The sequence below is a fragment of the Chroicocephalus ridibundus genome, chromosome 7 (assembly GCF_963924245.1).
Source record: "Chroicocephalus ridibundus chromosome 7, bChrRid1.1, whole genome shotgun sequence".
In the NCBI taxonomy this organism is placed as follows: Eukaryota; Metazoa; Chordata; class Aves; order Charadriiformes; family Laridae; genus Chroicocephalus; species Chroicocephalus ridibundus.
The window spans coordinates 25,989,534-26,061,622 of NC_086290.1; the positions used below are offsets into that span (position 1 = coordinate 25,989,534).

The 72,089-nt window shown below is 42.9% G+C and overlaps 1 protein-coding gene and 1 long non-coding RNA gene across 4 annotated transcripts; both read right to left on the reverse strand.

The window, feature by feature from the left end:
* Window positions 1-2,508: 2,508 nt before the first annotated feature.
* On the reverse strand, window positions 2,509-40,145 carry SP3 (Sp3 transcription factor). Of its 2 annotated transcripts, XM_063341868.1 has the most exons (8): window positions 39,609-40,145; window positions 39,154-39,278; window positions 38,859-38,975; window positions 28,370-28,460; window positions 27,098-28,264; window positions 13,881-14,073; window positions 6,182-6,378; window positions 2,509-4,244 (listed from the first exon to the last, which is right to left on the reverse strand). In XM_063341868.1, the coding sequence occupies exons 1-8, from the start codon at window positions 39,613-39,615 to the stop codon at window positions 3,928-3,930; spliced, it is 2,214 nt and encodes a 737-aa protein (XP_063197938.1). In that variant the 5' UTR covers window positions 39,616-40,145; the 3' UTR covers window positions 2,509-3,927. The 2 variants fall into 2 exon arrangements, with proteins under 2 accessions (XP_063197938.1, XP_063197937.1); XM_063341867.1 differs by having other exon boundaries at window positions 27,098-28,460; window positions 39,609-40,144.
* Window positions 40,146-48,490: 8,345 nt separating this feature from the next.
* LOC134518665 (uncharacterized) lies at window positions 48,491-54,997 on the reverse strand. 2 transcript variants are annotated; one of them, XR_010072032.1, is made up of 5 exons: window positions 54,564-54,997; window positions 51,064-51,152; window positions 49,597-50,485; window positions 49,292-49,466; window positions 48,491-48,886 (listed from the first exon to the last, which is right to left on the reverse strand). It is a non-coding gene; the product is annotated as an uncharacterized LOC134518665 (long non-coding RNA). The 2 variants fall into 2 exon arrangements; XR_010072031.1 differs by having other exon boundaries at window positions 49,292-50,485.
* Between the last annotated feature and the right edge of the window lie 17,092 nt (window positions 54,998-72,089).

The following is a 72,089-nucleotide window of genomic DNA, read 5'->3' on the forward strand; positions in this document are numbered from 1 at the left end:
AAGGTCTGAGTCAGCCACATCAGCTTCTTCTGCCCTGTTCTACAGTGCATGCTCCGCACTGATGGTGGTAATGGTGGTGGTAAAAAGCTGGAGGAAAACCAGCCACCTGCTCATTAGTTCTTTACTTAAAGGAACTAAGAACCACTTGACAGGTGACTATTAGCTCCATTCCCTCATTCCCTGCCACCCAGAACAACTTGTTGGAGAACATATCAGAGCTTTCCTGAAGCCATTGGGAAGGCTTATCTTACTGATTCCAGCATCTCAAAATGCCTCAAACCAAAGCCTATTATTTCTTGTTCAGACAAGCTGAAAGAAAAGCTCTGTGAAGTCCCTTCCCAGAGTGAAATCTGAATCTTCAAACCAGAAACCCTGCTCCTCACAAGTGTTTCAGTGATTATATCATTCTCCTTAGTCACATTGCCCCTTGGCCTGGTAAGTAGCAATGATTAAAACCTCTCGTTCTCTGCAAAAATTGGTAGTTGTTTGTAACTTGCAAGGATTAAACGATTAGTTCATTCAGGAATCAGCCCAAGAATACTTAGATTATAGCAAGTGTATGTACAGACCTTATACTTACTGAAAATAAGTACCCCGACTGTTGAAATTGATAACACGGGCTGCTCTCAAGCTCATGCTCTCTTGCAGAACCAGTTTAAGGTCGTCTTAATTAGTGATTACATCAGACTGCAAGAGATACAAACCATCCAAGGATCTAAAGGCTAATGTACCAAGAAACTACACAATCGAGGAAGCCTCACATGAAAATAAATATGTAAAATGCTCCACATTGTACCAGTAAGAAGCAACAAGCACAGTAAACAACCATCATCAGGAACCTGTGAAGAACTGATTCACAGATAAACTCAGAAAGCCTTCTACAGAGCGCAAAATTTTTTCTTGGCATCATGAGAGTTGCTAGTGACCACGAAAGCAAGCCAGGAGGTAGCAATAATCCTAAATATACCAAAGATCTCATACCTGGGCTCATGAACCTTTGCCCTGGAGGTGAGCAGAGATCTTTCAAAAATTGCTATCACGCAACATGTGAACACATGCAGCAGCATTCTCAAATAACACAAACACCATGGCTGTGAGCCATTAGGCAGACAGCCCTTAAACTGCAGGCTTTCCATCAGACTTTTTCCTACAAAACTTGTAACTTCTGAACCTTCTTAACCACAAAACGTGCGTTTGAGAAATTTTGCCACCTAAACATTAATTAAAGTAACCACCTGATGTACTGAGCATTAAAGTTCTGAGAAATAAAGCAATCTCACCTTCAGCAATGAGGCCTCAAAACCCTCGGCACCAAAACACCATCATCCACAGATGCACATCAGTGAAATTGTTACGCCATAAAACTTTTGTATTGAAAAGCAGTTTCATTACCAAAGTAACCCTCTTCCCTCCCTCTTAAAATAATGCACGAATATAGCTACAAATGGCTGGAAAGATGAGAAACAGAACCGAAGTATTACAAATGGAAGTAATTTACATTAACATGCTCCGTGAACTAAAACAGCTTTTGGAAAGCATGCCCATTCACCTGTCTAAAGGATGTAGATCCTGAATATGTTAAAACACTGACAACATCCATGGAATTGTGCAAGTCTAGGCAGAACTGCCTTCTCTCTGAAGCTGCTGCTCTTGCGCGTTACCAACCAATTTCATTCTCTCATTTTATTAAATAGAAGATTACGCTGATGGCGAATTAACTCCCTTTTCTCTGTACCTGTCAATTCCTGCTGCTCTGAATCTAAAAAGATTTGCATTCAATTTTTTTCCATTAAACTGCAAATGCAGAAAATCTTCCCTTCATGACTTTTTCCAGTTCTCCCTTTAGTAGGCTGAACACTACCTGGTTTATCCTAAATTGTCCTGGTTTGTCTTCTGGCCATTTGATACTCCCAAGACTTTCGACTTCACAAATATAATCTTTTCACTTTCACTGTAGCATCACATACAATCATCACTCTCATCTCACAGTTTTCACTGATCTTTCTCACTCCATCTAAAACCATCACCTCACCCTTCCTGTCACATTTTCTAAGCTCACAGCGTTTTCCCCCTTTCTTCCTATGCTTTAAGCAAAAGGCCATTATCCCTTTTTTAGCCACAGTTCCCTATATCAAGACTGTCTGTACTGTGGCATATAAACATCAGGGGATTAAATGCAACTTTATTTTCCATAGTCTACAGGGTATGTTTCCTATGTTTCCTTCGTGCCCCGCTCAGCATAAGGTCAAAAAAGTTACCACTACACCAACACAGTATGTAGTACACGCACGTCTGTGCACATAAAGATGGGGTTTTTTTGAGAACGGGGAGGTGGTGTATTACCATCTCCTTGCCCATAAGGAAAGGAAACACCATTTCTACTTCCCACCATTTAGCACAAAATAATAAAACATTTCAGGGTTTCAAGATGCATTATGAAGCTACACCTGGTCAGTTAACAAGAAGTACAGTACACTCAAGTCAAAAGAAAAAAAAAATAGTGTTTTATTAACTACCACACTGTTATAATACACTTTAAACGTACAATAAGGTAGCCTTTAAATTTGAGGTGGTTTTAAGAATAACAAATGAACAGATTTCCAAATGTTTGTAAATAGGTGAACTGCAGTAATTATTGTTGTACATTTTTTGAAAATGGTATAGCACTTACAGACTGGCTATATAACTTCATTTTGTACATTTTTCTATAATTGAAAATATAAACAGTAATTAAAAAATAAAAAGAAAATTCAGCATAATAAAAAACATATATGTTTATCAGTTAAATGTACTGGATACATACAATTTTTAAGGGAAGAAGCAAAAAAGGAAAGATGGCTGATATTTAAATGCAGATTGACTAACCAAAAACTAAACAACAAACAAATAAAAACCTCATAAAACCCCTAGTTCACTATGACTATATCCATATGTTTGGGAGTACTGTCAATATGGAAGTGATTTCTCTGTTGTATTTGCATATGTTATATTTTACTGGTAATTTACACGATGGCTTTTAAGGCCCTGGCAGACAGATGTTTTTTGGAAAAAGATTTGATAAAAATCACTGCTGAGACGCAATACACCTTTATTTTTGGTCCTCCAATGTTCAAAAGAAGGGATATACTTCACTATAACATTTGCCTTACCACCCAAATGCCTCAACCTATACATATTTTTTTTTAACATTTTAAGCTTTTTAAACATTGGTTATATTGCCCACCTTGGTTATTGAAAGAATATTAACAAGACATCATTTTGGCAAATTAAATCTTAAACATGGCTTTTCAATAGGATTTAAAAGGTGACTATCCCTAGAGTTCCATGTTAAAATGTAGTTTTCAAAATCTTACAAGAGTAATGCTTAAAATATTGTACATAGTTAACCTAATTAAAATAATTAGCTTCAAAATGACAAGTTGATGAGCTAAGTAAAGCCTACACTATGTAACATTTGCTTGGAAACTTGATTTGTCAGTTATGCATAATAAAAATTCCAGTCATCAAGAAAATTACAAAATTTCTTTTATCATAACATGATTTCTTTTCACCCATCAACTTCTTTTATCTTACAATAGATAAATACCAACATGTTCTCATTTTTTTTACACTAAACCACACAGGATTGATGCATTTGGTTAGACTACCATTTCCATCGTTAAATTCTTTTTTTTTTTTAATATAACTTGGTAAAATTTCATCTCTTCTAGATTCCAAAAGTACCTACAAAACCCATGCAATTTTACCATTTTAATATACTATGGAATATCATACAAAGTAAGGCATTTCAGTGTCATGTATAACCAAGTTACTGTCAATCCAAAAAATTTTTGCACATCAATAAAAAGATATCTAAGAACTTAGGAACAATATTCTTCTCACTACTGTATAAAAATAACCACAATTAATAGGTATCTTGTGTAATATTTACTCCATTGTCTCGTTTCCCGAAACTGTGACAAGCTGTAAAGGTATTTCAGTGTTGGTAAGAATATCCTGATTGCTGGTGCCAGATGTATTAACAGTTCCTATTCCTGAAACAGAACCTTGTTGAATATTTGCAAGGATAAGTGTTGTTCCTCCTGCAGTAATCAAAGTATCATCAGGTGTTGCTTCCACTGATGCCAGCACTGTACTGCTAGAGTGAATACCTTTTTTATTCTGATGTGTTTTAATGTGTTTGGCAAGGTGGTCACTTCTCATAAAGCGTTTTGAACATTCTGGACAGACAAATTTCTTCTCACCTGTCACGGGAGATAAGAAAAAAAAATGTTTTCAAGAACACTGAAGATATCACATGTACACCAGAAACTGAGATAACTTACTGCCTTTAAGAATCAGAATTCTAACAACATCTATACTGAAGAAAAAAGCAATCCAACATGGTAAACTTGTGTGTTAAATTTCCAGATGCCTCTACAAATCCTTTAAAATAACCGATTTATTTTTCTGTGTCTCACTGAGTTTGGGGAGATCTTTCAGGCAAGCAAAAGAATATTGCCATCTCATATCCTCAGGCTGCTAAGTTTCACTGCAATTACTGTCAATAAATAACTTCTAAGAGGAGAACAAAACCTGCTGAATGATGGACAGGGAAGACCGTATGAGCTCCTGCAGAATCACCCTTGAGACTGACAGACAAGATCATAGGGTAATTCAGGTTTGAAGGGACCTCTGGAGGTCTCTAGTCTGATCCCTCTCTGAGCAGGGTCAGCTATGAGGTTGCTCAGGAATTTATTCAGTTTGGTCTTGAAAACCTTTAAGGACGGAGACTGCAGAAACTCTCTGGGCCTCTTGTTCCAGTGCCTGGCTGTCCTCACAATGAAAAAGTTTTTATTTTTATCTGGTCTGAACCTCTCCTGTTTCAACTTCTGTCTATTGTCTCTCATCCTTCCACCATGAAAAGTCTGTCTTTGTCTTCTTAATGGTGGTCCTGCAGGCACTAGAAGGCTGCTGTTAAGCTCCTCCCTGCTCTTACTCTTCGCTTTGTGCAGCTGAATAAGCCCAGTTCCTACAGCCTCTCCTCATAAGGCAAATGCTCCAGCTTCCTGATCATCTTGGTTGCCCTTTAGTGAACTCAATCCTGTTGATCAATGTCTTTTTTATACACTGGGGGCTGATGCAATATTCTAGATGTGGTCTAACCAGTGCTGAGAAGGGGATAATTATTCCCTAGAACTAGGGTCTCTGCTTCTGTTGATACAACCCCGACCATCTTTGCTGCTGGGTCTTGCTCATGTTCTTGTTGTCTGTCAAGACTCCCAGGTACTTTTCAGTAGAGCTGCTTCCCAACGAGTCAGTGCATAGCCTGTGTTGCTGCACAGGTTAATTCCATCCCAGGTGCAAGACTCTGTGTTTATCCTTGCTGAACTTCATAAGGTTCCTGTCAGCCCATTCCTTCAGCCTGAGTCCCTCTGAATAGCAGCCTGGCCCACAAATGCATTGACCACTTCCCCCACTTTGGTGTCACCCACAAACCTAAGAAGAGTGCACTCTGTTGCCTCCTCCAGGTCAGTGATAAAGATGTCAAAACAGGTCAAAGGATAGATCCCTGCAGTTCTCTACTTTTTACTGGTATGCTGGTACGCTAGGAGCCATTAACCATGCCCTCTGAGCTGGATCATTCAACTGGCCTCTTTTTTTTTTTTTTAAACCCCATCTGACTGTCCATCCACACAGATGGTAACATCCCAGCTTGGGTTCAAGCATCCAACGCATCTAACAAAAGCGCACCATTAGGTACAAAACATTAAATATTTTTCACAGACATTGCAAAGAACAGTTTTCTAAGCAATACAAATGCTGATAAGCACATAAATTATTACCTACTGTCACTGGGGTTTTCAAATAGTCTAATTTTAAAAGGTAAGCATCCTGTGGTTTAAACATTCTAGAACGTAATTATGGGTTCAGCTTGTAGGAAAACAGGTAATACAGAAAATATTAAATACTATATTAAATACTAGCTTAAATGTCAGTTCGGAATCAAAAAAGGTAGCTGTTTTTCCTACTAAAGAAACCAAAGTGTATACATAGCTCTAAGTATTAGCTGATTTTAGAAGAGTCACACTACATTAAAATCAACCCAACACAAAGACTGTTCTCCTCTTAAAAGTTATTTATCCAAGCCCTCTCCACAACACTCCCTTAGTTAAATGCAGCAGAATCAAAGACTGCAAACCTGTGTGCGTTCTTCGGTGTCGCTGAAGCTCATCGCTGCGAGTGAACCTTTTGCCACAGAACATCCAATTACAAACAAATGGACGCTCTCCAGAATGCCAGCGGAGATGAGCTCTCAAATGTGAAGTCTTCCCATATACTTTGCCACACCCTGGTATGTGACAAATATGTTGCTTCTTTTTTCCCAAGTTGGAGCCTCTGTTTTAAAAAAAAAAAAAAAAAAAAAAAAGAGAGAGAGAGAAGTTACTCAATTTGATAGGTTCCTCCTAAATACTGGTCATACATGTAAGTGTGGTTACATACGCCGATAGACCTGCAAACAAACCTGAGCAGCTTTCCATTTTTGTTTCAAATACAATCAGAGTCCAGTACACTCCATAAGAAGCTGGAATTAATTTCTATAATGCTAACCTGACTCTGCAACAAACTATAAATTCAACAGCATGTGAAATTTAAATGATAGATGTGTCATCTTTAGCAAGCGTAGATGTATATGAAGTTGGAAATACAGTCATTACAGCAGTTTGTACTACTTTGATGCTCAAGTGCCCATATTTTAAATTTCTCCGTTTCAGTTTTTACCATACCAAAGACAGTTTTGGCAAAGAAAAACCACAAATGACTGCAATTGCCAAAACGGAAACTGGAAATTTTGGCAACTGGGAAGATAACAGATGGGACTTTTGGCATCTTGGGGAAACCCGAGAAGCAGTCCGGGCTTGGAAGACAAGTATACTAACTTGGATATTTCCAGTAAAAGGAGTGGCAGTGAAACAGCTGATTGTGCTGATGTTTAAATTAATTCCTTGATATTTCAGAAAAAAAAAAATATTCCATCAAAATGAACACATAATTCACAGATAGTGTAATCTAGACTACTGAGCTTGATGCCTATTTTAAGATGCTTCCTCACTGAAACGGTAGGTGGTTGATTCAGGGGAACCACCTAACACAAAAGCCTAACTTTTTTTCACTTTTCTTTTTTTTTTTTTAAATAAAATCACCAGAGAGAGATAAGAGCCTCTGAAGACCCAGAGAAAGAGACCAGTCCAGCCAGCGCAGGGCATCATGGTTGATTTTAGCCAATTTAAGTGTTTGCTGCTGCTCAAAAGGGCACTCAAGGGAATAGATCTGGCTGACAATGCAGTTATATGAATGGTAAATGCTGGTACAAGGGAGGAGATTGGAAAATGCGGCCAAGCATCAGGCCACCTTATTCATCAGCAGTGTTAACTTAGAACAGCTTAAGTGGATTCTGAAATCACAGTCTTGGGCACTCCATCCTCCATGACTGATTATACAATTTTCAGTTGCCTCCCCAGGGCAATTTTTTTCCTTAAATCGGGCGTTCAACTTTGCTTAACAGTCCAACGGCTGAAGGATTTGCCAAGCCCCTATTAGACCAAGATTCTCACCCCTGCATTCAGAACAATTCTGTTTTACATCTAATGAGGGTTCAGGGTAAAATGCACATACGCTTTAAGGAGCTAGCACTTGGAGCAAGCACTTCTGAACAGGCACAGGAATTAACTCACTCTAAAAAATCACAGCATCTAAAGGGAATTCTAACCTAAGCACATATGCATCTCAAACATTCCAGACAGTCCAGAAAAGTAAGGAGATAAAATCCAATTAAGTCCCAGAAAATACTTCTAAGAAGTCTCAATATAGAGGAGTCTTCATAGTGGTTCATTAGTCATTCTGTCTCAGAAAAAAAAAGTATCACTTTTGCATACTAATTATTTGTCACGACAATGTAGGTTTTGAATTCAGAACAAATTCAACGGCAGTAAAAGCAGAGTCCAGAAGGCTTTTGACCCTGCTGTGGTAGCAGTACACTGATATGAGCCTATAGATATGGTGACAGAAGAGATTCTGCTTATCTGTCTTTTTTGTTTTATTGCCACTCCTCAATCCTTAGTGTTACAGAAAGTTCACCTGCCTGTTTTATCCAGCTCATTTATAAACTTCATGCAAAAAATTAGCTGACATCTGACCTGATATTTAAGCTCTTCCATCACTATTACTCTTGGAAAGAATACTTCTGACTTAATTTTCCTTTTTCCTGGTCCAAAGAAGTGATCTTCCTTTGGGACATTTGAAAAATACTGCCTTATTTACATCTTCTACCTCAGCTGAAACACCCACTTTTGGTAACCTTTGCTACACCTAACTGTTAGGTTCACACTCTTCCGTGGCCTTCCTTCAAGCCAAGATTAAAAAGTAAAATTAACTGTAACGTCAGGCATTTAACTTTGCACTATGCCACCTACAAAAAAGCTCAATATTCACAGGTTTTGAACACTCAGCCACTCTCAAAGGCATTTAAGCAAAACGTCTTTAGATTGCCCCTTTTCTTTTCTAGTTTCTAAGCCTCTGCAGGTGGCTATGCCACCACGCAAAATTCACTGTACCTGTAACAATTCCAGTGGCATTCATCTATCAGCCCAAAACACCCCAAGTTCCCCAGACTCCAAAGAAGACATTTTCTGTATTCTTCCTTTTGCCTTACTGCAACCAGTTCCACAGTTCTCAGGTTCTAAGTTCACCTTCGTCTAATGATTTGTTTCCAGACAGCTCTTCTTCAGGTCCTCTTGTTTGGCAGCTCAAGGCATCCAACAATTGCAGTGCAAAGCAAAGGAACACCCCTGGCTCTTCTCCATTATACGCTCCTGGTAACTGAAAGAATTCTCCACAGGATCCCGCTATCCCATGTCTATAATTGCCTGTCCGACTCCATGCAACCCTAGGAAGTGCTCAGCCTTATAACAAAATGTATTCTGCATTTGAGAATATATTTCTGTATATAGATTTTTTTTTAATTTAGTATTTTATCCTCACACCTTCTCCAAATATACTATAGTCTTCCCATCCATGATAATCAGTACAAATATTTCATAACTTTGCATGATACAATACACAAATACGACACAAGTGACATGAAATCACATCCAAATTCCCTTAGAATAATTTTAAGATTCCTAAATCAATTGTTTGAAGCTGCTTAATTGCATCTTTAGTCTAGACTGAAGGAAACTAAGGCTCAACTCATGGTCACCTTACTGTGCGTAGGTGGTGTAGCATATGTAATTCTAAGCACCTCACCTAATTGGTGACAGAATTCCTTAGCAGACTCCAAAGTTCAAAGTGAGGGGAAAGTTAGGGATTCACAGAACGAAATCTGCAGGACTACTGTGAATGAGTAACTAAGAGTATTCTACACAGCTTCATACAGGCATCTCCATGTTTGGTTCATGTGTGCTCTAAACTGACTGGATATGAGCCAAATTCTATCTGGACGCTTTGCAGCTGTGACAGTCTGGCACTACGCCCTAACACATCATGCTAAGAGGCCTTTCTCACTGCACTGGCCAATAACCATCATCACTGAGCAAAAGGATATGACTCAGGCCTACTCCTTGACTGGAATCTTCAAATCAATTAAGTATTAAACCAGATTTCTCAGTAACCATGCAGAACGCAACGAGTTCAGCAGGAGACACCTTCATCCACTAAGAAACTGGACTTTCAGTCCAGCAGTACTTCCACGAAGAACAGCAAGTATTTCAAGGGTAAAACATACAATTATCAGTTATTTTAAAACTGCGTATTTTAGAGTTACGTACCTGAAGTGGTACTCAGAAGCACTGTTCCTCTATATATCCAGATAGAAGTAGTTACATCTCAATGTAATTCCAGATGTAATCAAGAGGAGGGAGAAATCTCCAGATGTAACTGAGAGAAGGGTGAACCTTCCATCTAACTTCAGACAGCCTAATACAGTCTGTTTGGGATCAGAGTCATCCTTTGAGGTACATCTCTCTCTCTCTGCTTGTGTATCCCCCAATTTACTATATAAGCTTGAGGCTATAAGGTTTTAATTTACACATCAAATACGTGATCCTCTTCCTTTCCCACCTTCCCCCCTGCCAAGTAAGGTAAAGATAATAGGGGCTTCCTACTTCACAGGACTGGTACAAATAGAAATCCTTTGAAGACTGCAATGTAGTCTAATTCTGTATCGAGAGCCAAAAAGCCCAACAGAAAACCAACAAAAAAACAAAGGAACCCCTCAACTCCCCTGCGCATCCAGAAAACAGAAAAGACTAGAAATGCCAAAACTAAGGCTACACAAAAGATGAAATTATGATGACGTCTGCATATGTGAAGGCATGTACTTCACAAGTGAAATGCTATTCAGTTTTTTCACACTGATTTAATGCATTTTTCATAGAATAGTTTGGGTTGGAAGGGACCTTTAAAGGTCACTTAGTCCAACCTCCCCTGCCATAAGCAGGGACATCTTCAACTAGATGAGGTTGCTCAGAGCCCTGTCCAACCTGACCTTGAATGTTTCCAGGGACGGGGCATCTACCACCTCTCTGGGCAACCTATGAGTTGTTTCCAATGTTTCACCACCCTCAGCGTAAAAAATTTCTTCCTTATATCTAGTCTAAATCTACCCTCTTTTAGTTTAAAACCATTACCCCTTGTCCTATTGCAACAGAACCTGCTAAAAAGTTTGTGCCCATCTTTCTTATAAGCTCCCTTTAAGGACTGAAAGGATGCAATAAGGTCTCCCTGGAGCCTTCTCTTCTCCAGGCTGAACAACGCCAACTCTCTCAGCCTGTCCTCACAGCAGAGGTGCTCCAGCCCTCTGATCATCTTCACGGCCCTCCTCTGGACCCACTCCAACAGGTCCATGTCTTTCCTGTGCTGATGGCTCCAGATCTGGGTGTAGTACTCCAGGTGGGGTCCCACAAGAGCAGAGTAGACAGGCACAATCACCTCCCTCACCCTGCTGGCCATGCTTGTTTTGATGCAGCCCAGGATATGGTTGGCCTCTGGGCTGCGAGTGCACATTGTCAACCCACGTCCAGCTTTTCACCCACCAGTACCCTCAAGTCCTTCTCAGCAGGGCTGCTCTGAATGCCTTCATCCCCCAGCCTGTATTGATATCGGGGGTGGCTTTTCTTGTCTTACTAGTTACATATTATTTAAGTACTATCTTAAATACCGAATTATTAATTTCCCCAGGGTTTTTTTTCTCCATCATGGGCACTCACAACACTTACAGTGTCTAAGCAATTCACAAATATTAATGAATTTATGATCTTGCAACACTCCTGTGTACTGAACTTGAACTAGTACAGTCATTTCATACATCCACATATGAGGTAGAAAGAGATTAAGCCAAAATTGTCCAACACCCACCAGCTTGAAGTGTCAAGTTCAATATAACAGAAGCATATTTTCTTATAATACTGTAGATGCTCGCAATTCAGGTCAATCGACTTATTTACAGGAATGAACTCAGTACTTCTGCAGTAGAAGAGGTGGGGTGGATAACAAGTTTGGAGCACAAACACCTCCAAAACTTCAGAGCCCTGTTGCTGCAGTCCTGTATCTTATTCCCTAAATGCCTTCCAATTTTTGCAATAAGTGAAGCAGATGCCAGTCATTACCCAGCCCTGATTCACTCCCTGTGCATCATCCATCCCATCCACTGAATGGCACTGGGGTCACATGAAAAAAAATTAGTATGCAGTCATGTAATTAGAAACCAAATAATAATGCATATGCACAACGGATTAAATTAAAGTTGCCCAGGATATCTTAACTTCCGTATTTGCCAACTTCCAAGTTTTCAGTTTTGCAACCTTACCATCATTTTAAGAATTGCGAATGCTCTCTGAAGAAATTTATAAAAGCAAACGTCCTATTATCTGAAATTCTACAAGTCATCAGCAGAGTTGAAAGACAAATCAAAACTCAGAATTACAGCACTAGAGATAAACAAGTAACTGTGGCAGCTATGGAACATGATCAACATGTACCAGAGGGAGAAGGAAAATATTCTTCCAAGTGGGCTTACTCCTTTTTGCTGGACTCTGAATGAATTCTACATTCTGGTGGGAAAGTTGCTCTAGCAACTGCAGTCACTTTCACTCTTTTCTGTTTCCCCACCATTGTCTCCTTCATTATTCTGCTTCTGTTCCATTCCTAATTCTTCTCACATCCTGACTTCCTGTCCTACTTTTCCTACTTAGTTTGTACATCTGATGTGTCCAGTCCTTTCTTTACAGTGGATTTCAGATTCTCACCTATCTAAACTCTGTCCTAGCTCTTATCTCAACTCCTTCACAAATTCCCATATCTGAGTTTCAGTCAGACTACATCCTTCTCCAGACTTCACCAAAACCATCTCTCAAAAAGATTCTCTCTTGTGCTTTGACTTTAGCATTTGGTATTACATCAACTCCACTTATGAGGAAGAGGATTTTAAAGTAAAGATGTCTTTACATTAAAGTCACTGTAGTTTAAAATAGATAACGAGAAGATGGAACACGTAAAATCTCTCTGTTTCCTAAGAGTATACAGACAGCACAAATCACATTTTTTAGTCCCAGACTGAAGCAAATCTCAAGCCTGGGCGTGCTTTGGGCAGATCTTCATGGCAGAGCCAAGGTTCACCAAGAACTTAGAAATGTCTGTGCCAGGTTTCAGTGAACTACACATAAAAATTTAACAAGAGGAAGCTGATGGACAAAGATACTATATAACCTCAACTGCGGATATTATCACTAGCTTCAGTTGTGATGTAGATGTATGAAAGTGTTTCTGTCTTAAACTATATTTACTCAGCACAGCTGCCTAAGATGTTACCTCACCATGCTTGCAAAGAAGGCATCTAGAATATACAGCAAAAAAACCACAAGAGACTTGACGATAAACATATTCAGTCAGTACTCTTAGACATCTCAGAGCCATAGGACACTGACATATTCTTTAAAGAGACTCAGTAATTTACGCTATAGTTTTCAACTAAATAAAACTTCCATTTTAGAAAGAAACTATTATCAAAATGGACAAATTTTAGTGTACTGGAAAGAAGCTCCCCCACAACTATAGGAAGCACAAAGACATCTAAATATTTTCACTTGTAAAAGGCAGCCTATTATCCCCACTCTCTCTCTTATATCCATAATCGAGATGTTTTAAAGGAAGTGTTTTGGAATAGAATAAAATCTTTATAACAACAAAAAGCTGAAGAATACTTTTATGAGATGTAAAATAATAAAACATGACTTCCTATGCAGCCCCGAAGCTTTATACGAATTGTAACTTTGTACCTCTTTGTTAGGCACATCTCCACTAACTTCAACTGAAAACAATCAGTCAATTCAAAATTTGGTATTTAAAGTTATTATACAAACCTTGTTTTTCTTAGGAAACCAGTGAATAAGAAAAACAGCATAACTGTATTTTTATAACACTCTAAAGCAATCAAACTGTGGGAAAAAAATGCTCAATCAGTGAGGAAATGCGGGAACACAGGATTTAATCAAGTCCTTGACATATGATAGGAAGCCAATCACGGATGTGCATATTCCAAAATATTTCATTTTCATATTATTTAGGGCAACGTTCTATCCCCCTCACTTGTACTAGGTGGCATCTAACCCCAGATTTTTCCAATTAATCTCAATAGAGTAACTCAGAGAGGATGGAATAATCTGCCCATCCATCTGCAAACACAGATATAAAGGTGGCAGTCCTTTATTGCATAAGCTTTTTCTTTTTTTTTTTTTCATTTTTCTCTCACTGCAGACAACTGCCATTAACTAAGGCTCCTTTTTTCCTCACTCATTATTTGTTTTCATCATTACACGCATTATATGACACTGAACATTACGTACCTTCCACCACCTTCTTTGCAGTTGGGACATGTGCAAGCTACTCGTCGCAGTCTTTTTCCCTCTTGATGTGGTTGGTCCCCTTCCTCATCTACCACTTGTACTCTCAAATGTGTTAGATCATTGGTATTCAGTGTAGAATCACCACTGAGCTGCCACTCTTCTGGATCAGGCTCCTCTTCTTTAATCCTAATATCTGAGGAAAAGAACAAACACAGATCCATAAGCGGCCCATTAAATAGAGAGAAGGATGAGATAATAGAGATAATGATCAAATCTTTTTACTGTTGAGAGCACTATGTCAGTCAAAAGTCAACATCCTTTAGTGCATACTGACATTGCTTCTGTGCCCTTGTAACCTGTAATGTATTTTAAAAGTTTATCTTACTATACATTTCAAAGTCGAAGACAAGCTATAACGAAGTATTAAAGTTTAAGTTTGAACTGTTCTTGGTAGGGAATGCTGGCACCAGGAGGATTTTGCTTGCTTGAAACTTGGGAAAAAAAATGAGGAACAAGAGGTGGGACAGAGGTTGAAAAAAGAACATAAATGCATTTCAAATGATCCCGAGTAGCCATTTATGTTTCCACAGGATTTCTCAATTAGTGTGACATGTAGTAGAAGCAGCCCTTCTCAATGATCTTCAGAAGTTTTCAGTATGCACAGTTATATATAAAGTAATATGATAAATCAATTAAATAAAAGATTTTGACCTAAGAAAGACCAAGATATCTAAGGAAAACAAAAAAAAATTCACACCCTTGTTCCATTTTTCTCTTCTCACCCCAGATTTATGCCTTTTCCACTATACATAGAGAAGAAAACATTTAGAGAAGAATGTTATTCAGCATTAGAGAGAGGTAAGCAACACACCACCTTCATGGATCCTTCATGGCTGCAGAAAAGCCTCTTAAGTTCTCCTCATTGGATGGACATTTGCAAGTATATGTGCCCTCTCCCTACAGGGCATTCTTTCAATCTAATCCAAAACCTAAATACAACATCATAGTACGCTGTGAAACAACAGCTATTTTAACAAATTTACATTTTAATAGGGACATTTTTCCCCTCAGACACTATTCTGGATTCCCAATAGGCTGAAAGTCTGTAAGTCTGGATTTCAAAAGGAGAGTTTCTTTATATCATTTTAGAAAGCTGAAACCCAGCCCCTTCTTTAGTTCAGCAGAGTAGTTTACTTTGTATTTTTTTCAGTGAAAATGATTAGCCACTAGCACAAAGTTCCTTTGTTGAAGCTTCAAACTGAAAGCTGTGTGTCTTTCTGATGTATTTAAGAGACTGCTTTCTCTGCAGAACAAACTCAGTTATCATGTAGGTTTTTATCCTTAACTCAAACCCCACTCAAACACTGAAACCTTAACTGAGCCATTTTTAATTCTTTCTGGGACTCAGTGTATCAGCCATCATCCATATAATGAAGACAAAGCTGCTCAGATCGCATGATAAAATATAAGAAAGACTGTGCTGGGTCAGATCATAAACACCATCCTGTCCCAGTAAAGATCAGGAAAGAAATTAATGATAAAACATGTAAAAAGTAACAGTTACCTGGTCTACCTTATGAATCTCTCCAGAATTCCTCTGTTTAGAGACAAAGGATGTAGCTACACACAAAAATTTGCTCAGTGCTAATAACGTCTCAGGCCAGTCTTCCAACATCACAGATTCCCTTCCTTTTAGCTGCACACGTAAAACCATTCGTGGGACTGGGCTGTAAACTACAAAACTGTATCTAAAGTTAAAATAATTCTCTAGGAAATTGCTGCATTGGGAAGAGAATTCTAGGTCAGCAACAGGGAAGTCTAGACTATTTGTCTGGTTTGGCTGCAAAAGTCAATGCTAGAAATCAAGCTTGCACGAATAGGGCCGGCTCTGAGCTGTGGGAATCCAGGAGCCAGCAGACTCATTTTGCTGACTCTCTACACATGTGGTGACCCCCAGCAGAACTACTGTGGGGAGCTTTTGCACCGTCCAAAATCACCTGCGCACTCAGCTTCGCTGCTACCATACGAAAGTCACAATTTCAGACAGCAACATAACAAGTATATTCCACGTGAAGACTAGAAAACCTCTGTGGTGACTTCCAGTCTTCTGCATTACCACCACATTATCTTTCCTACCAAATTAAGTCATTTTCCGAGACTCACCTATGAAATCATTATATGTAATAATTTGTATAAATATATTATCTATAAAATTCATTTTACATAAGCAAAGATTAAACCACTACATGACATACAAAGAGTTTATAGAATTGATTTTTCAAATTGGATACTATTAAGTGTACTAATACATTCACTTACAGCAACTTTAGAAAAAGGCAAAAAGCCTGATTTATGCATCTGGGCACATAGTAGGAATTCAAATGCAGCAAAGTGGCAAGGCTGCCAGCATGGGCCAATTCAAGCCTCCAAGCGGTTCTTTAGAACTGAGTATGTTGCACACCATACTCAAAATTCTTTTACCAATCAAATGTTCCACCAAACGTACATTGTATAAATGCTGGTTTTATTTAAAATAAGAATTAAAGGATTGATAATAAAATAAAACACTGTATTAAGAAGATAATTTCATTATTATCTTACTACCATTAGACACTAGCATATGGTGAGTTTACTGTCAAGTCAGTAGCCGAATCCAGTTAGCCCTGCACACACAGACTTCAAAAGAGATATCAACAGGTCCTAGCAAAGATGAATGGATCAAATCAGATAATGGATCAGGGCTCCCAAGACCCTACTCCACTACTGAAGTCGAACATTCTGTATAACATATGATCTCTCCTGTTTTATTGACACCCCAAGCTCACACTCTAATAACAGAGATACACCTAACAACAGAAACATGTCCAGAATTGTCTATTACTGCATGCCAGTATCCAGGATTTTCTACCTTCAACTCATGTAATGTTGTTCACAAACTTTCATCGTCAGTTCCTTTCACTTTTAGAGTATCTCTCTCCTCCCAGTCCCTCCCAATTACCACCATCACTGCAGTAGCACAAAGGCTCGTAATAGTTTTACAATGGTGGAGGCATAAATGAGAAAATTATTTGGACAAAAAAAGAGGGACAGACAAAACACTCCTAAAAGTTGAGGACACTGGAGGAAAATAACAATTTGCATAGACATACAATACTTTATAGTATTATTAAAAAATGCAAAACTGAAATGAAGTCAAAGTAGTACTGTTTTTTCTGGTTATGTTGGTAAGGCAAAAAGTATAACTATTGCTTTAGGTATGCTTCTGAAGGACTATCTTCTACTCCAGGCACACAGAAAAGTACAACGTAAACTGGCAATTTACAGATGGGACTTTTAAATACTTAACTATCTTGATTATACTTTAAATAAAACAAAATTAAAATAAATATCAAAAGATGAAGTGTTTACCTAGCCTCTCCAGGAGATGGAGTACAGCGGAGCGTGGATTGCGTCAAATCCCACAGTGAATCTGACTGCCTTAATAAGGTCCTTCGAGCTAACGAGGCTGCTGCCCTCCAAGTAGGTTTTACGTTATAGCAAGAGATGAGGGAAATTTCCATCACTATTTCTGGGGGGAGGAGGGGGTACCACTGTAATTTAGACAACAGTAAGAAAATGAAGGAGTAGAAGGGGCAAACCGTGGAGAAGAGCAAAAGATAAGAAGTCTTCTCCAATGCAATGGAACTGGAGATTATGCAAATTCATATAGATAGCAACAACTCCGCATTTCTCCCTTGGTGTTTGTCTGGACACGCTCCATTCTAATTCAGTCTCAACTGACAGAATACTAGGTTTTACACATACTCTGCAAAAAAATTGGGCCTAAAAAAATTTACATAATCCCTGAAGTCATGACAAGCCAATGCAAACACTGGTAAATTTAAGGCAACTTTTGTTTCCTACCAATTAAACCCAGGCTATATGTGGGTTACGTATTCTTTACTACTATTTTATTTCCATGCTTTTGAATTTCTATATGCCCTTAATTAAGTTCAAGATCTAGTACAAGGTAAGTAAGAAGGGGAAATTTAGACTAAGATACTGTTTCAAACTGTCTACAGATTCTGAAAACCATATATTCTGGTCAAGTCCTTCTTGGTATCTAGTGTGCTAGATTTGTTGTAGGTTTTGCTTTCCTGTAAAGGATGGAAATTGGGATCTCGGTGTACAATTTTGTTACAAAGGTAGTAGTATTTCATAGTCACAGAAAGCCCAAAACTGGCTACAATATGGAAAAAGTTTAAGTGTATTTGGCAAATAAAAAACAATAACTAAGAGATTTGTTCAAAGCGCTTCAGAGAAGAAAAACTAAACTGACAGGATGAAACTATGCAGATGTAAAGGCAGCTTAAACTATTCTTGAGCACATTTCAACTATAACATGGAGCGAATTACTGCTGACCACTGATACAGCCAGCTCATTTACCTACTTCACCATGCTTCAGATGAACGCATCAGTTAAGCTTCACGTTCTGTCTTGGTCTATTAAGAAAATGCTGTTTTCTTTATCTATGAGAAAAGTTATTAGTTTACCCAACAGCCATAGAAAAAGGGATAAAGTGAGAAGGGAGGAGGATGCAGTGCAAAAATGCTTCATTTGAGGACTACACCACCTCTTTAATTTTTTGATGTACCTGCCTCTACAGAATGCACAAACCAGGGGCTTCTAGTTTGGCTGCCTGTCCTAGATGCTTAAAGCCACCCTGCCTTTTAACTCAGCTAAGCTTTACAAGTTCCTGATCTGAAAAGCAGAAATACGGTCTTTCCAACTGAAAACTGATTTGCAGCAGCACTGCACGTACCTTCACACCGATTTCCTCACAGCACCACAAACTGACCGGCTGCAGTTTCAACGTCTTATAATCAGTCATGACCATTAATTTATTTTTCCAAATAGATGCTTCCATTCCCACCCCTCCCAAGAAAACAGATGTGAATTCCCATCTCCTTTCCACCTTCTCTTGTTAATTCCGTTCTCAGTTTTCTCTACAGGGCAACCCACATTCCCTGAAGTATCCTGACTCATTTTGCCTTAATCTCTGGATGTGAGGAAGCTTTAATAAAGATGTTAAGATTTCTTACATACTGCCCTTGTTCATTCCCATCTAAACTAAACTATCTAAATTAAACTCTCCCTACTAGTTGGTCAGCTGTGCAAGTCTTTCAGACAGGAAACTCAACCAGGTTAATGATTTCTACTCTGATTTGCCCCACAAAACTCACGTGTGAATTTAGGCATTTTTATTATGTAATAAACTACAAGGCAACAGAAGATACACTACAGAACGTCATCTTGAAATACCTGTGAACATCAACTCAGGAGAAAGACTGTCACCTAGTTTCAGTAGTTCCAAATCAGATTTTAAGTTTGAGGAAAACAACGGCTGTGTACAAGTCTGAGAGCAGGACTTCACCGTGCTGAAGCAGTACCAGCAAAATGATTAAAAATAGAGCTACAGATATTTTTTTTCTTGCAAGAAATGCCACATGCTGTATTTCCAAATGATCCTATGCATTATTCTAAGCCGATTACTTAAAAATTGGAATAATGAAAGTACTTAAGTCAGTACTACCACAACACACATTATGCATCAAAGAACAGTTACTTACCCTACAGTAACTGCAGTTCTTTGAGATGTGCTGTCTACAAATTCTCAAAAGTTTGGATTCTTATGGACAGTAATGCCTGCTGCAGCATGCCCTTTTTTTTTTCCTTTTCTCCCGTAGTTGAAAATATAAGAGGGGGTAACTAGAAACGGGGAAGAAGAGTTGATCATGCTTGATGTAGACAGAAGCAGCCAGGAACTGCAGAAATAGGTAACGAAAGCAGGAGGACACAGAGAATTCTGGGACCAGCTGGGTTAAGTATTCCTACGTAAAAGAGTATTAGACTGCTGCTAGGGTCAAACAACAGAATTGACAGCAGTAATTCAGGAAGGCAGAACTGTTCAATAAGTATTTCTGTTCTGTATTTAGATAAAACCAAATAATGGTCCTATCGCTATATGAGAATGAAAAGCTTCCCACTGACAGTAAGTCAGGAAGATGTAAAAAAAGCTACTGAATTAAACACTTAATAAATCAACAGATTAGGATCATTTTCATTCAATAATTTTAAGAGAAAGCTGAAGAGCTCTCTGCAGTTTTAACGTTGCAAGCCTGGGACCATATGAATGCTCCAGTGGGTTAGAAAAAAGCTACCACTGTGATAACACTGAAAAAGGGTAAACAAAGACTCAAAGAAACACAGAAAGATTTAATGCCACTCAAAATGGGATTATGGGAACAATTAGATTCAAAAGTAATTTTTTTTTTAAATCAATGATGACACCATTGCTGATATAATATACTTGAGAGTTCTGCACAGCAAGTGACTTATTAGGATACAGTAAAACATTTTGATTAAGAAAAATGAAGTACAAAGCACACACGGAATACATGGATTAATTATAATGCCATTAGTATATGGAATGAAGTTTGAATGCAGATTGAGAACTATCATTTCTGTATGATAAATAATGAGGACATCACTGACATTTCCCCCCTTTTGTCCTTAAAAACTACTACCTTTTGAAAAAATGTGTCTTCTACAAGCGGTGAAAGACGACCGACCCATCTACAACCCAGCCTTATCTTCAAGAGAGTAATCACAACCAGGATCCTGGTGAGCACTCCTGGCATTATGAAAAGACCGCCATGGTCCTTGGTAGAAACTTCAGATGCTTTTTATGAGCCAGATGCACCGACAAGTTAGCTTGAGAGATCAGAACCAAAGTATGTGATCCTGCCAGGAGGTTCAAAAGGCAAGAAAACTGCACAGAACCTGAAACAATGGACCTGAAGTGCTGAGACTGCAAAAAGAGAGAAGATGAGTTTCCAGCCTTCTTTTTAAGTTGAAGCAGTACTGGAAATAAAATCCCTTGCCTCTTTCACTTCATGGATACTTGCCATACATCCCCACAGGTGCAAGACAGTTCTCCTTTTGCTTCAGGAGTACCTTGTAAAAAGGGTATTTGAAAAATGAAAAAGGAATGAGTACCTGCAACTGGGTAATATATTCTTTTGTGAATACCCTGAGGATAGCTGAGCCTAAGATAACTCAGGCTAACCTCCTTAACCTTGAAAATCTAAGTTACATCACCGGACACTCAGCATTCATGACAGAATATTCACTCAAGAATAAGACACCTACAACGAAGTTTCACCTCACCACCATGGGCCGCACTCTGAGCTGTTCTGGAACACAGAGAAGCACATGAAGTACAGAGGAAGGATGCAACAATTCAATCTTTTCAAGAATTTGAAGAAAAAATGCAAATCTACTCCACAGCAGTAGATACTGCATTAAGAAAAAAAAAAAATCAGACTAACTGAAGTTATGCAAACTTTCTTATACTTGAAGTGAGGTAATTTACTATATGCTGTCACAAGGAAGATCACAAAACACATACAAGCATGATAGTCTAATTCTTACACAATTTATTAATTTCCTTTGAAAATTATGAGAAAATAAGGAATGTAATTTAAGCATGTTGAAAGCGAGCTATTTTCACATAAACACATAAATAGCTCTAATTCCTGCACTAACTTCAATTTGTCAGAGTTCCCAATTTTATTTTTCATATAAAAAATAAAACAGCAGGGAAATTTTTTTTAACTTTTTTGACTTTACAACACGAAAACTAAATGCCTCAAATGTTGTGGGATAGCCCAGAGCACACGTTGTCAGGTGAAAATATTTACTTAACATCATTGCTTCAATTTACTTCCTGCATTTCATATGACTTTTGAAAATTCAATTTCATAACACCACCATTGTCCAAGCTTTGGCTGAGATAGAGTTAATTTTCATATTACCAGCTGGTATAGTGCTTCGTTTTGGATTTAGGATGAGAATAATGTTGATAACATATTAAAATTTTAGTTGTTGCTAAGTAGTCAAGGACTTTTCAGCTTCTCCTACTGGTCTGCCAACAAGAAGGTGGGGAGCACCAAAGAAGCTGGGAGGGGACACAGCCAGGACAGCTGACCCCAACTGACCAAAGGAATATTCTATAGCATACGGCAAGACACCATATAAAAGTGTACATAAAGTATATAAAACTGAGCAGGAAGAAAGAAGGGGGGGGATGTTCAGAGTTATGGCATTTGTCTTCCCAAGTAACCCTTACGCGGGATGGAGCCCTGCTCTCCTGGGGATGGCTGAACACCTGCCTGCCCATGGGAAGCAGTGAATGAATTCCTTATTTTGCTTTGCTTGTGTGCATGGCTTTTGCTTTCTTACTAAATTGTCTTTATCTCAACCCACGAGTTTTCTCACTTTTACCCTTCTCATTCTCCCATCCTGGTGTGGGGGGAAGTGAACGAGTGGCTGCGTGGTGCTCAGTTGCCAGCTGGGGCTAAATCACGACACAACATGCCCTTCTCTCAAAAGTCTGGTATAAAGAACGCCTTAGATGGAAAAACTGCATAACTGAAAGTAAAATTGATAAGGTTAAAAAATGGAACTTAAAAAGAAAGAGAAAAAACTAAGTTGTGTAATACTGAAAACCAGCCAAAACTTTATTTTATAAAGTTCTAGATGCCAGAAGAAAGCTATGCTTTAAGTAAGTAGCATTTTGCACTACTTCACCAGAAGTATTAAAACAACCATCCCTGCAAGTACAACTGTAAATACTCCATTTTTTATTTTTTTTGTTTGTTTGCAGGTTTAGACGGTTTTACCTAACAGATGTTAGACCAAAGCCTCACAAGATACCAGCAGATGAAAGATAAAGTTGTCACTTGGGCAACTATTTACCTTGAAAATTGTCTGCCAATTTTTTGCCCAAATTCAAATAGCTAAATCACTTCAGCATGCTAAAGACTTCACGTTCTGGCAGGAATGGAATGAAGTCCCCACCACAAATAGCTAACCACTCCCACTCTCTATCAGCTGGTAGAAGTTGATCAACAGGCAAGAGAGACAGTGAGCTTCAATGGCAGCAGGCAGATGAGTCCCTAAGTAGCTGTGCATGCTCCTGCAGAGGAGCAGCTGGGAAGAAAGATGTAGAAATAAAGACCTCAGTTTTGTAGTGGCACGTTAAGTCAACTCTTGAAAGGAATCCCTTTGACTTCATTCCAACTGTAGATCAACCTGGAAAACTGTCTGTAGTTTCTTCCTTCTGAAATAAATTAATCTTCCACCTGACTGTGTCTGGGTTAATAAAGCAGCAAAGTCCCTTCTCAAGTCAAAGCTGCGTTCTTTCAGGTCACTTGCTTGTTTCTTCAGATGCTACTGGAATAGTCAAATGAAGTATATATATAAAAAAAAAAAAAAAAAGATGCATCCAGCATCTTAGAATAAGTTAAGCAACCCTGATAAGACCTGGTAAAATTGATTTTTTTCAGGAAAAAAACAATCCAAAAGTGTGACTCAACACATTATCAATACAATAATAAATTAGCTGAGACACTATTACAATTAGATTTTGATTAATACTTTTAAGTCTCCTTTGTCTGGACAATGGCTTTAGGTGAAAAAAAATCCAGTAACTTTAAGATTCTTTCAAATTGACAAAACTTACAGGATTAGAAAAATGAAAACCAAGATGGTACATTTCAGTACCCTGTATTTTTCCAAAAGGAATGTTACTTTATATGAAATGTTTGAAGAAGAAATCTATAAACATGCTAATAAGAATAAATACCTTTCTTGAACAGGTAAGCTGCTGAGCAGTAATGTGACCTGTGCGTGTAATGGCTCTTTTTGTTACACACGATGCAGTATTTTATTACAAACTGCCAACAAAAGGAGCAGACTACTAGAGAACTTTCTCAGGTTTAACTTCCTCTCAAGACCAGAAGACCGAAGCCAGAACGCAGGAGAGAAAGAGATCTCTTTGCCAGTGTTTAACACTTAGATATACTATTTGATACAGCTTTTTGTTTTGAAAAGCAACGCTGAAGAAAGTTTCAGCTACGACTAACCAATACCCTTCCCTTCTTTGCTGCAAGACAACACTAAGCACAATGAGGAGGAATATGAGCTCTAATAAACATTCTAAGATAAAACAAGCTCAGCCAAGACTTTTCGGAACAAATTCAGCGCAATGGAAGTCTCTTGTGTACATACACCTAGTAAAGCAGACATTTTGGCAGAGGCATAATTGCTGGACATTTTTCAAAGAAAACTGTACATTTACTGGACAAAGTTATTAGCATTGTATTAGAATTGTGGTTACTTTCCATTATGTAAACAAAATGTAGGACCCTGGTGAAGACATTTTTTGCTCTCGCACACTCATGAGAGCAGCAAAGATGTCCTCTGCTGCTTACCTGGGAAGTGAGGCTTGGTAGAACATCTCTCACATGATGGGCTGTAGCTACCCAAATCTAAAATCTAACCCACAGCTTTCACAGCTACACGGCTAACAGAGCAATCTATGTTATTTGGACTCCAGATAATGACCAACCATCTGCGGACCAAGACTGGGAATACGTTCTTTTTATTTTTGCCGCAGGTAGAAAAGTTTTGCTAAATGAAAACAGAAAATAAAGCCCAGCTGTATTTGTTATGGAAGGAAGTGCATTATCCGGGCTGGGGGGAGAAAATACAGGGAAACCCTTCATTATCTTGCCTCAAAGCTTGTTGGTAGTTTGCAGAAAAGAGGAATCAAGCAGCCTCTCACCCTTTAGCTTTAACTTCTCTCATTCTGCTGTCCCTTCCACATGCCTTCCTCTTTCAGTTTAAAACTAAACTGGTTTTCCTCATTTGCAGATCAAAAGAGCAACACATTTTTGACTACAAAGATTTTTTTTTTTACAATTTCACTGTCTGCTTTTAATTGCATATTTGCTCCTCAACCTAAAAGAGTGCCATACCATATTGTAAGGGGTTATAAACAAGAAGGGGAGGAACATCACTGAAAAAGATTATCTCTCAGACAACTTCGATATGGACAAAATACCAGACATGTATGTAAAAGATGCTGAAGGTCAATCAAGATAATTCAGTCCGATCCTGTCAGTTAGAAAGAGTTTCACATAGATCATTACTTCAGAAAAGTGAGTGTCTTGTAACATAAAGGAGGGACCAATTAAATTTTCCCCAAATTTAGGGGATGGCAGTTTTAATACCTTCCAGTCCATTTACTATTCCTAGACAAGTAGAAAAAAATGACACTATAAATCTCCACCCTATCTCTAATATAACCAGGTGTTTATAGCTACTCACTTCAGGCAATGGTTTCTGCTATTCATCTACTGCTTCTGCCTATTTAATCACATTTCATATAACCCATTTACTCTCTTCCCATGTGAAATTCCTCACAGGAAAACACATTTAAGGAATGCTTGATAGAACTCCTTCGCATTTTATTATGAACCACCATTAAAACACTCTCAAGGACCATCAATAGACAAACTAACACACACAGCAGGTTCAACTTCTTTTTCACGTGTCTTTTCTTTTGGTTTCTCTCTCCTTTTCCTTTCTATCTTTCTTCTCAAGTTTCTGCTATGTTACTCCACAAGCAATAACATTAGCTATATGATCCTATACCAAATATAAATCTCAAAAATAAAGAAGTTATTGTATTTCATATTAGCCACAGGGCTCTTTTTTCAAGAGAGAGATATTCTGACATCTGAGTTTAGCTGTATTATCATGCACTATACATGCGTTTTGTTATTAATATCTATACCTACTGTCCTCATAGGTAACAAGGTATGATAGAGACAAACCAAGACTTTCAGTGGTCACTGGAAATAGAAAATTTAAGAATCAAGATTACCCAGCAGAGCAAATGCTGTGAGCAGCACACTCATCTCTCTGGTGCTGTTGCCTACAAGCCAACAAAGAGCAGGCTTACCTAAGCCTGGGTAACTTCGCCTTCATAAGCCCGTAACATAGAAGTAATTTCCAAAACAAAAACATCCCAGCTTATTATTTTAAATTCAAATTTTAGATTCCAAAGGGAAAGCAAGCGTCCTGACATAGAATGTACCAATATCAGTAACTATATAAGTATTATAATCAGGTGGCTTTTGAAACAAGCCAAATTCACCAGCTTCTCTAGGCATTTTTCACTTAACATTGCATTCTTCTCACATGCTTAAATAGGCATAAAATACAAAACATTTATGTTTGGCTTAAACATTTATGCTTCAGTATCTTAATGAACCAGAACCCTGGATCACAGGATTATAGCAAAACAGCAATTCCCAAGCTACTTTGTGCAAGAGTTCCCTCCCAAATAACCTCCACTGCTCACTCTGCCCCTCAAAACAAGCCTGCGTACAACTCCCCAGTGATGAGACTGAACAGCTTCTGGTACAGCAAAATGTGCTGAACCTCAGTCATCTCTTATTCTTTCTTTTAGGTAGCTACGCCCTGAAATTTGGAATGCACTGTATCAAATTTACCAAAACTAAACGTCCCTTCCAACTCTAACCATACTATGATATATATTTATTTTTTCTCACATTAAGAAATACCTATTTCAAGAAAATTGCCTTTCTTCTCTGCTCACAGACATAAAACAGACTGTGAAATTTGTCATTAACAACTGTACATTCTGAAACATAAATAGCAAATAAGTAGCACTGGAAATTCACATACATTCTTAAGCACAGCCTCCGTTTTGATATTTACATGCTCGTTTCACTTCTGCTTACATGATTTCTGTACATCCTAGTTACACTGATATTAAACCAGTAGGAAACAAATCTAACAACACAGCAGATCAGTAACAGCACCTCAGGGGGTCTCCAAATTTTCAGGGGAAAAAAAAAATTGTATCAACAGAAATATCTGGATTTTCCATGAAAACTTCATCTATTCAAGACTTGAAAAAATGGGGTATGCTAATGACACTGCTGTCTTAGAAGAGTGGTAGTTGATAACCAGATTTCCCCCTCCATAATTTACTATGCAGATCTTCCGCATGGTTAAGACTTACAAGCACTGATAAACATTGTATTAGAAGTGCTGTTAACTAATATAACCAGTTGGGAGTTACAGGAGCCTATACTAAAAGACGTGAGGTGGCACTATGTTCTACCATTACAGCGGTTTCTAATAGAATAGTAGCATCAAATAAAATCTATCATCCCCATGTCTAACCCACTGTATTTTGTAGGCTTCCGCAGCAAGACAATAATGTTACAATTATCACCATTCAAACAAATCACACGCAATAAAAAACAATTTTCTGCAAAAAGAGTAAAATAAATACCTGCGGGACTGCCAGCATTTTCTCCTTGATGCAGCTGAATACCAGCAGAATCTATAGAGTTTACTGTAACTGTCTGTAGATTTGGCAATTGAGCAGTGCTTAGACTAACTGGAGTCGACGTCAACGCCCCACCTGCTGCAACTTGACCAAGAGTGAGAGTCTGCACAGGGGTTAGAGTTATTTGTTGACCAGGTGCATTCTGAATTTGCAAGTTCTGCAAGTTCTGAACTCCTTGCACTTGAAATGTCTGCCAGGTTATCTGCCCAGAAGGGGTCACTGTTTGTGCCTGAATTAAAAAAGTTCCAGGATTCAGCTGCAGTTGAAGATTTTGAAGAGCCTGTTGAGATATACTTTGACTTGCTTGCACACCGTGGATTGTCTGTTGCGCAATACCTTGTACAATCTGGGCTTGACTGGTTGGCTGCTGAGACTCTTGAAGCTGTATGTGTTGTACAATTGGCTGTGCTGTGGAGACCTGAATATTCTGAGCCTGCGTGTCATCAGAGACTGACGTCTGGATGTAATTTCCCTGAAGATCAGAACTGTGAACTTGACCACTAGTTGTGGTCAAGTTGTTTGCATTTTGTTCCAATATACTTGAACTGTCTATGGTAACGGGCAATTGTGATGAAGATGATGTTGGCACAAATAAGTCATTATCAGTGGCGGTTTCTGTAATTTCAGGCGAAACTTGCTCACCAGTCCTTTCAGAAGTATCTGAACTATCCATGGCCTGTCCAGTATTTATCAAGTGCCCATCTGCATTAATGCCTGCTGTCATGGTTTGAGAACCACTGCCAAGTCCCAGAGAATCTAAATCAACGCTATTGATGGGTACAAAAGTAATATTTCCTGGCAGTCCAAGAGGGACGTTAGCAACTACTTGCGCTTGGCCAGGAAAAGACGAACCACCAATCGCAACTCCCTGAACCTGGACTTGACCAGACTGCGATAAGATATTCTGAATATTAGCTGAAGGTGTTCCAGAGGCAATGATGGTTTGATTAGAGCCAGGAATGATCTGAATTTGACCAGTTTCTTGATTTATACTGCTATTATCAGAAGAGGCTGCAAAGCCAAGTTGAACCTGCTGACCATCCGCTGTCTGGATCTGGGGTATTACTTGGTATTGTACGTTAGACACTGTACCATTCGACGAATCTGATCCTGGTGCAACAGAAAAGATTTGTTGATTTTGCAAACTCTGAATAGGAAGGACATACTGCCCACTTGAAGTTACCGTGGCAGCACCTGGAATCTGTACTATATTACCAGCTTCATCCTTTATAGTGGCAGGAGCCGCAGACAAGACCTCCCATCTATTTGGAGTTCCTGTTAATTGCACAGAAGCCAAATCCCCTGTCTGAATAAAAAGAAAAACAAAAAAGACAAAATTAAAACAAGAGACATACAGACTACATGCTAGAACAGTCATGCAATTCAACACTAGAGATTGATACACTACTGGAAAACATGCAGTGCAGCCCATATGAACAACAGCAACTGGATTAGAACTACGAAATACAGATTTTGTAAGTGAGCTAATGCCTAAGTCAGGGTAACCAACCTGTGGTTCGTGAGCTGCATGTGGCTCGCGAGCAGGTCAAATGCAGCTCCTGTGCCATGGCTACGTCAGGTGACCAGCAGCAGGGTTATTCTGGTGTGGGGGCTGCTGGATAATCCAAATCCCTGGCTGTGGGAAGAAGGGAGCTGGCAGGGGCTGCTGGAGCTGTCATCACCAGGTTACCCTGGGACTCAGCTATGCTCTTTACCTAACCCCAGCACCTACTGCACAGAGGTGGAAGAATCGCCGTGAAGCCAGCATCGCCTGTATCTTCTGGAGCTCCACTGCCTTTTGACTCTGTGGTGTGTGTGGTATGTAGATGTGCACGTTGTGACTTTCAGCAGTATGGAGACTGTGAAGAGGTGACTTCGTCACACAGTCAGAAAGACTGAATAGCCTCAGTTTAAATTACGCACAATACAAAGTCCTAGTACTTATAAGCTTGTATGAGTTACTGTTTCACTAGGGCAGAGGACCTCTAAACTAAGGACTTTTACACTGAAATCACAGTTGGATTAGTCACATGTATCGGTTAGGGGTGAAAAAAAAATAAAAAAAAAAATCCATCTTCATTAAAGTTGGAACAATAGAATAGGTCAGTGATTCAGAACAGATCCCCAAATGGTTGAAGATTAAAGAACCTAAGGGCTGATGCAGTATGATTTTGTTTCTTATTCAGTAAAGAAAAGGTAAATTGCACTTACCTTTCTTTACCAAAGCAAGCTTTTTCAGAATAGAGTATTAAGAATTAGATTTAAAATCCTGCAATGCTTAGCACAGATTTGTGTAGTCAACCAACTCGGTACTGTAAATAACCATCAATCTAAAAAAGATGCAGTTAAGTTTCTCCTTATCTGTTTTACGGCACTACAGTAAACCAATGGAATAACTTAATATTTAGCAACAAGTAAGTGACTTGTCTTACAACTCATTCAGCTCTGTGAAATAAATTTTGTCCCTTTGGCAGAGTCCACAGGACATAGAAAGAAAAGCTCTAGTTTGTTCTTCTGCACTGATCCTGTGATCGCTCCTGCTAGGGAAGTTACTGGAGCGTATCGCAGCTGCCTTCTGAGGTTGCACTCTGACTTCCTTTAGAATAAAACCTGGATATACAAAATACAGCACACAGCTTATTCTTCTTCAACATGCACTGAGACTTAGCCAGCCTGAATGAATCCTGCGGCACGCATCTGCATGAATTTACTCTACGGTGTAGGCTGGGACTTTGCTAGTTTCACTTTCTTACCCTATTCCAAGCCGCGACACCAAAATGTTCACGTGTACAAGAAAAATGCTCCATTTAAGTCTGAGTACTTATTAAAAGAAATAGTTTTACTGTGCTTGGCAAGCTTCACTTCCAACAAGGAAACACACATCTTGGCTCTAAATTCCTTTCAAGAGCTGCACAAATAATAGTTGTGAACAAAAAAAAAGAATGCTAGCCTTCTTTTGCCCTGAAACGTACATATATACACTCTTTCAGGTAGTTTATTAGTAAATAAATACAGCGTCACCAGAACAAAACTAATTTTATGGCCTTAATGCCTCAAGGATCAGAAAGAGAAAAAGGAGTAATGGTAATTCCATTTTATTATTTTCTTTTCCTCTTATACTGATTAGCCTTTCATTTAGAGAATGTATTTAAATCCTTTAGTCTTTCAAGCTTATAATTTATGAATTAGAAAAAAATATGCAGCATTCCATATCGCACCATCTTATCTCGAAAAAGGCAAAAAAGTCCATTTTCCTTTGCTACCACATTAGCTTTATACTCTTTGTGTTTCATATTGTTTACACATAGGTACCGGTTGCTGAAATGCTGCTAAGAAAGTTCATAACTACTCAGTTCACTAGTATGTAAATACTTATTAACTGAAGGTTTTATAAAGTATCAAAAGACCCATAAAAGTCATCAGAAACCATCAGTCAGAATATACCAAAAGCAAAAATATGATTGTTATATGTTTAATGTGTGTCATTATAAAATAGATCTATAATATAATGTGCTGATAGTATTTATTAGAACAAGAGAGAAAGAAAAAGTAATGGGAACCATTACAAGTCTGATATAATTTCTCACTGATTTAAGACTATGTACAAGCAAATATTGAATGTTTAGGCTATAACTGGACTAACCTGATAAGCAATACTATGTCTATGTCTACTCATACGCAATACATATGAGTATCCTCCACAGAAATAGTTCAATGGGAACCTGTCTCCTTCATGATATGGAAATGACCTACATTGTTGTTCTCCTCCCCAAACATATGTTGATTTCCATATCACCATTCAATGGCCTTTGACCTTTTCACGTTGGGCACACATCTCTCCTCACCTTGTCATGATCTCATGAAATCTTCCCTCGAATCCTGCTCTGTAAGGGTTTTAGCTCAACAGAGCCACTCTTTTAGTTGGTACACTTGTCAAGCCCATGGAGAACTCCGGGATAGCCATGCACACATGAAGCTATTGCTACACACAGTACATGAAATGCCTGTTATTCACATGTTGCTCTTCGAGCTGGCTGTATCAGACACTACCAGATGAATCATGAGGAGGGAGGGGCAAAAAGAGGGTGAGGCTTTCAAGAAGCTATCTGGCAGCTATCAAAACTGCTAGTATTAAAGCATGAAAAAACCTGTATGGTAAAAAGTATTGGAGGATGATCTCTAACCTTAACTGGCACAACAAAGCGGGACTGTAACACCCTTTCTCAAACTCTGCTGAGCTAGCAGGACATTTCTTGGACTCCTTTTCCAACTAAAAAGAGTAGTAACCTTTCACTGCATCCTCAAGCAATTAAGCATTGTTGTAGTAACTCCAAGTTCTACCACTGATAGGTGAGCAACACGTACAGCCCACTCGCTTACTGATCTTTACAGCACAGTCCTAACAGACCAGAGTTTGTTTACTGTCTCTCGGTCATCAGTGAAAAATACTTAGGGGGTAGAGATAAAGCAACAGTTCTTTTCCTTATCAACTGATACTCAGACAGCAGTTATTTGGAAGCTGTTCCTTTAAGAGAAGGCTGGACGGTTGCAATCCAAAGGCTCCGTGTCAAGAGGAAGGGACAAAGATCTGAGGAAAGTTCAGCATTAGCAGGACTCAGCCAAGGAGGAGAGAACAGGAAGCAACGGGGAGTTCACTGGAAGCAGTATCAGGAAACAAGAGAAAGAGACAGGAACAGAGCAGAGAGAGCAGCTGGCACAAGGCACAGGAAGAATTAAAATCAAATGATACATCCACCTGATGAATGGTCAAGTACCACCAAAGAGTGGAATCAAGAACCGCTGTTCAGCCTGTCTTTTGATTCTTTAACAAGCCTTGCATAATTTCCAGCACGTAAAATAAAGAGATCTCTCTAAGCTGAAATTCTCATCCCTGAAGAATGATGTCATGATAAATAAAAATCTAATAATTGTCTTGTTCAATTTGTTTAAAGAAAATTAAAACAACAATAAGTCAAATATGGAAGGAGACACACATACAGAAGATAAAATACCTCTACAAAGTGATCTAAACCATGTTGAGGGACAGGATTTGGGTGATAAAAAATAAAACATCCTTCACAAAGTGAAACTGGAAAGGGCAGAATCATGCCTGTAAGAACTGGTATGTGTTGTAGGCATCTGCATTTCAACATGTTAAATGTGATCAACTGGACACATGCCATTAGCCTTCAGTATTTTATTGCTAAAGAACTACCCAACATTTATTTGCGCTAGTCTATTGTGGACTGCTTTTTGCTGCACTTTTCAGAAAGTCACTTTTGCCCCATTTAGTCCTGGAGCACAAGCATCAGCAAAATGAGCAGAAGTGGACAGATAATGAGTCACGAGCTCCTAAATATTTAAAAATCACATACCTAATGAACAAGATGGGCCACTGCCGCATGCAAATTGTTGTTTTATGAAAGAGTTAGGGCTCTAATGTACGAGTTTAATACCATGTATTTACCAAGCTACAGTAAACTATCTGCGCATTCTTAGGTCATTACAAACGTAAGATAAAATGCACTTGCTTCAACTCTTTCATTAAGGTATGAGCTAATACATTCTATCTTGTATTTGACATAGGTTAAAAACATGTTCAACATCAGTCACAGTGGTTCAGCTGACACAAAGCTGCTTGTTAAGGCAAATTAATTCTGTTGCACGTTTCAGACCTCTGCCAATGAAACCACTCAATTCAGAGAAATACACTTGCCCAAATCAAAAGTTTGGAGAATGAAATAACGTTTCAGGGAAAAAGTATTATCTGGGTCTGCTTAAAATGCTATTTTAAAAGATAATTCCAATCTAGTGAAACATATTTAACATTTAATTGTGTCTCATTTCAAGAACATTTGCATCTTTTCGCTTGAGATGGACAACTGGACCCAAAGCTTTAATAGCTTGTTTTTAATCAGTAGAAATTCAGGACCTGTGTAAATTAAGACAATACAATGTCCGTGACAGTAGTAGAAACAAGAAATCGGCCGTGTTAAAGAATGAGACATGGAAACAAGGAGGCATTTTTAACCAGATTGTATGTAACTTCATTTGTTATTAATTATTAATCTATACATGTATTAATCTCTATACAACTGCATGCCAAACTAGAATTTTGCATAGAGGTTTGTGTAAAATGGTTCATTTTTCTTATGCCTTCAACTCAGGTGCTGAAGGCTTGCCCAAATCATCAAGAAGGGCAAGAGAGAGGACCCTGAGGCCTCAACTCAATCTTTGGGAAGGCAGTGGAGCAAATAACCCTGAGGAAAAAAAAAAAAAGCCTTCAAATAACCTTGGGAAAAAAAAAAAAAAGGTGATCAGAAGTAGTCAGCCTAGACTTAGGAAGGGGAAATGATGCTTAATTAACTAACCTGACAACCTTCTATGATGAGACAACTGGCTTGATAGATGGGGTTAGGCAGGGAATATTATTTATGACTACTTTAGTCAGGCTTTTGACTCTGTCCCCCATAACATAAGTAAAAACTTCTCTCTCTCTTTTTTTTTTTTTTTTAAAATCTAAGGGTGATCAAACACTGGAACAGGCTTCCCAGAGAGGTTGTGGAATCTCCATCCTTGGAGATATTCAAAACCCACTGGTCACAGTACTGAGCAATCTGCTCTTGTTGACTCTCCTCTGAGCAAACGGGTTGGACCAGGAAATGTTCAGAGATCCTTACCAGCCTCAACTGTTCCATGAGATCTTACACTTTTTACTAATGTTTAAATACCAGAGAGAGAACTTTTTTGGTTTATGCTGTCTTTAAATGTGGAAATGTTTTAAAAGATATATTTTCTTACTTTCTCTAAAACTGTAAAGAGAAATAAACAATTTTTTAAGAACATCCTTAAAGCACCTGTAAAAGAACTTGTACACTTGGTTCTGATCCAGCACTAGGAAGACATAATTAGAAGGTGAAAATCAAAGAACATTTTAAAAGGTGAGCTTTTGGACAGCAGCAGAGGAAACATACTGTTAGCACTACATTAATTCTACCTGAAACTCCTCTGTTTTGCAAAGGTATAAAACAGAGAGAGGCAAGACAATCCCAGGCAGACTTTTCTGAACACATTCTGGTACATCTGTTCACATCCAGAAACTTAGCATCAGGAAGCTAGATTATCACACATAAAGGAGAAAATGGATGTCACAATAACTTTGAACTTCCTCAAAACCATCATATAGGCCAGAGGACTGAGAAGTATGGATAACTCTGACACATGGCACTCAACCACAATTTTGCCTAGCAGAAAACACAAAATTTAAAACGCCTTTATATTATCCTGCAGCACTATTACTATTTCCACCTAAAGTGAGGTTAAGCTAGTTGCATCTCAAACGGTTATGTTATGAGGCATAAACAAACTGGAATTTCAGATTTTCGTTAAGTTCTGTGAAGCACTGATACTCAATTCTAAAGCTTGAGATATGCCAAAGCAGTCTTACAACACTCTAACCTTTATTTGTAAAAGATACAAACAAATGCTTTGTCTACAGCAGAGGAACGATACTTATCTTCCCCACATTGCTAGTTATTAACCTCTCCAAATGTTTTCCACATATTGTTGGTAAGCAACAACACAAATAAATCATTCCCTCCTGCTTTTTCCCCCCCCCTTTTTTTTTTTAAAGACTAAAGAATCAGTGCAGCCTGCAGTGCACTAGATGCAACTATATACCACAACTGGGGCAGTCATCTCTGACAGCTCCCATTCTTTGGCAGCTGTCAGAGCCAGCAGCTTTCTCAGCCAGCCTGCCACTTTTCCCAGTTCACCCACCTTCCAGTCCCCCCACCCCACACACGCACCAGTCTTGCGCTGTATCCTCACCTATCCCAGCTATGCCCAGCACGACCATAAGAATGGCCCTTGAGAGCATGATCGTTCGAGAGAGTTGCAATGAAGTAAGAGAACATAAACAACTGGTTAACATATCAACCTTGTAGCTTCTTAAACAATCATCTGATCACGCGACAGCCATACAACTGACCTAAATTTTAGAATCCGTTTCCTCTTTTGTTTTCTGCCCTAAGGACAGCTCTGCCACCTTCTGCTTTGCTTCTCCTTTTCACCTAATGCTAAAATCTTTGCAGATGTTTAAACTGGAATGAAACTAGAGTACTTACAACTAAATGAAAAAGAATCCTAAATATGAAAGTTTAAAGTAGAATCACTAGTCAATGATAAACAGTGAAAAAGCAAGACCCAAACTAAAACTTCTCAGACTTTTAATTCCCAAGAGAGGGAAAGACATCCAGAGGTCAAAACATAGGAGCTGTCGTTCTAGGTCAGGCAGTAGTGCATACCATCCCAGCAAGGCTTTCATACATACCAGCAGGCAGCAATATTCTAGGGGAAGTTTCCATGGCAAGCATCTAAGCCAACCATGGATGCAGCAGTATGGCAATTGAGGAAAAGATTCTCAGGTAAGCAAGCCACAAACTCAAGACCATCTACGTTAAAACCAAACACCAGCAGGCAGACACAAAGCACTGGTGTCGGATGATCACAGGCAGAATAGATCATGGTGTCAAAGCCTAAGATGAAAGCCTGCAATCTCCATCAATGCACAAAAAAGAGATCAGCAGCAATGCCTACTAGTATTTTGTCATCCAAAAGTAAATATAGCTCTAACCAGAATCCTGGGCCGAGCTGGAAACCTTGTGGACTAGAGAAATCCTGCCCAGTTCATTGACAGGATGGAAGGGAGAACAGAGTTGAGTTCAGTTCTGTCAACTGTCGTCTTCACTTGCTTCCCATATGAAGCAGTTGCCACGTTCATTAGTCTTTTTATTTCCACACTAATCCTTTCAGTGGCATAAAAGTGGCATCCACTCAAACAGCAGGCTTGGATTCAGATACCAACATAGAATCACAGAATAATTTCAGTTGGAAAGGACCTCTGAAGGTCATCTGGTCCAACCCCTGAGCTCAAAGCAGGGCCGACTAGATCACAGCAAACACAATCACATTTGCTCCAGCTCTTCCCCGAATCCCAGACACGCAATATTCCCTGCATTCCTATGGGAGTTTTGTTGTTGCTGTTGCTTTTAAATCATACTCCTGGTCTCTTGGGGAACAGCTGCAGCGTACCATTTCAGCCAGGAAAGCAGTACGCAATAACTGGCCAGCCTAGCATACTGGCTCCAGCCCTTTCAGGTCCTACCAAGCAAATGTCAGGAAAGCATTAACAAAATAACCCCAAAAACACAGCACCGCTATCCTTATACATGCAAGCTCTTCAAATGCTTCTAAAAGGAAACGCCCAGTTTAACTTCTACTATCCATTTATATGGCTTGATACTTCTACCAGACGTTCAGCAGTTTGCGTATAAAAGATATTGAGAAAGGACTATCTATCTCCCCATTGCTACATTAGGCACCATCACTCATAAGCAAATATCAAACTGTTTCATCTATACTCCTGGGAAAGGGATTTGCATCACAAACCCCAGGAAGATAGTAAGTCTGTGTCCAGATTTCATTTTCCCTATGAATTACGAGGTACCTACAATTTAAGCCTTTTTAGCTCCTTCGTCCCTCCCTCTTCCACCCCCCAATAAGATACACTCAGGGGACCTGAAAAAAAAAAAAAACCAACTTATTGCACTAAATCCCTTTCTGCATTCTGTTTTTCACAAGGAATTTATTTTGGGGACTGTAGTCCCTCCCTTTACTAAGGTCATCTTAATTAACTCCAGTGTCTAGTTCAGCTACTGTAGGTATCTCCTCCAATTTATATTTAGTTTCCACCCAAAATATTCTGAATCATTCAAGAGCTATGTTGTAGGAGTGCAAAAATTACCAGAATGCTATAGCATAACTCACGGCAGATATGTAGGAGGGGCCTATCTGCATGTATGAGAAATAGTGAGTGAGTTTATATTCATATTTAGTTTTAACTAAGATTTTGGCTTCTCTTGAATTGCTTCTGCCTTGCCCTGAAAAGCCTCTTATACATAAACATAACAACAGATTAATTTAACGGGAATAAAGAAGTACTATTTCAAAACCACTTTGCCCATTTTGAACTATCAGGAACCATTTGTCCTGGACTAGCACTCTAGTACCCCCATCAGACCTAGAACTGCTCAAGCTAAGAGACCAACCCATCCTCAAGATGCACAATTCCAGCTTTGAAATGAGAACAACCTTAAGGTGGATACGGGAAAGCAAGCTACCATTTAAGCATCATTCACTTTTCAATGTATATGTTTATGCAAGAGACAGATCCAATGTTCCACTTTTCAGCACTGTATGCATCTGGTATTATGAAACAAATTTTAGAGGTAGCAAGCACTCAAGAATGTCTAGAAAGATTTTCAGAAGTGTACTGCGTGAGAAAATAAGCAGGTTCAGCAGAAAGGACACTTGAAAGGGGGTGAGAATCTTAATATATTTTCGAGCTCTGTCATTAGGCTACAACCTGCTGCATGACCTCAAACAACTATTTTGCTGCAGCTTCCCTTCACGTAAAGTAAGCTGAAATGTACAGTTTAAAAGTATTTTAAAGTGTAGTACTCGAGTATTCAGTAAACTTAACATTAGCATTAACATTTTGACATTTGTTAAAAGCTTGCCAAAGCCATTTCATCCACCAGTAAAACGCTTTGCAGCTTTTTTTCCTATTTGCAGAATCCTAAAAACATAAATGGCTGTTGTACAGCAAGTTTAAAAAAAAAAAAAAGACTTACTTTAAAAGCAAAAAAACAAGGAGCTTTTTCTGCTTGTTTCAGAACCCTTTTTGTAAAAAAAAAAAAAAAAAAAAAAAAAAGTAAAAAATCAGAGGCAATATATGTGATTTCCCAAGGACTATGGCCAGAAAATACTTCATCATGCCATTTTAAAAGGTATTTAGGAACTCCCTTTTAATATACAGACCTTTTTTAGGTATCGGTTATTTGGAAATGCCCCATCTCTTTTAACTTTATGAGCATAAGTCAAGAACAGAGTTTAGCTAGACCAGTTAAGGAACATACGAGTTTCCATTAGGCTTTTGTTACAGAGATGGTTAAGCTAGCTTCAACAAGAATACATTTCTAGCCTGCAAGATCCATCTCATCACACAAGGTCCCAAGGTCATCAAGGCTCCCTTCAGAGGCAACAGCGCATGAGAGATAAGGACAGAAATTCAGTTTGCAACGCGAGGGACCGCATGATAACTGCGCCTAGAAAAAAGCAGCGTCGATACAGGAAGCAGCTTTCCACCGCCGCGTTCGCTTCTATAACAGCCATTTTACTTCTAACTACATCCTTCCCTACAGCCAGCCTTCATTTTGTGCTCCCGCCCGGGTGCGCGGTTGCCGGCTGACAGCCCAGAGAGGGTGCCGGGGCTGCGCTCAGGTGGAGGTGAGGTGCCTCCCGGCCTCGCCGGGTGCCGAGCGAGCCGCTCCGGTGCCAGGGCCGGGAGGTTTCCCGCCTCCCCCCGTTTTTGAAAGTAAATGAAGGCGCCGCTCCCAATGGCGGGGGAGGAGGAAGGGGGGGGGGGGCAGCCCGGCTCCCTCCTCCTCCCGGGAGCCCGGCTCCTCCTGGAGAGGCAGGGGAGCCCGGGGACCCCTCTCCTGGCAGGTCGGCCCTGCTATCGTCCCTCCCCCCGGGCGGGCAGTGCCGTGTGTCCCGTCCCTCCCCCCGGGCGGGCGGGCTGGCTGGCTGTGCTGTCTCTCCCCCCGGCAGGCCGTGCGAGAGCGGCGGGGCGGGCACTCACCGCTCCGGCAGAGTGAGAGGCAGCGGCGGCGGCGGCGGCCTCATCCTCCTCCGGCGACGGCGGGCCGATCTTGCTGCAGGTGGCCGCCAGCAGAGCGAGCGGTGACGGCTGAGCGTCCTACCCACAATGGGCGGGTTCAGGGAGAGAAAGTGGGTGGCGGTTAGTGCGGGACAGCGACCGGGCTCCTCGCAGACGCGCACACAGGAAGCGGCGGCGGCGGCACCGGCTCCCGCACCCGCTCACAACGTGTCACCCGGGGGAGGGGGGGAAGGGGCCCGGCCGGGCCTGCGCTTACCTGGGGGGCGGCCGCCCCGGCGGAGGCCGAGGCGGCGCCGTTGCCGTGCTGGAGATACTCGCTGTGGCTGCTGCTGTCCACGTCTAAGGCAGCCATTTCCTCTTGTTTCACGGGCTTCTCGGGAGCTGCGGGCACAGCGGGGAGGGGGAGGGGAGAGTCACTGACGGGAGCGATCACCCCCCTCCCTCTCCCTCCCTCCCTCTCCCCCCCCCTAACCCCAGCGCTCCCCCCGCCCTCCCGCACGGAGCCCTCCTCCTCCTCCTCCTCCTCCTCCCCGTGCTGCTGCCCCTGCCCCTCTTCTCCCTCCTCCCCCTGCTCCTCCTGCTGCTGCTCTCAGTGCCGCTCTCGCCTCGCTCGCACACGGACGCTCCGGGGCCGGAGCGGGGAAGCGCAGGGCCGGAGCAGGAGCAGGAGCAAGGGAGCCCCGCGGGGCGGCTCGGTCGGTGCGTACGTACCGGTCATGGTGTGAGTGCGAGCGGCCGGCTGGCTGGCTGGCTGGGCGGGAGGCAGGCAGGCTGGCTGGCTCGCACACAGGCCCTGCTGGCGGGGGCTAGGCGGCTGCCGCCGGGGACATGCTTATTGTGCTCACGGGCTGAAGCGGCGGCGGCGGCCCGAGCCTACTCCGGGTTTTTTTTTCCTATTTTGATTGACGGTGCGGGAAAGCCGAAAGGTGGGGCTTGCAGCGGGAGAGGGGGCCCGGCCGACACCGCCGCCCGCCCGCCCGCCCTGCCAGCCCGGAACTCCCGCCTACGCCCGGGCGCGCTCGCTCATTGGCTGCGCCTCGCCGCCGCCGCCGTTCGCACTGGCCGCCCGGCCTGCCAGTCACCCGCCAGGGGCGGGGGGGGGGGGGCGCCCCATGCCGAGGCGGCTTCCTGTTTGCCAGGGCTTGTGCGAGGAACAATGAGCGGGAGCCGCCGAGGGCCCGCGGCCTGCTCCGGTCCGGGCCCGCGCTGCCCCCGCGCCGCGGGGAGGCCGCCCCGCCGCCGCGCTTCCCCCCCGCCGCTGCGCCGGGGCGAGGGGGCCCGGCGGGCCTGGCCGCCTGCCCGCGCCGCAGGGGTCAGCGCAGAGGCACAGCTGCGCGGCGGCGCTTCCCCCCCCCCCCCCCTTCCCGTTCTCCCCCCCCGCCCCGTTCCCCCGCCGCGCGGGCGGCGCGGTGCGCCTGTGCCCGGGAGGCGCCGGGCTGGAGCCGCGGTCGTTTGAAATCTCCCTGGCGGGGGGGTGTCACTGAGGGCCGTGTGACAGCCGCGGCTCCGGGGCGGCGGCCAGCGCCGCCGCGCTTTGTCCCCCGCCGGCGCTAAGATGTCGGCGCGGTGTCCCCAGGGGAGCCGGCCCGCCCGGGCGGGCCCTGCCTGGTGGCGGTGCTGGAGCCCGCCGAGCAGGCCGGCCCCCTGCTGCCGGGCGCGGGGGGGGGGGCGTGCAGGTCAGCGCCGGCCTCTGGCGGCCCCGGGAGCCGCAGCGCAATGGCCGACCCGGCGGGCCGTTGCGTAAGCGTCGGGGCCGTGGCGGGCTCGCACCTGGCCGACCCGGGAGGGCTAAATCTAAAAAAAAAAAAGCGCCTTTGCCTCTTTTGTAAAACAAAAGCCGTGAAGGCTGAGCCCGCGAGTAGGGTTTTAAGGACGCACGTCCTTGCGAGGGGAGCGTGGAGGGTGACGGCGCGCTCCGCTCCCAGCGGGAGCCGAGCCCTGGCGCCCATGGAGCGGCTGTGCCAGCAGATGTTGTTACGGGGAATTAATGAGATTCCCCTCGGCGTCAGTTCGCTGCTCTGTCCCTCACGTTATGCAACACAAAGGAAACCGGGAGCTCTCGGATTGCTAAACGGAGGCAGGAAATATGTTTAAAGCATTATATAAGTATGGGATGATACAGAAATGACTGCGAGTGGGGCCTGTTTCTCTGTTACACCATGCAGCTTGTGAAGGGTTCCCGTAAAGGGGAGACAGCTTGAGCTTGGCCTGTCCTCGCGTCCAAGTGCACGTGCAGGGCGGTGGGACAGCCCCTCGGCTCAGGCGGTGACGCTGACCCTTTGCTTGTCGACTCCCCTCAGCAATGAGTTTGTCTTAGTTACCTTTCATGTGGTGTTCCAGGGAATCTGCCAATGAGGCTGAAAGGCGTTGGGCTGGAGAACCCAAACCTACTTTTCCTGTTACGATATTTAATTATCACTGAGAATTACCAAGCAGATACAGTGAGCATAGTCTCATAGGTGCATAGTTGTGCTGAGTGTCTGAAGCCACAGGCTGCCCAGATAAACCCATGGAGAAGTTAGTAACTAAGAAACAGAAACAGTCAGGATTTTCAACAGCTTCTGTGAGCAGAGAATAAACAGTGCTTTTCAGTCAGCCCAGCATTGTGACCTTGCAGTAACTGCACAGGCTTAGCCTAGAAACTGTTGCAGAACAGGAGAAAATGCATTGAGAAAATGTGAATTTAATATCAGGAAGTTATGATGGAGGAAGACTGCAGTATCTTCCCTGTCAGTGGGAGATTGCTGTCACTGTGTGATGTGTAGTCTTATTTTAAGCCCATTTACTTTTGCCGGTATGTTGAGAGTGCCTTCAGGTGACTTTTAATAGCAAGTTGTAAATTAATCCCAAAGCTGTTTGTCACAATTCATTTTTTCCGAGGTAGAAAAAAAACCAAACCCCGCTTCTGTTTTTAAAATGTCTATATTTGTTTACATAATCTCTTGTGATTCTACTTTAGAATCAGTTGTTGTGAAGTTAAGTAACGTAGCCACAAAGGAGAGGAAGCTTTTTTTGCAATTCATGTTTTTTATTTTAATTGCAGAACGCTCTGAGAAGCAAACGTTGTAACTGGGAACAGAAGTCCTATTTATTTTGACATAGTGATACAATAACGTCAGAAATATTTTTTTAGCCAGTGAAAGCTACAACACACAACCTTTAAAAATGAGTCAGTATATATACATAAGCAAATTTCAGGAGAAAAACAAAAATGCAAGATTCTGCGATCCACAAAACTACTGTAGTATCTAATAAAAAAGTCTTCTACAGCTGCTATAAAACCTGCACTTTATTTTGCCATATCAGAAGTTGTTGGTGAAAGGCCTGTCATCCTGGAACCAGAACTGTAACAGATGACTTTGGACTTCCTATAACCTAGGAAGCAGCTCATTTAAAGATTGATCTGTAAGAGGAAATAATTCCTGTTCGTATGCTGGGAAGGTGGGAATGATAGTAAAAAAACCAGCCCTTGCTAATTAGCAGGGTATTGCCAAACATCATTGATGGCATTTTGCTTTAAGAAGATTATGTTGTCTAGGACAGTTCTTCTGCAGTTGTATGTACTGTGAGAGCTCTGCGACCTCAGTGAGATGTTGTCAAAAGAGTAGTTCACCTGTATGGATCGGATTGCAGGGTTGATACATAACTGCAATGCTTTAGGACAGAAGGATTTGAAATATCAATAATGGGATTTTTTTTTACATGTTAAGGAGTTTTTCAGTGCAGTAAAACTCAGATGTAAATAGGCCTCACAACGCTAGTTGAGTAACAACTTTTTCTAGTCGAGTACCTAAAATTAGGGGGACGTCATGATGAAAATATTCAGATAAAAAAGAAGCAAAACATAATAGAATATTAAAAGACTATTATAAAAATAAGATAAATTACAATAAAGTTGCAAAAAAGGTAGGCTATTATGAAAAAGAGTTGTAAGGAAGAGACTCAATCAGAAATGTTAAATAGAAGCTGATTGGTAACAAAAATAAAGTGGTTTTATTTACTGTTTCCCAGTGAAGATTAAGAACACATGAAAAGCAAAAAAAACCAAAAAATCAAGGAAATGAGAAAAGACATTATTTGTAGCTTTTTGTTTATCCATGTACGAGCATCAAGCTGTTCACTAGAAAAATCCTGTGCGCATCGGGGAGATCATCGTGTGCGTACTGCCTGGAAGTTCTGTTAGGTGGTGGTCTTCCTGCTGAGTTAGCACTGTGCCCATATCCCCACAGAGATTGAGCGCCATGCCCAATTAGAGGAGCCATTGTTTCCTCTTTCTTGAGATTACCCACCAGATGTACTGTATCAGTATGCGATCTGAACAAACTAACCATGACCAGTTTATTATTAAAGGGCCTTGCTCCTTTAAGCCCTTGCCTCCTGCTTCTAGGCTGCTTGTGGTAAACTGCAGCTCCTGGGATGAATTCTCAATCCATTCGCTGAAAACGGTGTCTTGTAATGTGAGCTGTGCAGGTACAGAGAAAGCAGCGCTGGTCTGTGCATAATGATAATTCTTCCACCAGATACCAAAATGCAGCTGTTTCAGAACTGAGACGCGGCCTTTGTGGTGAGTAGCAGTAGAGTTCGGGAGAGGAAGTGATGCCTACCAGCTTCTGATGAAACTTCAGGGAAGGTTTTGAAAGATCAAATAAGATGCAAATTGGAAGGAACGCTAGAACTTAACATCTACCCTGTAGTTCAGTTGTAATCTCAGTGCTGTGTTTGGACACTGTAATTTATCTCTCATGGGTTTGTCTTGGAGGTCAGTCTCTGTGGGGATATGGGTTCAGTACAAGTTTGGAAGGAAGTGCACAACCCAACCGAACTTCCGTCCAGTACAGTGCCTGCTATGCCTGGAAGTGTCTGTATACTCCTTTCAGACTTCTGACTTATGACATATTATTTCTGCCTTTAGAAGTCCCTTCTGTTGGTGACCCTGCGTTGATTTAAAGTAACGTGTTATTTAAGGGTCGTTGGTATGTGGTCCAGTTCAGTTTTTACATCCATGTTACTCCATTCCTCTGTAAAGTGGTGGGTTTACCATGCTGAAGCCTAGAGTGCAACCGGACAAGATGCGCAGGGATGTGTTCTGCGGCAGTGTGGTCTGTAGCACTGGGAGAACTCAGACCTGGGTCGCTTTACTTTGAAAAGCTGAGTTTAAAACGGTGCTGAAGAATCAGTAGGAACGATTCCACAAGCTACCTTAAAACGCAGCCTTTACTGAAGGGACAACAAGCGTAATTAATTATCTGTAAATCTCATGCCTGAAAAAGTAACTAGGACACAAAAAACAATTCAGCGGAGGTATCCTTTTGAATTTGAGGTACCTTCTTTTACTGTAGTCATCCGTTTAAAATTTCAGTAGAATCTGGAGGGCCATATGTTTTGCTTTCTAAGTACCAAACATTTACTTGGTACTACAAAACCCAAGATAATTACAAGGTTCTGAATCAGACCTATTAAGCTTACTAGAATTCAGCTTCATTCTGAATTTCGGCCTTCTTTTCCAGTTTAAATCCTCGCAAATGGGAAAAAGAATCTAGCTGCTAGCCCTAGACATCACACTCCTAATTTCTGCATCATGTGTGGGGCCGTCTGCTTAAGAATATTGGGAGATGTTTACGTAGGGCCACAGGCAGGACTGACAGGAGGTTGGCCTGGGAGGTTTCTCGAGTCAGCACGTAGTAGTTGGAGATCGTTGCATGACTGGAGTTCATCCCTTTGGGTGTCAACAGAGAAATGAGTCCTTGCCAGGTGTAAAATCAGCAAGGAAGAAGCAGTGGTCAGAGAAAAGTGTGGGCTGGCATCGTGTCGTCATCCCCCCAAAAGCACCTCCCTGGTCTGAGATGAGTGGCTACAAGAGCACAAATTTTGCAAGGCGGGAGCAGGCTTGAGCAGTAGGTGTGGTTTGCCCAGAAGCAACTGAGCCAACCTAATAGCTCATTGACCTCGCCATAATTGAATCAACTTACACAACTGCCAGAAAACAAACCCTGCAAAAGCGCTGCTCACCACATCGCAAGCCGAGTCAAACTGGACACAGTGGGGTATGGGGCTCCACGGGTGGGAGCAGATGAGGGAAGGTAGGACTCCCTTCAGCCGCAGCAAGTAGATAAATTCAGGGTGTCAAGCTTGCTAGACTGCACCGGAGCTTGCTTTTGGCTATGTTTGTGTAAATCCTGTCAGTAGCCCAGGATTTCTGGCCTCTAGAGGAGCCGTAAACAGTACTCGAGAGCATCTGAAAGGCGTTTGTATAGTCTGCTGCACAAGTGTGATGGTATCCGAGTGTAACCATATAAAAGACAAATAATATTTATTAAAAATGACATTGGGTTTTAGAAGAGCAATTTTTCTGTTTTATAACGGGAAAGCAATTCTAAAAATACTAGCTTCTGCCAGAAACAGCTCCATTAAAGAGAAGTCAAAGAGAAATCTGTGGTACCTGGATCCAGCTGCTAGCAGGGGACGCATCTGGTACCGCTGACCTGCTTGCGTCCAGCGGGAGCTGTTTACGGAATAAAGAGTGGCCTGGTGAACTAATAGACAGCACAGCCTTCACAGCAGGGACACGCCAGCTCCAGATGCTTTCTGCACTTGACCGGAGATCCGAGACACGCAACCTGGCCACGGTAAGAGGAAGAACCTGTGACTAAACAGCCCAACAACCCAGTCTGTGCGCAAATCTAAAGGCTGTGACTCTTCACCAACACAGATGACAAATCTTCAAATAATGGGGCCAACAGAAAGTCTGTCCAGGCTCTACACATGCCAATGTGTGAGGACAGTCCTCTGGAACATTGTTTCTAGCCTAGTCATTGTATTTATGATTTTTTTTTTAAGCAATTAGGACAAAATAAGTCATGTTGCCTTTTAGTCAGAAGTTCTTCCTGGTTTGTTACAGCTGCAACTCTCCCTGAGTGATATATTTTTTGTATATTTTGCAAATTGTCGGATTCCATGGGGACATTTATTATTTGACTGGTAAACAGGCTCTGTCCTTAATTACATGTTAAGAGAAAACTAATTCTGCTGGTTTTTCTTTCTTGTGTTAAACTATGTGACTAAGACAGAAGAATTTTAATGTACTTGCACGAGAGGGTTTTTTCCCCCATTAATTGTACTGGCTTGTTTTCAGTTCTGTATACAAATAAATAAAGAGCATTTTAGTTATATCTTCTCTGTAAAATTCGGGTGGTTTTTACTCAAATGGCAGCTTATTCCATCTAAGGAGGAACTTATTTCATTAACAAAATTTGTTCCTTACAAAGAGGAAGCACTCATCTAATCTGTCTCCCATTTGGAGAGAGGTGGCAGGAAAAAGCAGAGGGGTATGTAGCTGAAAACTTGCCCTTTAGCAGGTAAATCACTGTAGACAACTCCTTCATTTCACCTTGCTTAAATCAGAAATACGTATCTCTCAAGCTTCCTGATATTTACTGCCTTTGGGCCCTGTCATTATCCGGTTTGTTTATGCTTAATTCCTACCCTTCAGGGTCATCACAACAGATACAATGTAATTCTAGAAACAATTGGAAAAAGAACATAGATCCTTTAGGTAAGGTTAGAAAAATTGTTCAGAGGAAGAAGTCCGTAACGATGACTTGCAGAATCCGTAAAATGGCATCTAAGGATTCCTCTCCGTAGTCCATCACAAAATTGGAATGGAAATAAATAGATAACGTAGATAAATTCTCTTGAAAGAAAAAAAAAAAGTGTGTTGTTATGTGTGTCTTGTCTAGCGTAATTCTGTCTCCCAATTTAGCATTTTACTTTTAATAGTACTTATAGAAAAGTAGGCCATTGTGGAAATGAAAGAGACTGGCAAATTATATACATGCACATATGTTTACTGAAAAATTGAAAACTTAATAGCAGGAGTTACATACTCTGAAAGGAAGTATTTTTAGAGGGATGAAGTGACATCTTTTTTAGGAATCTCGGTCTGAATTCCTGTTCCCAGAGCAAAAGTTAGCAGGACTCTGTGGCTCCCTCTAGGAGAAGGAAGTCTGGGGGTACAGTCCAAACCACATCCCTGCTGTGGGCAGGGTCTGGTGGGCAGCCCCAGTGCCGTCACCATGACGGCCACAGGGTTAAGGTGGTCTGAACAGCCAGGGATCAAGGGAGCGTCCATTTACAGAATCACAGAATGGCAGGGGTTGGAAGGGACTCTGGAGATCATCTAGTCCAACCCCCTGCCAGAGCAGGGTCACCCAGAGCAGGTTGCACAGGAACGCCTCCGGGCGGGTTTGGAATGTCTCCAGAGACGGAGACTCCACCACCTCTCTGGGCAGCCTGTGCCAGGGCTCTGCCACCCTGAAAGGAAAGAAGTTCCTTCTCGTGTTGAGATGGGACTTCCTACACTCAAGTTTATGCCCATTACCTCTTGTCCTGTCGCTGGCCGCCACTGAAGAGCCTGGCCCCATCCTTTGTATGTAAAGGAGATTCATAAACCCGGATAACAGCTCTAAGCTCTTACACGTCTTTAGATGCGGGAGGTGGTTTTTTTGTTTCTTAAAAAGACAAAACACCGCAACACAACAATCCTTGACAGGATCTTTGAAGGAGAAGCTGTGGGCAGTGACTTCCAGAAGAGGGCTGGGTGCCACGTGCGGCAGGAGAACCTTCCCTGGGAGGTGCCTGGTGCTGGAAGGACCTGACCTCGCAGCGGTTCTCAGCATTTTATTTTGGCTGGCAGTAGGGGATGGCACGCAGCCCATGCCAGCTCTAGACTGGCTGGCTTGAATGCCCCCAAAATGCCTGATCCGCACTCACCCCCTGTGAGGAACCCCAGTTGTTTGGAACAGAGTTCTGGCATGTCCACAGTGGCGCATAAAGCCTTTGTGGTTTCTCCTACAAGCATAATTTCATTAAAGTACACATAAGCATTAAGAGCAACAGAACAAATTACGTTTGTGCCTTTCTACTTATTAACTATGGAAGAGGAGGTGGAGAGTTCTAGGGTTGATTTCAGGTTTTTTGGTGTCTGCGCTGCAGAGAAGTCAAAATTTAACGTTTGGGCAAGACAACAGTAACAGATAGGTTCACCTTCCCTTCCTGCAATAGCACGGACAAGTGGAGTTCCATCACAAATACCAAGGAAGAGAAAGCCGAGTGAGATTGGAAATTCCAGTTCTGGTCACAGAAAACACTGGGTTTTTTGGGTGGGAAGAGATACTTATTAAAATTTACCTAAGAAATGCCTCAGTAAAAGAATCATCAATCTATTTCAGCTTAAGTCTGAAAAAGGCACGTTCAAGGCTTGAAAATGATGATAACACGCTGATGGTGCTGACATAAAACACCAGTGGACATTTCTTAACTGCTATTTAACCTCTGGCTTCTATAGACATCTTTAAAACATGCATATCTTCATCACGTCTGTGCAGCTCAGTGGCAACCACATAGTTCACGCCACTTCTCAGACCGTGCTGCAGATCAAGTCTTGGTCCTTTTGACCTGTTTTCATTTCAGAATTACTGCGCAGCCTTCCCAATCTAATGACACTTGCAAACGCCTGCGCTTCCTGCAGGTGTCCTTCCTATTTCTAAAAATTAATTAACGAAAGTTAATTATTTTTTAATGTATTGTTTCTCTCACTTGTGTCAATTAATATCCGAATTATTGAAGTGGATCGTTGCTATTAGTTTGTTTTCGCAAAGTTGGAAAACTCCAAAACTCCACTATCATCTTAATTACTTACAAACGAAGGGTAAAATGCCTTCCTTTCCATGGCAAAACTCCAAAAGATGTAATGGAGACAGGATCTCACGGCAAGCCTACATTCCCTACGCGTTCCTCCAGTCTCAGCAGGACCACTCAGGCGCTGGAGGCGAAGCGTGCGTGCTGTGCATAAGCATGAGGATGCAGTTCCAGGACAAGGATCCCACTAGTTTTGTTTTGGTTTTTTTTTTTTTTTACTTTACAATAATAGTGCCAGATTTTGAGCAACACACATTATGTTTAAACAGAGTGGTAACTGAATATTCTGTCTGCTGCATAGAAAAAAAAAAAAAAGTTCATTCTCATTTTCCTCTCCCAAAGAAAAAGCATTACAATACTTTTTCTCCTAGCCTGGATTCCTACAGAAATTAAAAGGGTTTTGAGATCGTTATCTCTTCGTATGTATAATAAATCTCGGTGTGTGTGCGCATGTGTGCACACATACGTGCACGTACATACTTGCACGTTGTGCAAGAGAAAGAGAGGGAACAAGAACAAACAGTAGCCAATTTTAACCACATCTGACAGAGCAATAAAAGGCTAAAAATGTTACATTCCTATACATTTCAGGAAAACAGGCTGCTAAGTAAAAAGAAGAGAGACCCACTGCAGCTTAAGCTAAACCCTTATTAAACACCACGAAAGCTGCAAAGTTGAATGATGTTATGAATACCCACCCCGGGAAAAGCTGCAGTTGGAGCTTCCAGCTATGTACACTTAGGAGAATCCACACAAGAGATCACCCAAGGCCCATCAGATCTCACCGCTCAAGGGACTACTGGTTTGTGATGGATTTCTATTCCATTGCCGTCCAGCTCTGAAGATGACACACTCAGTGTTTGCCCTTTCGCTCTGGGGAAAAAAAGATATTTTTTTTTTTATTTTTTTTTCCCATACAGATTTCCCAAACCTGATGAGCTGAAACCCGAGATGAAAGGAAGGACCAGAATGTGTTCTCAAAGACCCCGTGGGGAATTCTTACCAGAGTCTCAGTGATCCGCATGCAGCACACTAGACAAAGAGAAAGCAACAACTTCAGGTTCTCAAATCCTGGAGACTGGAGTAAAACTTCATGTCCTGGCAGTCAGGACGTTGGTCTTGTTTAAGTCAGCAAGAGCCAGTGCTGTTAGAAAGCCTTTCATCCCACTTTCTAACCTGTCACATCACTGGTGTCCAAGGGCCTAAGCATTCTCAGAAGTTTGGTGAGGGATACACATCTCAGGGTTACCGAGTTCCCTGATTTTTCTGTACTAGAGGTGCGGTGTCCATGCGGAAGACGCAGCTGGAGGGAGGAGTAAGTCAGACTTCTTCGGCACTCTTGGCTCTGCTGGTCTGCGGGAGAGACACACACCAGTGCCACGTGTCATTGGCATCTCGCTTGGATGCCAAAGGAAAACTGAAAGCGAGAGAGGGTCCAACCTGGCTGCTGCATGATGTACCCATAAACGCGCCGTCTTCCCAACCCTTACGCACTGTAGTGCTCGGCTCAGTCACATTTCCTTCCTGATCATAGCTGGGGCATGTTTGACAAGGTTTGTTTGCTTCGCCCCACGCATCCAGGGACAAACTCTGGTACTCCAACATTCGCAATCCCCTCTGGATGGCTGCCTGCCTTTTTATGTCCTAGTCACAGTAACTCATCTTTCATCTCTACCTCTTTTCTGCACTGTACTGTTCAGACCCTCCTTTGCTCGGCACGGTCACGTCTCTAAAAATATCGTCCAGGAACTTTTTATTCTTCTTCATGTTGTGTAGCGAGGAAACTTGGCTCTCAAGCTCAGCAATCTTGCTGGTAGGTGTTGAGGCAATCAATGCACATAGACCGCCTTGGATGCCTGCAGCCACATCTAGCAGTGCTCTGATTCACCGTCCTTCGTGCCCCACACAAAGGAAGGAGAGATAATGAAAGAATTCAGCAGCCAAATCCTGCTATTCCCCTCTTCTTCCCCAAAAGGTTAACTCCGAGAAAAACAGAAGTGCCCATTCTTGTCACAGGGTGACAAAGGGATGTGTGTGGCATGATTATTCTTCTTGCTGCTACACACGTGTGAGGTTAGCCTGAGATATTTTTAATGAACTTTTTCCTAATCTTTTGTTGCTAAGAGAATAATAATGACCTGGCACAGTCATAAGAATCTCCAAGGCTTGGAGCAATAAAATCAAGTTACGGTCTTCTAAACTAGCTGCATTTTGCAATTTTATGGGAAAGTAAATACCCATTCTCTTCAGTACGTTATACCTGTCAGTCCCTCTTTTTCCTACACCGATCTAAAATAAAATAGACAAGTAGCTTTCTTTGTGTGCTCTGTCATTCATTACTTAAGGAGACAGAGAGGAAGTTAGAATAGCGTGTTTTTCAAATAAGCAAATATTCAACAAATTGACTTTAATTGTAACAGTATGAGGGAACAGTATCATAAAAACCTTAGAAATTTGGCAGTGCTCTTACCTTTTTTTATGTGACACTCAAGTCATTGGGGCCATTTTATTTCCTGGATGAATGACAATTCCTGTAGTAGGACAATGCAACGTAAACATCTGCAATAAAACAGGTCGATTAAATCTGCAAGTTAATTCTAGGCCAAAGGGAGAAAGCTGCCTTATTCTTATTTACTGTTCCCTGAGGCGTTAAGACCCCGGGGCAGTATGACTCTGCATGGCCTAGGAGTTAAACTCTCACTTTATTTCAGAGTTTCTGGGACCCAGACCCTCACAGTTCTGTAATTCACGATAATGCTCCTAGTTGGAAGTGCTGCAGTCAGAAAATGTTTCCTTATTCCCATGATTTTCAGGCAACGAAGGAGAGGGGCTTCTAAGGCCACAAAAAAACACAACCCAAAACCAACCAAAACAAAACAAAAAACAATTTTAGGTGTTTCCAAATGATCTGTGAAACTTTGCCATCTGCTTCTGGGGAGAAGAAACTTATTTGTGAAAGTCAGCATAAAGAGCCCCGATTTGGCCTCTGTGAAAAAGTGTGAATTAGATATTGCTTTTGTCAAATAGAAATCAATGGGAATTAAAGTATGCTAATGATTTCCCACAGGGGTCAAGAGGCGGCCAGTCGCACATCAAAAACGAGTGGCCACCAACATGACAGTGAGCTAATGCTCCTTTCTCCCGTCTCCTCATCAGTTCGTCTACCGTTTGTTCCACGTTTGATACGCAGGTCACGGGTGTGATGATGACAACCAGAGAAGAGACTTCACGGAGAACACAACCTGATGTACCCTGAGTGAAAAGGCCTCAACCTGCCCAGTATCTCGTATTTAATTCAACTCCCCATTCTGGTTTGTACCGTTTGGGATGCATTAGCAGAGTCGGAGAACTCCCAACTAGTGACTACGCAAAGTATTTTCGTTGCTGCAGCTAATCTACAAAGACAAATATTTTCTTGTTTACACTGTGAGAAACAAAATATCCTTATCTCCTGATATAAAACATTTCCTCTTTGTTGGATACCAACACTGTTCCACTCAAAAACTGTTTGAAATCCTGGCTTGTTGCTTATCTAATTCAGCAATGCCTGTTATAGAAATCCAAGAACTCCCTTCGATAGTGCTCTGCCTCCCTGCCTGAGGACTCGGTCCATCAAGGATATTTCTCCTCATAAAATCTCAGTTGGTCCTGGAAGAGATTATCCCCATTTCACAGACATGAATGTGATGTGCAGGAGTACCGAGAGCCGTGCCAGGGGTCACGGCAGAACCAAGAACTAAACTCCCATTTTTTGGATCCAAATCCATCCTCCCTCTCACCACCTTTCCACCTCCAAGAAGAAAAAAAAAAACATCATCATTCCTTGTCCTCTGTTTTGAGTAAGTGCCTAATTATTTGGCTACTGCTCCATTCTGTTCTTCGGAAAAACGTTTTTCCTTCCTGTTGTAGATTTTCCACATACATATGCCTTCACAGTTTGCAGATTTCTGCCACGCAGCATCAGTTAGCGTCCTGGGAAGCAGGCGGCCAGCTACAGGGGCAGCGCCCACGCAGCACCAGCCCAGGTTCTGCTTGTACCGTGCGGCCGTAGTTACGCAGAAAGGAAACAACTCAAGGTGTTAATGGTGGGAGCGGCTCTGAATTCATGGATGACTCGGTGTCCTCTTGGGTTCTTCAGTGTCCGAGCGGGGAATCCTGCAGAGCCTGCCGCTGCCCGGCCCTGCGCTCCCTGGTTTGGACCCTTCGGCACGCGCTTGTGCGTAGGAAGCGTGTCATTACGGCCCCTGGGCGTTAACAGCCAACTTGAGTTTTTCAGCCTGCATGTTAATAGAAGCCATTCCCAACATTGTGTCAGTTACTGCTATTTGCCAAGATACTGGCTGGAGATTAGTTAGATTTGTTTTTTCCACTTCTTTTTTTTAAGGTTGTGCTGTACTTAAAAAAAAAAAAAAAAAAAAAGGCAAACATTTTTTTCCAAGTGCACCTGTGCAGTATTAGTAACTGTTTCGTTGTAGGACAGTGCTCCTCTCTCAATCATCTCTGTACGGTTTTCAAGCCTTGCCACCCGCCCATCTAAGTTGTTAATTCTCTCTGACATTTCCCTGTATCTTTCTTCCCGAGAAGAAAGGGGCCATTGAAGAATATCGTGCCGAGTCTCAAGCAGTTCCCGAATTGATCCCTGAAGGCTCAGGCTGGTGAGAGGGCAGCACGGCTCAGAGGCAGAGCCCGGCAGAATTTGTTGAGGAACCTTTGAGCCAGCAGCATGCCGCTTGAAAAGCCTTTCTCCTTCAGACACATTCATGCCTCGAATCATTACCAAATATAGAATGTATTCTTTAAAAGATACTACTTTCCCCGCATGAGGTAGCTAAAATTGTTGGAAAAAGCAAAGCTGAAAAAGAAAATACAATGATACCCCCTTGCCATACATGAGACGTGATTAAATCAAAATCCCCCCACAGCCTGACCTGGTGGCCATACGAACCTTCACTTTGCTCGCCCGGGTGGGTGTACGAGATGTAACCAGACTCCTCGGGGGCACGGGGGTACCCACGCACCCACGCGGCCGCCGGCGCTGCGATGGACTACAGTCAAGCAGCATGTTTGCATGGAGGAAGGGGCATTCAGCAGGATCATTGTTAATAACAGGAAGATATTAGAAGTAACCCAAACAAAGACGTAACATTCCCTTGTCCAGATGCACTGTGGGTCTCACAGTTGCTGGCATCGCATCTGGCCATCAGGGAAATGGTCTGTTGCGATATTTTGCCTCTGTCATGTAGAAAATAGTGTTACTGGCTCCCCTTCCACCAGGGCTCCAGAGCCAGGCACCCAGCGCCCCCTTGGCCCCTTGCCTTTCTGCCCTGTAGCCCTCTGGCTGCCCTTAGCTGGTGTGCCCTAGGCACACCCGCTGACCCAAGAAGCCCAGAAAGAGCCCGGAGTGGCACATTTAAGTGAAATCTTGATCTAAAAAAACCCAGTTTGTGTGGTTCATGTGACATATCCTTCCATCAGGAAAGCTAGTTCCCAGGAGAAGGTTAAGGATTAGTAGAAGAAGGATAAAGTCCTTCCTCCTGTTACTTTTTAACCCCCTTCTCACTGTGTAAGTTTCCTTTTTTCCATTCCAGAAAGCAGGCTCGCATTTTAGGGGCAGTTCTTGATCTAGTTTAGTTTATTTCACACAAAGAAGAAAAAAAAATGTTTCTGATTCAGTTCTTACACTGGATATTTGTTTTAGTCCCCAAAACTGTCAAAAAAGAAGGGATAACTCTCCCTCCCTTTGTTTCTTTTCCACTTTTACCCAGTCTCTGCTCTGCTTCCCCTGTGGCTGATCTCATCTCCGTGTTTTTCTCATGAATCTGGTGAGATTACTCACTCCATCCATCACCTGTGTGTTTGACGCACGTTTATTTTCTGTGGGCATTTGCCTCCGTGCTGAAGTCCTGAGTGAGCTCTGTCACACAGTACAAACCAGAGGCGTATCAAGTGCCCAAAGCCACAGTCACCTACCTTGTGTGCCCACCCTGCTTAGACTTCTCTCTCTTCAGGTGTGTCCTCGATGACCTTCCCTACTCTTGGGGTAGGAATATGGCTCCCCTTTCTTCTAGCTCTTCTTCCAGGCGTGCAGTCTCCTCTGGGAGAGGAGCCAGGGGCTTTGGGCTGATCCCAGCTCTGCTGGAGGGGGTCCCGAACCCTTCAGAGGTGTCAGTCCCAGCTGGGCTCCTTTGCTCAAGCACCAGCACTGCCCTGAGTCATGTTAAGGCACAACATTCACCAGGAGACGGCGTCCCTTGAGCAAATACCCTCTTGCTGCTGCAACACAAGGTGGGAAGAGCAAGATCACAAACACCACTGTGACAAGGTGTCCTGTATTTTGATGCACATTTGCTTCACAGAATCACAGAATGGCAGGGGTCGGAAGGGAACCTCTGGAGATCACCTAGTCCAACCCCCTGCCAGAGCAGGGTCACCCAGAGCAGGTTGCACAGGAACGCGTCCAGGTGGGTTTGGAATGTCTCCAGAGACGGAGACTCCATCACCTCTCTGGGCAGCCTATGCCAGGGCTCTGCCAGCCTCAAAGGAAAGAAGTTCCTCCTCATGTTTAGGTGGAACTTCCTTTGTTCAAGTTTGTGCCCATTACCCCTTGTCCAACAGGACGCCGACGGGCACCACTGAAAAGAGCTTGGCCCCAGAGGTCTCAGCTCATCTCAACAGCTCTCTGACTTGCAGATGTTTGCCTTGGTGTTTCTTTCCCTCATGTGTAAAGACTAACCACGTATAAGCCACCAGTCAGGCCAAAACTGAAGGCTGCACAAGCAAACGGACTGTTCATCTGCCATGTCATGTCTAACCGTGGTAGGAATTGAGCCCTAAGAAACTGGCAGCCATTCATGAGGAGTGCCACACTTGGAAATAGATGAGGAGAGTCACAATAACAAGAAGCAATGTAAGAACCCAGAAAAGCCCATACTCTGGGTTGTGTGCGTCCATTGCAAAATAGCACTTAAACGCTGCAGCGCTAGGTGGTTATGCTGTTCGGTTGAATGAAGGAATAAAATGGAGGGGAGGAGGGAAAGTAAACTGTCACCGCTCCTCGGGTGGGAGCCCTGACAGCCTGCCCGCTCCGTCGCTCTGCCCGAGCACCTGAACACTGTCACACTGGCACCTCTGAGACACAAATACAAATACATCCCTTCAACACCCTTCCTGCCTTACAACGCTTTGCATATTCATTTTTGTATCCTTTTATTATGAGGCTGATAAATCCAATCCAGACATCGAGAAAGCAGGAAGACCCAGCGTTCTTCCACACTGACACTGCGTTCCCAGAAGGTAGATCTAGTCAAGGCAAGTCTTACACCCCTGCAGGAACTGGAAAAAAAACAAAACAAAACAAAACAAAACCCCCACATACTCTTAATTTGCAGCTTTACCCATGGAGCACAGCACGCCTCCCATGGAATTTTGCCGAGGGCTATTTTCCCCTGGTGCTGCCAGTGAGACCCCAGGAGGGGCAGCGTGCGTCTGCCACAGCTGCAGGGCAACAGCTGGGGGGGTCAAGAAAAATCAGAGGCAGAAGGGGCGTCCAAACTATTCTCTGACTCATCGCAAAAATCAACAGAGGGGAAAAAAAAAAAAAAAATCTTTAAAATCCTCTCGAGATGTTTTAATATTAAACATTGAAAGTTATACAGATGTGACACTTACAAATTGCTCCCAAATAAACAAGAGCCTTGCAAGCAGCTATTAGAATACTACACAGTTTGTAGTTAACACTATTAAAACCCCCAAAATAGTTACAGTATTCCCTTCTGACCCAGGTTTGTGCCAAAATGCAAAAAAATAAATAAATAAGTCTAGTAACGTGAAGACTTATGGACAAAATGCTCTTGCAACACTTCCCAAGCCATGGGTAGTGGAAATGCCTTGGGATCCTGCTTGTCCACACACAGCGTTTGAGCAGCAAACGTCGGGTTTAAGTATCAGGTCTTGCCTCGGGAGAGCCGCTCGGCAGCTCCTGCTGGCCATCCAGCAGCGGGCATCTCCCAGCTTGGTCTCTAAGAACTTAAAAGAGCGAACGAAACAACATATCACGCTATTTACACTCTTATTCATGAACTGTTTGTAGCTGCTGACTGTTTGTAGCTGCTCTAAGTTGAAAGTCTCTGAGCACGAGCTGGTAACAGTGTTCTCAACTACAGGATCTGCTCAGGGGTCGGAGACGATTTAATGCTGGACGCAGCGCTAACAGATGAGCAGCAGGTATAATTAATCTAGTTCAGTGTTACAGTCAGACCAAGTTTGGGATTCTGGGGGAGGCCTACAGAGGGCTTTCCTTTTCAACACAAGGCAAGGGTCCAAGATATCTCCTAAGTGAACCGGGTCTCCTGGTGTTGCTTTCTTAACGGCTCTACTGGATTAGCCACTAGGGACTGCAAAAGCGTCCCAATCTGTTCAAGCCCAGTGGAGCAGGCAGTGGCAGGACTACCAGAGTCATCTCAAACTGGCCTTTCAGGGGAGGGCACCTCAACAGGGCTGTGCCATAGCCAGCGCCTCAGTAAGCTGGACCAACGGTTATGGATCATCCTGTAATATCTCATGGTTTTTTATATCTCACCCCAAAGTTCTTGCTTCACTTTCCTGACTTATGATATATTCTTTCTGTTCCCTTCATTCCTAGCTATGCTCGGTATTTATAGAAGTTTTACTTCTCTTTTCTTCAGCTTTGTTTATTCTGTTTTCTTGTTCTCGGCATTTCCACCTGAAGCTACATGCTTTGTTCTCTCCTTTCAGCACGCACATTTGGAACAAGCAGCACACCTGTGTGAGCTCTGTACTTGTCCCTGTGCAACCAAGGAGAAGAGGGGCGTAGAGTAGAAATGAGAAAAAGAAATAGGGGGAGACATTAACTTCCTTGCAGTCGATGTGATACCTCTGAGCAAGGCTAGTCCTCCCACGTGAGCCTAGATCCACCAACACACTTCATAACAACAGCAACAACTTTAGCAACCCAAATGTCACAAGGCTTTGCTTCCTCCTGCCTGACATTCAAATAGTGGAGGACATGTGGGAACGAACTCACCCATTAAAATAACACCTTCAGTGGAGCTTTCCTGGACACGCTGGAATGTCACGCAGTGGCAGCGTTTCCAACAGTGCAGCGCAGAAAATACGTCACTCCCTGGGATAAGTCACCTTTGTTCCCAGCTCTTCTTTTTCTGAAGTCTGATGAGTCCCGGTGGCCTCGGCATTGCGCCCAGCCCAAAGGGCAGCGCCAGCCGGTGCTCTCCTGCTGTGCCGTTGCCCTGGGACCTGCAGGGAAAGCTCCCGTGTGAGGTCCCTGTTCCACCACCATGCTGGGGTGGGGGAAGTGGCTTGCTGCCTTTGGCCAGTGGCCTCCAAGTGCTCCTCAAAACCCCCTGGGGTGATGAATGGGCCTTGTGAGCTCTTGCATACACCTACCTTGATATGATGATGAGGTCGTAGACTTCAGGGGAAAAACAGACCAGTTCCTCCCTTCTTCCCCTTCAGTGAAAGTAGTCTTAGAAATTCCTTTTAATAACAGCGAGCAATTTTTAAGTGGCTGGCATCTTTCAAATACTGAGCAATATCATGTATTCAAGAGAGTCACAGCAAGGCTTTTTGTCTTGAAAAAGCTTAATTTCCTGAAGCACATATCAAAATCCCACCCTATGAATCCCTTCTGTGCAACAGAGCTCTCCTTGTTAAAATTCTGCCCAAGCGTGTTTCCTCCCCGCTCCCTCAGGTACCATTCTCTCTATGTACACTACAATAACAACTGCGCCTTTACTAAGATTGAACACAATAACCAGGTCTTTGTAGAGGATAATTAACAGCCAGCAGTGAATCTTAGCATTTATTCAATGGGGTATGAATGAGTTATGAAAATTCTTTTTTGCTGGAGAGGTAATGGGGTATTGTTACATTTGCATATGCTTTGCCTCTTGCGTGATAGCGTATTTATGGTGTTCATAGTTGAAAGACAGAAACACGTACACAGATATTAAGCGTTTGCATTCAGGCAGTTGTGCCTCAACATGTTTGCCTCTCTTTCTGTCATTAACGAAATCCTCACTCCATCTGTATCTAATCCAAATTCCTCGTGTCCATTCCGAGCGGGATGAGTAGACCTGAGCCTCTCCAGCTGTTCCTAGAGATGCAAAGGTTCATTTCTGGAATTGAATTTCCGCAGTCTTACGTAAACTATCTAGATTAGTGCCCTCACACAGGATACTCCACAGCGTACTTGGAGATAAATACAATGACATTATGCAGTTCCAAAATACGTGGAGCCTCTAAATTTGATTGTGCTTTACATTTTGTGATAGAAAACTGCCATGTTGTTCTTTACTACTGAATAGCTAAGTATGTGTGAAAAGCAGCAACTCCCACTCGCAGTAACATGTATATATATCTATAGTGTGTATTTGTGTGTGTGTATACATTATATATATAAAATACAGAAATATCTCTCAACTCCAAGACTAAAAGACAACTGTAGCATAATTTAAATAAGAAAATAGTCTTTTTAAAGTAAAAATAGTAATGACCATTGGTAAAAAGGTAAAAGGGAGAAAAATTTTTCAGGTGCATTAAAAAAAATAATAAATAAAGTTTTATTGGGAGTATTCCCAAAGCCCACAGTTTCAGTTCTCATCCAAGCTACCAGGAGATGGCTAAGAGAAGAGGGCACTCGGGCTGACTGACACGCTGCTGACTCACAAAACACCTTTTCCCCACTTTTTTTTTTTTTTTTTTGCAACCCTAGAAACATTGATGTTCCAGAAGCTACTGCAGAAAGTGCCCAGCTCTTACCTGGCTGCGCATTGCAGGCACACGGCTGCGGCTCCACATGTCGGGATGTGACTGCTTGGGTGCAGCAGCCGGACCAGGATGCGGCGGGCTCTGTCGCCGCTGTTACTCGGGTTTTGCATTGCTAAGCGCGCAGGAAAACTTGGGAACGCTGCCAGAAAAGGAGACTTTTGATCTGACCTTGGGCCTGTGAAAAAGGCTGGAAAAGCAATAACGTGATCGCTGGCGTGCCAACGGGTGTGCCAGGGCTAGTGCAGGAGTCCTGGCCGTAAATGGGCCACGACGGGGAATTTCCCATTGCTGGTCAAGGTTTGCTGAAGCTGGAAACATGGCTGTGCGCGGGCACTTCACCCCAGCGCTCCTGACAACGGACTGCACACCATTTCTGTAATTGTGACTGAATAGGCGGGTTTTTTTCTTCTCCACCGCAACCTAAAAATCCCCTTTCAGCCCAGCGAGCTGTTCGCGCTGAAGGTGTGTTTCCAAAGCAGCGATCTTAAGAGAGGACGGGGAATAAAAACATTGCGGCCCTCGGCCGCAGCACAGCAGCCCTCAAAGGTGACCTCCAAAGGCGGCACGCCAGCCTCTGACCTCCCCTGCCCTTCTATCATATTGTAAAGGAGTCTTGAATTTTTTTTGGCTTTGAAAACTAGCAGGGAGAGATGAGAGGTTCTGTGCAATGGTTTGTTTGTTTGTTTTCCTTTCAAAAATGTAGGTCCTGTCTCTGCCGGAAGGGGTTCTGGCTAACTGGGCAACTAATGAAACAATAATATTGCCTGAGATAAGGGCGTGAAAGTCTAGGGGGGAAAAGGCTTTTTTTTTTTTGTTTGTTTTTGTTTTAATCTGACTGCTTATCATTCCTTCTTCCTAGTTAACATCTATTGGAGTTCAGTCATCAACTGAGGTTTTGGAGAAACCGGCTTTTTGTAAAATGCCAAGAGCTCCGCCCCCTCCTAGCAAAGCCTCCCTGCGAAACACGCAGCTGCCAGCCCGCACAACGGCGCTTCAGGCAAGACCAACATTTAGTACCATGCACGTTTTAGGGGGTAAACAAAGCAAAATAAAAAAATTAAAAAAAAAAAGGAATTTTTCTTTTAAGTATCCATCCACTGCCTTTTTAACCACCATGCCAAAAAAAAAAAAAAAAAAGAAAATAAGAACTGCTCTGTAAATCACCTGTGGACAGCAGACGTGATGAGTTGGAGATACTTAGGTCATTTGGAGGAATTTCTTCTATGCATCGTAAAACACGTGCTTTGTAGCCCTTAGCTATACATATCCTGCACCGTGGTATAAATGAACGTGTAACGTTTTGAACTGCTGGCCAGAAGGCCACGCCACAAGTATTTCACTTTAAGTTATTCATTGCAAAGAGGAGTTAAAAATGAGTCTGCTTCTGCACAGGTGCAAAAAAGCCGCTCTTTGTATGGGAGGGTTTTTTTGCCATTAAATTAAGTTCAGCAGATGATGATGGAGATGCACATAATGAATTTGTAACTACGGGGAAGCCAAACATTGTTTCTGACCCAGACAAAATCTGAAGGTGGTGTCCTTGCTGGCTGGCAAGAGGAGCGCAGCCCACCCAGTCCTGTGTCCCCGACGGCCGCCTGGCTCCCAGCGCGGGACGGCAGCGCTCCAGCACCTCTCCCAGCTCCAACACCTCTCCCGGCTCCCGCAGCCTCCTCACAGCGACAAACACAAACACGGATTACTACACTAAACACGTCAGGCTAAGTCAATAGTTTAATAACCACTATTAAGGCTTTTCCAAATCCATTTAACAACTGTAAATTATTCCAAAATAAAATAGCCTCAGCCAATCAGCTGTGTAGTCACTGACCCACAACTACGTGCTTATTTCTCAATTAAGCAAATCTCTGCACCCTGGTTGGCTTTAACGGCTGTTGTGGGTTTGTACGTTGCAAGATCCAGTATATAAATCCCTGTCCCCTGTCCGAGAGCCTCAGCTGCCTGTTCCTGACACCAGGTACTGCAGCTTCACCCTCGGTGGCGGCAATGCTGGGATAAATCTCTCCACTCTGCTCGTCCCCTGCCATCCCCTCCTGTCACGTCCCCCAGCTGAAGCCACGCTGCTCAACCACCCCTACCCTGCCAGGGTGGGGGACCACCATGAAGACCTGTCCAAGGAGAAGGGTCACGCACCGTCTGGCACCGGTGAGCTCCCCAGGCACCGGTCCCAGAGCTCCCCGGGACCAAGCCGGAGCATCATCCCAACTCCTGTCGTGCTGCGGGGCTCGCTGGGTCCCAGGCGCTTCGCTGGCACCAGGGAGGCAAACCGGCAGTGTCACGGCCGGCACTGGCGGGGAGGTGACGGGGCGGGGGAGCACGGTGAGGCAGCCCCGTTAATGAGCCTGCGGCACTGCTCAGTCGTTTAAAGCCGGAGAGTTTATAGTAGCCAATCAGCCCCTCGGGGGGAGCAGGGAGAGCCCGTCAGGCACAGCAGGAATAATTGGAGGGAGCTCCTAATTAATTTGATAATAACCCTATCCTGCACTAACACACTCCACATGCAAAAATGGGTAAAAAGTGCCAATTAGCGGTGGAAATGAAAGGAAACCTGTGATGGGGGTTCAGGGCACTTCGCAGCCGAGGCCTGACGGAAGGCAGGTGTGCTGGCCCTCAGCGCCACTGTCCCTCCTCAGGCACCGGGGTGACCTGCTGGCATCTTCTGTAGCCTTGTATCTGCTAGACCCTACGTCTCCCATGGAATGAGGTAGCTTTCTTCCTGGCACTCACATCCATCAACCAGCCTTAGATGGGCTCATGGTACATTTCAGGGGTGCTCTAAATTGTTTTCTGGGTCAGTTTTGCAAGACCTAAGATCCTCCTCCTCCTCAAACGCACAGAAGTCTGTGGGACCTGCGTGCCTGCAAGCCATGGAGCGAAACACAGCCAGGGCCTCGCTCGGCTCCTTTGAAAGCCAGGCTGTAGCTGCATGGCCAAGGTGGGCATCAACAGACGCCTTAATCCTTCCACGGCCAAGGTGGGCATCAACAGACGCCTTAATCCTTCCACGGCCATATCATCAGTTTTCTGTTTTATCTTGCCCCTCGGCCAACCCCCCGGGAGGTTTGGGACAAAGTGAGTACAGCAGCCCTCCTCGAGCCCCCCTTGCACCGCTGCTGGGGTGGTGGTGGCCGAGTCAGCCCAAAAATGGCACCTGCAAAGCTCAGAGAGAGCCAGGACCCTGCAGGACCCAGGGCCGCCCTTCACCCCCTGCAGTCCACAAATCAGATTTAGGATTTAATTTCTAAATAATGATGTTGATGTGCCACCAGCATTTAAGATAGCCTTTTTTTCTTTTTTTTTTTTGTGTCTGTTAGTCTGTGTCATGCTGGTTTGTATTTTCACTCCTGAATTTTCTCAAAACTCTCAGCATTCTGATTACAACTTAATCCCAGGGCCAAAACTGGCAAATAATTCAATATATTTTTCAGAAAATAGGCAACTCAGATCTAGTTATGTGTTGTTAAAGTTTTACCAGGTATCTTGTACTTACCATTTTTAAAGCTTCCCTAGAGCATGCAGCTATAATAAGCTCCAGCTTGCTTTCTGGGCAAATATGAAAGAGGGTTTTTTATTAATATTTGTGAACATGGACAAAAGTCCATGCTCTGTGGATGCTATTGTGATGGCTGGAACAGACAGGCGGTGTTTTACTTATTTCCTAATTTGTGCCTTGCAAAGCAGAGGGCACACGCAGGAATTTGTATATTCCAGGAATTTTTGTACTGTGTACTTGCGTAGCTGAGCGGGTTCGCAGAGCCGGCAAGGAGAGGAGCTTCAGAGAACAGAAAGGCCGTCACTGCTGGCTCCTGCCAGGGGCAAGAGCCGAGACAGGGGAGCGGAGCCCGTCGCAGCCTGTCCTCACAGCAGCTCCCCGCTCACAGAGCCGGGCTGACTTCCAGCCACTCGCTGCCCAGCACTTGCTTTCAGCCACAGGATACAGACAGTTGAGGTGAAGCGGGTGCCCCAAACAGGGTGGTGCCCCGCACCCCATGGTCACCAGCCCTTGGGGACCTCAGCCAGGGGGTAAATGGATGGGAAGGTAATTGTGGGAGACTCTCACCTGGGGGGGGAATGCCTGTCCCCGGCATGCCGGCGGGGGCGAGCTGAGCCCTGGGACCCTTGGTATGCCCATGTGTCCTCAGCTGCGCTGAAATCAGGTTTAACGAAGCCCCAGAGGAGACCCCAGGCCCCCCCTGAGTCAAGGGTTGGCAGAGGGAGCCCGAAGCCACAGCATGGGCAGGGGTGGGAAAAGGTCCCTTCCAACCTAGACAATTCTATGATTCTAAGATTTCCCTCCTCACGGGGCGGGGCCTTTAACATTGGGGCCAAATCTTGGGTTTAAAACAAGGCCAAAAAAGAAAACCCTCCCCAGCATTCATTCCCTCTTTAAAAAGCTTCAATTTAAAATGAAACACAAACCTGGCACCTTGCCACAGGACTGCACAGCTTTTAACTAACCCCATATGTAAAAGTCAACCTGATCGAGTTGTTAAATACTTTAATCCAGCCTTCCAGCCCCCTAGAGGCACCTTCCTACTGGGAACTCTGGAGCCAAATCTCTGCAACAGCAAGCTTTAAATCTGGAAACGTTAACTTCCCTCTCATCTTGTTAGAGAGTAACAGTACTCGCTGGGACATAACGAACAGTAAACCAAATGCCCAGGTTAGGGACAAGTCCTCCTGCAAGAAACAGCAGTGAGATAGGATTTCAAACCCGCTCAGCTTTGTGACGTGATTGTACATCTCTCCATCTCAAGTAAAACCGGGCCCAACTCCGGCTCCCCACAAGCTACCTGTTCCTTTCTCCCGTAAAACACTCACCTTTGGAAAGCATTGTTAACTCTTAGTTGTAGCACTCGGTCATGGCAGAGTCCGCCTTTTAATTAGGCGATGATATGAAGAGGCTCTCCTTCCTACCACGTGCAATGGAGGCAGCGTTGGTTGTAGAAAGCATCCCTGCCACTGCCGTCAGCTCCCATCCGAGCAGGCTGCACAGGAGGAGGGGCTGCTCCTCCGTCCCTGGGAATTTATTAATTTTAGACCACATTGCAGTTGAGCAGATTCACCCCCCAGCAGAAATGAGAAATTTCTTTAGAGCAAAGAGAACCAAAACTGAAGCATAGGACATAGTGAAAAAAAACCCGACACACACGACTTTGATGTATTTGATGCAGGAAGTGACATGGTTTCTCTAGCTGCATTGCTATGAAATCTTAAGTGAAAGATTGCTTCCAGCAGAACACTGATTAAATCTGAAGAGATTTAAGAAAAAATAACATTTCAAGGCCCAATTAGTTTTCTGATTAAGAAGTCAAGATGGGTAAGGAACTGGAGCGGCAGCTGAGATGCGAGTCTTTCTCCTTGATTATGCTTCTGTTTATTAATGAAGTTTTAAAAACCAAGGTACAGGAGAATAAAAGGCTGACCTTTGATGTATGTCATATGCTGTAAACTAGAACCAGTCCTCCAGATTTTTGCTTGTCAGCTTTGCATTTAGTAAACAGAAGCTGCCTTTAAAGATAATTTAACATGATTACAGGCCTCTCTCTAGGACTGAAGGTCTCTCTTAAAAGTAGCCTATATACATTGTCCCTTCTTCCTTTACCATGTTTAAAAAAAACAAAAGGCCTGAAAGGTTTGAGAGCCAATGCTTCCTGCTCGTCTCTTTTTTTCTTGGCATCCCAAAGTCATGCAAAACCATGTTCTTCCTTTTTTTTTTTGCTAGTGAAATCTGTAGATGATCTGGCCTTCTCCGCGAGGGGCTTCCTTGGACCTGTGGGAAAAGTAGGAGAAAGGCAGTGCCTCACAAAAAGAGCTTTTCTTATAAATGTATTAGTAATGATCATAAAAATGAAAACAGTCTAGATAAGAAACGTTTCTGGGTGCTGAATGAGGGTATCATGCGCTGGGCAGAAGTGAGCCTGTATCAACTGTTCTCCAGCCAGCCGCAGAGCCTCGCGCAGCAGATGTGCCATTTCAGTGTTTAAAAACATTAGACTGAAAACCAAAACCCTTTCCAAGATCTTCTTTGCACACTAATAATCAAGCAGCACATTATTTTCCAGCATTAATGGCTAGAAATAATTTCTGCAGAACCACGTTCCTAACAAAATCTAAACATCCAGCTTAAAAATTTGACTAAAAAGAGGGAAAACAGCCAAACTTTCCCCCGTGTCGGGAAATTTGAGATACCTCCCCCTGCCTAAATTGGGCTGGAACAAGGGGTTACCTAAAAACGTGAGGGGGGGGAGGGAGGAATCACCCAGGAGCAAAGTTGACTATACTGAGATTCAATGTACTGCAGGCAGTGAAAATTGTCTAACCCCCTGAAGTTTGCAATCCTCGTCTAAAGTAGTATATACTCCGTAAGTAAAACCTCCTGCCCCAGAAATCCAAGGGAGGGTGAAAGAACTCACTTGAAGGTTTGCCTCTTTGAAAAAGACCTGAGGAAAGGAAAAAAAAAGGTCCATTTCAGGGCTCACGGAATAAGTGTATTTAGATACTCCTCCTTAAGAAAGGACCCAGATGCAAGCAAGGTTTGTGCCATAGTTTAAATCCAGGTTCCCAGGAAAACTTGCTTACAGAAAGATCAGAAGATCTGAGGATCATTACTGCAGAGGATTCAGAGAAATTATCTCCTAATACGCAGTTGAAGAGAGAACTAGTCCTGGTGTCTCTTTGGCTTGAACCTCTACTGAAATTTAATGCTGACAAATCAAAAAGGGATATATCCAGAATCCGTAACCCTGATAAAAATGGGAAATCTGTATCATCTTAATCAAAGGATATGCCACCCTGAGCTGGATCTGTGTCTTGTCCCTTGGCCTCATATGACTCCTGTGTGCTAGAGGTTAAGGGTTTGTTAAAGAATATCGGTTTTGATTAAGTGTCACATACGGTGTAAAACATCCTCTTTATCATTGGAAGTGAAGGTTGGGGGCCAGACAGTGCCTTTTAGTGAGCTTCTAATATAAATTAGGTGTCTTAGGTAATGGGTGGTTTTCAGACAGGATTGATCTTTCTATGGTCCAGTGAAAGTAGGTGTGTTTGGCGAGATGTCACAAAAGCGAGCTTCCTGGCACCTATACTAATGGGCTGGTTACCCCTTTTGGAGTAGGACTTGAAAAATGTAGCACAGGAATCCCCCCTCCCCCTTCCTAACTTTTTCATTTTCTTGATGTAATGGGCAAAGGTCTATGTATCCTTTACTCCTTTGGTATTTCAGTCCTTGTATTTGCAGTATCACTCAGTGAATCTTAAGCCACTCAGCCTTTTAGTCACTTACAGCTCCCTAAACTTGCATGAACTTAAAGATGAAGCGGTTATGAGTAGACTAGGTTACTTACTATTTTTATCAGTGTACAATCTTTAAAGAAAAATGTATCAAGTACACCAGCACCACCACAACCAAATGATTTCTATTCCCCATTAAGTCCTCCTTGGAAACTTTGATTGCGCAGAGACCTAGGAAGAACTGTAGAGCTGTTAAACCCTAAGTTCCCCTGCCTCAAAAATAAGAGCAAACATGCAATTCTATAGACATCAAAACACGTCTGTATTTTCCTCTTTATGAAGCAGAAATTCTCTCAGCTTTGTGCGAAGAGTGGCATGATCAAAAGCACAAACCGAGCACATGAGAGCCAGAAGCTCTAATGCAGAGTCTAAGCACGGACCTCAGGTAAAGAGGGTATATACAAAATAAACCTTTCCTTTATAGTTCATTGACATGTTGTAGTTAAAACTTTTCTGAAAAGTTTCCATGGATTTATGAGGAAGTGAAAGCACAAATGCGCAGTCGGTATTGCAGCCTCAGAAACCCAGCCAAGCAACAAAGTCCATAAATCTTTAAATATGCTAGAGTATGTTGCAAACGTTTTAATATTTCACTGTGTCTCCCACATACCCACTCATCATTTGAGCACTGGTAAATATCAGATTTGTTAAAAATACTTAGATAATCAAGGTAAATAAGTCTGTTTACCCAGAAAAGCTTCCTTGGTCCCTAATTTAACCAGGCTAACCAAGATTTAGAGCATGAATATCCTTAATTTGCTTATAAAAATGTATTTCTCTTTAGGCAAAGACTTAGTCACATAGGTAAATCTAAACACAGAATAGCTTCACTGAATACAGTCGGATTATGATGATTAAAGTTGCAAATGCCTGCAAACCGTAACAGAAAAGCCCTGAGACGTTGCCTTCCCTTTTGGCTACTTCAGGTACAAAGCACAGACACTCTTCTGTTTAAGTGGAAGACCTAAACAACATTTTCTCTCTCCTACTTCAGGACCTCTCGTGCCTATTTTTGTTCATTCACTTATTGTTATTCAGAGCTCTTTGTCAAAGTGCTTTTAAATGTCTTATTAGAGATATTTTCAAAACCTGATAAACCAGTTGAAGTTTGGGGTTTTTTTTCAATAGTGTCAAATGAAGGACACTTATTTCTTACACCCCATGTTCCCAAACTGATTCCTACATCCAAAGGGGACACATGGAACCAGTAGTGTGGTGTGTGGGTATTTCTGCTTGGTAGATCGCATATTGAAACGAGAAGAGAGATGGATATTTTTCAGGTGTGGGTGCTCGGCAGGGACACATAACGGAACCAACACACTTGGCAGGCGCTGGGGTCCTCAACCAGGCCCCCGGAAAGGCTCAGGCACCAAAAGAACCCAAAGGAAATCAGCCCTCTTATTTTGAGGGTGCCCACCTTGACTGTGGGCAAGGGATACGGTACATTTTTATTTTTAATGTGTTTAAAGATATTTCCTCGCAAGTAAAGGCATCATATGGAGTACAAATATGTATTTTTACTGATTGCTAGAAATAATACATGGATACTTCTAAGATAAAATTTGCCTTAGTGTTAAAATATGAGAGTCGTGCAAAAATAGATGTCTGTTGCCTTTGAAAACAGAACTACTAATTTCAGAGTGAACATACCCATCTCAGAGTGGCCACAATGCCAATGCCTTTCCAAACCACTCCAGGAGCTCACCTAGGAAATAAATATGCGTTTTATGAGGCTGTCTTATACAGCATTTCACAATATTCCTCATGGAAGAACTGAAAAACGTTTCGAAACTGCAGAGTTTGCCAAAATAAGTCATTTGCCCATGAGAAACACACACAATCCCGCGGGAACAACAGCCCACCAGTGGAGTGCGTGCAAGGCTGAGTGTCCCTTAGCTTTGTGAATTCGTTGCCTCTAGGATCATGCCATCGGGAGCACCCAGGATATTTGCAACCAGGTTTTAAAACAGCTGATGCCAGAGGCCTGGGAGGGAGGCGGAGCCACTGCAGCAGGAGCCCCTGCAAGCTCCCGGAGCCCTGGCAGGGGCTGCCTCTCGCAGCTGTAGGCAGCCCTTGGCATTGCTTCCTCTGACTCCCATCAACACCTTAATTCCTTTTATTTTCGATCGTTTTTAATGGCTCAGACAGAATTTCAAGGTGCTCCTTTCTGCTAAAACACACGTTAAATGTTAACACTGCCTGACTTGTCACGGGAGCACCTCCTCCTCACTGCAGAGATACACGGGGGAGGTGGGAAGACCTGCCGTGGTCACAGCTCCTCTCCCAGACGCTGGGCTGGGGACGGGGATGCAGCTACGAGGCTGCCAGTGAGCTGCTTCTTTGTCCCTTCCAAAATTCCACTTCCTCACAGTCTGGCAATTATTGAAGAAGAGCATTTCTGATAGGGATAACTGGTTTATTCCCAGCACGCCCTGTGTACGAGTTGGGTAGGAGCGCAGGACCAGGAGCAGTGCAGCAGCATTGGACCTCCCTGCAGCCCCCTTTATCCCGGGGAGAGGGCAGTTTGCCTGGGACTTACCTTTTGGAGCTGGGGCGGCAGCAGCATCACAGCAGCGCTTCACGGCCTGCCCTGCTGTCCTCTTTTTCCCAGGGACACCATCGGTGGCCCCAAGCCCCTCCGCGTGGGGTCGTGAGGAGCACAAGTCAGGATTCAGCGACTGGCGGTTCATTTTCACTGTGCCACAGCAAAGTTACTGCAAAGACAGAAAACCGAGATATCTCACCGCTGCAAAGAAGCATTACAGAGATATTGGTGACTCCACATACAGAGATTTTGTGCTTCCCTTGAATTATTCAATTTGGCGGAGACAAGAAGTACCAGAAGTGTAAGATTGAACAGAAGTCACCTGAGGGAGCAATTCTACATTTATTACTCTTTTTTTTTGTGCTGATGGGAATACAAATTAATAAAAGTTGTGACAAAAAGGTGATTGGATTCCTGGGATTCCCCCTTTTAGCCCGTGGCCATCAAATGGCCACTGCCGTGCCTTGGTGGGCACATCACCCGGTGAGCTGGCTACCCTCGCCTGGGGTGTGAGGAAGGGGAGGTCAATTCTGTTTGGAGAGAGGGGAGGTTTAAGGCCCATTGCCACAGAAAGTTCACGGGGCCTTGCTGGTGGTCCTGGTTAAATGTACAATAACTTGTCCTACTTGAAAGGTAGGTGATGGATGTGAGCAAACATTGCTTTGGGTATGTAAGAGGCAAACAAGGGCCTTTGGAAATGCAGGTCTACTATCAGAGACATCTACTTAAAGGGGTTGCATTGAAATCAAGAGAAAATGGTTTCTCTTCTTCCTTACTCTTTAGTGCCAACACAGCCCAGAAAAGAATACACCTTAAATGCGGTTTGATATCCCACACCTTTTAGGTACCCCTCTGAGGAAGCTCTCTTACAGACTTTACCAGTGCAAAATTTCTCTGTACAGTAGTGACCCTTCAAGGGTCTGACAATTTTCCATGTGTGAATGGAGGAGGGGAAAAATAAGACAAAAAAACCTTGACCTTTAAAGAACAGGCCTGCCAAATTCAAGGGACAATTTTCATGAAATGGAGCATTAAATCATTCAGTGCTCTTCCTAAGCGTGAGGTCCCCGGTTACCACCCTGCACCCACTTTGCTTTTGTTAATTGCTAATTCCTATTAGTCTTTCTTCATTAGATGGGAGAAGAGTGGGTTTCACGTGCTGCGATACGGATCCACCTCTGTCACGGAGACGAAATGGAGCCATTCCTGCTCCGGGGGGAGCCCGGGCTGCCCAGCCTGTGCCCCAGTGACGGAGCCTGAGGTCTTTCCGAGCCACGTTTCCAGCATCTCCGCTCTCTCTGGGATGGAGCGTGGTTGCCTTGTGCCACCCCGGGATGTGCCGCGCTTCGCCCAGGGCTCCTGCGGCAGCTCGTGACAGATGAGCTTGACAGCCCGCGCCGCAGCCAGGTGACTGAGCATTAGCTCGCCCGCAAGTGCAGGCGCTAAGTAAATCTCGTTCCTAATCCAAAGCGCTTTTGATAAGAACAAAAGCTGTGTGCAAATGAATATTTCCATCTTATTTCAAATTCTAGGTTTCAACTGCAATATTAATGCTATTTTACAGTGTAATTTACTTGTAATAATATGTCATTATTGCCATTTTACAGTTTTCTCTTAAAGTAGTAAAGAAAACGTTTTAAAAGGCACAAATAGCTGCAGCGCAAATCTCCATTCAGCCTCGGAATCTGTGCTTTCCCGTCAGAATGGCACGTAATTGAAAACAATGACATCCCCAATGCGCTAAACACTCCAGTCATTAACACATTTTTATTTTGGAATAAAAGAGCACACTTATAGCCTTTTTTCCTAAATAGTAAATATAAATTAAACATTTCTCTTCTGTTCCCAGAATGGCATCTGCCAGTGAAGCCGGGGCTGACCTCAAACACTTTCCACAAGCACATCTCAAACCAACATGTTGGGTTTAGACACGAGTCTCCCCAAAGCAAAGAGTTTGCCCGCAACACAGCACGGGAGAGGCAGCCTGCAGCAGGAGAAGCATTCTTACCTGGTGACAAGCTCCCGAGCGCCAGGTGACCGTACCACGGGGTTGGCAGGAATTGCAGAAAACCCGGGCAAGCCTTCAAAAACCAGGCTGCGTGCAAAGGGATGGATGGAGGTGTCATGAGGAAGAAGGTGTCGCTCAGTGGAGATGATGTACTTCATACACCGTATGTGTAATTTACACCCGTTATGTTTCAATGTCTCATTCATATCTTCGGATGAAAACCATTCATCCCCTTCATGCGTGAGGGAACCCATCCTGGGGAAGAGCTGCCAGTCAAAATCTTTGCTCTGCAAAAGGCTCCACAAACATTAAGGGCAGGATCCCACTGTTATTCATGAAAAATAGAAATATATCAACAGCTGGACTTAAATAGCAGTCATCCCTTGGTAAGAACTTGAAAACCCTATTTATGCCTTCCACGGACTTCCAGAACCTTTCCGTGTAAGAAGCGTCCTCACAGCTCTGTCTCGCCCCCTGCACGCTCCCAGTCCGCGGGAGGAGGGATGGGAGCTGTGGTCGGCAGGAATGGAGATACGGACGCTAATCCTCCAGGGAAAGGTCCTTCCTGTGGAGGACATCTCTGCGCAGCGAGGTCACACCACCTTGCTGCTTGGGCTTGAGCCTGAACTACAGGCAGCCCTGAATGCACCAGCCCTGTAACCTGCTGGGGGACCAGGAGTTGGACACCACCGCGCCGGGGAGTCTGACTGAAGGAGAGCGAAGGAGACACCAGGGTTTGGCTGCCAGTCAGGAAGTAAAAACCTCTTTGTATAAACTTTTTCACCCTAACGTGGCAAGTGAAGAGGGACTTCAAAAATGATTTTTA

What these genes read in the sequence shown, in the direction of transcription:
- SP3 (XM_063341867.1), bottom strand. An exon ending in CCTCTCACTCTGCCGGAGCG is followed by an intron (nt 28,461 to 38,858) that starts GTGAGTGCCCGC and finishes CTTTTTATTCAG; the next exon opens with ACAGGGGATTTGGCTTCTGT. An exon ending in TGCAAAGAAGGTGGTGGAAG is followed by an intron (nt 6,379 to 13,880) that starts GTACGTAATGTT and finishes TTTTTAAAACAG; the next exon opens with AGGCTCCAACTTGGGAAAAA.